At 38.7% G+C, this 72,089-nt stretch overlaps 1 protein-coding gene across 1 annotated transcript; it reads left to right on the top strand.

Moving 5' to 3' along the window:
* Nucleotides 1-11,892: 11,892 nt before the first annotated feature.
* NEDD1 (NEDD1 gamma-tubulin ring complex targeting factor) lies at nucleotides 11,893-62,264 on the top strand. The gene is made up of 15 exons (XM_062203085.1): nucleotides 11,893-11,979; nucleotides 14,108-14,251; nucleotides 17,361-17,455; nucleotides 22,287-22,403; nucleotides 26,252-26,392; nucleotides 40,918-41,147; nucleotides 42,497-42,698; nucleotides 43,069-43,264; nucleotides 46,457-46,585; nucleotides 49,632-49,679; nucleotides 51,334-51,536; nucleotides 52,696-52,852; nucleotides 54,478-54,634; nucleotides 59,321-59,387; nucleotides 60,558-62,264. The coding sequence occupies exons 2-15, from the start codon at nucleotides 14,116-14,118 to the stop codon at nucleotides 60,660-60,662; spliced, it is 1,983 nt and encodes a 660-aa protein (XP_062059069.1). The 5' UTR covers nucleotides 11,893-11,979; nucleotides 14,108-14,115; the 3' UTR covers nucleotides 60,663-62,264.
* The last annotated feature ends 9,825 nt before the right edge of the window (nucleotides 62,265-72,089 follow it).

The following is a 72,089-nucleotide window of genomic DNA, read 5'->3' as shown; positions in this document are numbered from 1 at the left end:
CCATTCATAAATTAAAGGGCTATTGCAGGAGTGGTCACGTTATAAAAGTAACCTGTCTCTGGTTTGTTCTCTTTGTCTTATCATGTGATGTCATATACTATGTTATGATGCAGCGAGAGGGCCCTCACCACATGCAGAGCAGATGAGCTCACCATGCTCTTGGACTTCCCAGGCTCCAATTCCATGAGATAAATAAACTCTATTCTTCATAAATTATACAGCTTATGGGATTCAGTTATAGCAAAAGGAAGTGGGTGAAGACATCCATCCTACCCTACAATCCTTAAGTTACAACACTCTTTAAATTAAATCACTAAGTAGCAGAGACCTTACTCTTTCTGACATTTGTTTGACAATGTTGAGGGCTAGGCTGCTTTTGTCAAGTGCTATATTTAATACATATTAGGTGTATTGACCAGGTTTGTGTTATTGCAATGAAATGTCTGACACAGGTTATTTATCAAGAAGAGGCTTGTTTAGCTCCCAGTTTTGGAGTTCCAAGGACATGATGCCTGCAGCAGGACCTCATGATGAATGGTGGATGGTGAGCATAGATGGGGGGAGGATCACATATGAACCAGGAAGCAGAAGGAGGCTGAGTGGGTCCAAATGCAGGTGTTCTTAACAACTTTCTGAAGAAAATTACCAAAGGGTTCCACAGAACTACCTTCCAAGCAAGCCCCCCAGTGTCCTAAGACCTTCTCACAACACTTCCCAAGGCCACCACCACTCTTGAGACCAAGTGCACGATTACAATGGACCCTTGAGGCACACTCAAACCACATCCAAATCACAGCACTGGGATTGAGAGGTGCAAACTGCAGAACCTGGCTAAAGGCTAAGATAGTCATGAGCATTCTTATCTTCACAATGTGAAGCACACTAACTTAGTATATTCCTATTCTGAGTCATCTCTTCCAAATTTCTTCAGTTTTGTCATTCATTCATTCTTTTACTCTTTCATTCAGCATATAGTTACAATGTTTTTTCTATGTGCTAGCTTCAAAAGAGAGTACAAACTACATGTTTGTCCTACCAATCAGAAATTTAGACTCTAGTGATGAAAGAAAATTCAGAGACTAATAGGAAAGAAGAATATGTTTTAAGAAAAATAGCCCCTTTTGAAACAAAGGAAAGTGTGTATGGATACATGTATGTCTGTACATATATGTGTATATGCACACATGTCTACATATCCTCCAGGTGAGGAGGGGATGTTGCTTTAAAAGGTAAATGTGTGGAAGCATGAGAGAGAGAGAATATGGGAAAGACTGACAGAATATTGCACAAACCCAAGCTATATAGCTCGATGAATTTATTAAAATGAATTCATCTAGTAACTAGCACCAATGTAAGGAAAGAGAATTTTACTAGCATCTAAGATGCTCTTTTCTGGTCTACTCGTTTGTAGGGGGAAGGAAATATATCAAACAACTTTTCTTTTTTTCTGTTTCAACCATCTACTTAATGCCTACCTTCCCGCGTCATGAATCACTCTCAGACCATTGTTAGTCAGCCTTCAAAACAGTTTCTCTGAGACAACACCTCCCTCCTCACAAGGGAAAATTAGTGATGAAAGTCCAGGTGAACCAGAGCAAAAATTTCCAGCTGTCAAATTAACAGCCAAAAAGCATTTTTCCTTCACAAAAGATGTGTCTAGACTCATGGAAATTAGAAAGCAAAAAATCCATTGGGTCGTCAGGTGAAAGATTATTCCCTCTGATATAATTCCTAGGTGTTTTTTGATGGTTTAAAATGAGTTCAGCTGTTTTTATTCAAAGTCAAGCCATACACATAAAGCAAGCCTAATGCATCCTTTATTAGAGAAGTAGACAGGAAGGGTACAAGAACCAATTAGATACTATAACCTCATAATGTGGCATCAAAGCTTGTGGCATGTAATTAGAAATGAAGTGATATAGAGCATCCTTTATTTTGTTTATAAAGCACAGGATGGTATCTGACCCAAAGGTGAACCTACATGGAGACAGACAGAAAAAGCATTCTCCATCAAGGTATAGGAGTACAGAGCTATGGTGCTTAAGTCTCTTTTGAGTACTAACATCAATCAACAGCTATGAGGCATGCAAGAAGTCACTTTTTGGCCTGAATCTTCTTTAATCTTTTTTAGAAGAGCCCATCACATTTCAAACAAAATGAGCAAAACTAAGAGTGGGCTTGCAGTAGACAAAGAATTCAAGTTGGGACTTTTTGGAATGTCTATTTGATGTTGTTTTTCCATAAATAAGAAACTCTGAAGAAAGCATAAATCACAGCATTTGTATGACAAATTTCAACAAGGTCTTTTGTTTCATAACTTTATCTAAAGAATTTGAAACCTATTTTCACGGAAGCAAAACTGGTAGCTCTTTTAGGCAAATACTGCATTTTTGCTTCATTTTCCACAAAGATGGAATCAGCTGCAGCACGTAGGATGCTATTAAGTGTTTAATAAATATTTGGCAACTGAACAAATGGCTGTGTGGCACGTTATCATAAAAGTGGGGAGGATCCAATGAAGCATGTTCAGGAGCGGAATAACAAGACCAGATTTGCTTTGTAGGAGAATCTCTGGCAAGAATATGGAGAAAATATTAGGAAAGGACAACCCTGTAGGCAACATGACTCACGCCAGGAGACAGCAGCCATATCATATCCTAGAGCAGAATAAATGCTAGTCTAAACCAAGGCAGCCTAATATGGGAAGCAAAGAATGAATTAAAGGACACTTAGTAAAATCTAGAGTTCTGCATTGTGGTACAGGGAGCTAAGCCATCACCTGCAATGCCAACATCACTTATTGGCACTGGTTGTCATTCTGGCTGCTCCACTTCTGGTCTGGTCCCTGCTATGGCCTAGGAAAGCAGTGGAGGATGGCCCAAGTACTTGGGCCCCTGCCATCCATGTGGAAGAACTAGAATGATCCAGCCCTGGCTGTTGTAGCCATTGGGGAATAAACCAGTAGATGAAAGACTCTCTCTCTCTCTCTCTCTCTCTCTCTCTCTCTGTCTGTCTGTCTCTCTCTCTCTTTCTTTCTCTCTGTCTTCCCCTCCCTCCCTCCCTCTCCTTCTTTCTCTGCAACTCTGCCTTTCAAGTAAACAAACAAATCTCAAACAAAAAATACAGTAAAATCTTAATGACTGATGGAATATGGAGGGAGAGAAGAAACAAGGGAGGAGGAGCCTAAAAGTGAATCTTGGGATTCCTGCTTGGTATTTTGGGTGGCAAAGGGGTCAACTGTTAGAGGAGGCGGAGCAGATCTGGCGTCAAAAACAGTGTTTATTGTAGCCCGTTTGGGCTTGTGGTTCCTGTGAGATGCCTGATTTAGAATCAATAGTGTAGGAATAGTTATCAAAGCCATGGGTTTTGATGATTTTTTTCCCCACACGCAAAGAAAGTCTTAGTATAAAAATCCAGAGGGCAAAGGGGAAAACCACTGAGGAAATAGCACTGAGAGGTCAAACAAGAAAGATAAGGAGTAGAATTGCCCCCAAAATGAACATTAGTGTTCATTTTCAGATACCTGGACACAAAGTCATCAGAGACCCAAGCACTCCTCCCTTCAGGAGAAGGGCTGAACGCAAGCCTTTGTTTGTTTCAAGGGCAGAACTGAAGCACTGTCAAGGCCCTAAGCTCTCCAGACATTGTGTTGTTAAACACATTAGTTAACCAAACACATGAATTAAGATGTGTAGATTCTCTAAAAAAACTTCATATAAGGAAGGCATATTTTCATTTCCTTTAGAGTAATTAAATTTTGGTGTTGACACAAAATAAGATTATAAAGAAAGTTAAAACAAAATAAAATGCAAACTGAAGAACAATTTCCCAAAGTCTTCACTTTGGGAGACTGCATGTATCCTAGTGGAATTACTACTGCGCAAGGCATTCTTGAAACTTCTTTTGAATTTGCCAAACAGCTTGACAGGGTAAAAATCCCTCTCTTAACACAATTTTGAGTTTTGAAAACAACTCAAGTTGTCATTTGGAATAATAAAGGAAAGCATTTGGTGCTGTGTTTCAAGATGCTTCTTGGGAGACCCACATCTTTTATCAGAGTGACTGGTTCAAGTCCCAGCTTCTCTGTTTCCATTATAGCTTCCTGCGGATATTCATCATGGGAAGGAGTGGTGATGACTCCAGTACTTGGTCTCTACTACCATCATGGGAAGCCCAGATATTGAGTTCCAGGCTCCTGGTTTTAGTCTGGCCCAGCCCTAGCATTTCCAAGTATTAAGGAAGTGAACCAGCAGATAGAAGATCTCTCTCCATCTAATTCTCTCTCTCTCTCTACCTTTCAAATAAAATGAAAATAAAAATAAATCATGTTTGCAATCTTTATAAAGGGACCATGTGTATATATATATATGTATATATATATATATACATATATATATATCAATAAAGGAAAAGCCCATGTATCAATACAGGAAAATCCTAATGTAATTAAAATGTATAAAGGGCATAAAAATATTTCACATAAAGAAAAATACAAATAACTTGTAAATAAAGGTACTCAACCTCAGCTATAAGAAAATAAAGGGAAACTAAAACTCAGCAATATACTATTTTTCCCCCAACTTGTAAATTATGGGGAATATAAATGGATATAACTTCTTTTGAAGATAATTTGACAACAGTCATAAAAATTGAAGCACATACTCCTCTGAGTAATTTTATTTCTAGGAGTGTATATACCTATGCTATTTGCATGATAGCCAATGGTCACATCTGATGACTGAGTATTTTAAATATGGTTCATCTGAATTGAGATGTAATTTTAAGTGTAAAACACATGCTGGATTTTAAAGAGTATAAAAATGTAAGAAGCTTCATTATTTTTTACATTGATTCCCTGTTAAAATAATAATGTGTTGGACATAATGGGTTAAGTATAACATATTACTAAAATTAATTTCACCTGTTTCTTTTTTGATGTGGCTATTAGAACATTTAAATTACAGGTATTATTTACATAATACTATTTAATAGTATTAGTGTACACATTTTACTTGCATATATGAGGAATTATGTAAATAAAAAGAATACCTGGAAAGCAGCTATAGAGGTTTGGCTAATAAAACGTGGCATATGTGCACCATGGAATATTATGTAGACAGAAAAAGGAATGAGTCCAGTATGTACAAAGATGGGGAAACCTTTACTATATATTATTTAGCAAAAAAAAAAAAAATGAAGCACAGAACATATGTGTAGAAAACCAATGTCTGTGTTCAGTGTATATGGAATGGATTTTGAATGAATTAGGCAAAATTGTACTTACGCATGAAATAATCCAGGAAAGATATCCAAGAAATTATTCTTAGTTATTGTCCTAGGAGAAGAAATTGAGGCTCACTATTGGAGGAGGAAGATTTATTTTTAAAGTGACATTTTTGTACTAACTAAATAGCTTACAAAATGTATTCAGTACCTAACAAGAAAAAAATGTATTCATATGTTTTCATTTTTTTTTTGAAGAAGCAATTCTCAAAGAATTTCCTGAGGTCAATTATAACAGCATGATAATTCAGGTATTTATTTTAAAGTGGGAGTGGAGGACAGACATATGTAAATGGTGTTGTCTTACACAAAACAGACTCCTACAGATTACCTATTCCTTTCTTATCCCATACTTTGGCTAATGACACAGATATTAAAATGCAACCTTTCAATTTTTCAGGGACATCTATCATGTTAAGACTCTAGGGTTGTCAGGTGTAAATGGGATGAAGCTGAACTGATCCTGTGACATGCCCTGGAAGTTAGTTATTTCCCCCAATAAATCCCCAAAACGTGCTTGCTTACTTTTATATATCTCTCACCAAAATGGAAGGCAGCATGTATAATGTATAACTTCTCAGTGAGTATAAAATTGTAGGCTGTCTGTAAATTTTATTACTGTATTAAGGGCTGAAGCAAACTTTTCCAGTTATTACGTCCTCTGCACTAAAATCTTCACTCTCCTGTCAGTCTCTTGATTCTTAGGCAGTTAAAACACCCTTTTTTATTTCTGTATCAGGAAGTCTATGCACCTTCCTAACCTCTTTGTCTACATCAATCACCTCTTCTCACTTTCATGAAGTTTGTTGATTGATTGCGTCTCACGAGGTACCTCTGGCTTTCCAGTCCTTTGTCTAAATTTAAAACACTAGAGCCATCCTTCAGAAAATACACAGTTCTCAATCAATTACATTTGCTCATAAAATATCTTTTGTTTTTTTGGAACAAAAGTCTCTTGATTCTGACTCCTTATTTCCATTCCTGTTGTCTCTGCCTGAATCCAGGCCCTCTTCATCTTGTCTGGAATATGTCAATTAGCTCTTAACTAGTCTGCACACATTCAGACTCCCCACTGGCAGTCCTTTTTACACTCTACTGCTAAATTCTAAAAATAGAACTATGCATCCATTCATTCATTCATCAAACATTCATCAAATATCTCCTTTGTATCAGGCATCATGCTAGAACTGTGGACACAAAGACTTATTTTCCATGGGCAGGCACTGAGTCCTTAGGACTCAGAGTCCAGTGCAGGAGGCCAATGAGTAGTAAATATGATCATGAGTTGCAGTGCATGGGGACAGGCACAGGGTGGTATGGCAGCACCTGGCAGGAAAGGAAAGCGTCTCATTTGTCCTTGCTGCCTGATCCAATGGGGGCAGCCAGGTGAGGAGGTGGGGGAAAGATGTTGCAGGCCGTGCAGCAGCAATGGGAAATGGGAGACTGGATGCTGCACTACATATCTGGTCAGTGAAGCTGGGCAGGTGCAGAAAAAGATTTGGGAAAATCAGCAAAAGGTAGTGGTGAAGGGCCTAGGGGGCATGCAAAGGAGCTTGGATTTTGAAGGTTCAGGTTTTAAGAACAGTTATGTAGTTCATGAAGAGCATTTATAGTAGGAGTTTGGAGGATTGTTGTAGGGTGGAAGACAGGAATCTGTAAAGAAAATTAGCAAGACACTGTTTTAGCAATCCAGTCAAGAACTGAGGACGATTCAAATCAAGATAACAGTAGTGGGATGGGGAGAAGTGGACAGATTTGAGAGAGATTCAGGGGTAAGATTGACTGGGGTTAGTAATTTCCTATCTGCACGCTTGTGTGAAGGAAGAGAAAATTTTCAGAATTGTCTTACAGATGTCTGATTTGATCCCTTGGGATGCTATGAAGAGCTCGGGGGGAGGAAATGGTTTGTCACTGAGAAGACGGTAGCAGTGGAGTGTGTGGTTTTGTACACAGGTAAGAGATGTGGACTGGACATATTCATTCTTCACCCAATTACTCATTCAACAAAGCGGTATTGACTGCCTACTGTATGCAGAGCACTGTAGTTAGCGTTGAGGATATAGTGTCAAACAAACCTGATAAGGTACCCGTTCGTGTGGGACTTTCAAATATAATATAATATATAATACTGGTAAGTGTAGATTGAAGGCAAGTAGGTTAAGGTGAGGAGATGGAGCAAGATAGAGTATGGGAAGTATTTTAGATAAGATAGTCTATGGAAAAGGATCTTTGAAGTGAAGACATTTGAGCACAAATCTGAATGATGGAGCCATGAGAAAGTTCAAGGGCAGAGTGTGCAAGGAAGAAGCACATGAGTCAGCAGGCTCCCTAAGTAATGAATAGCAGAGGCTGCAGGGAAGAGGAGAAAGGAAAAAGGGATGCAGATGCCCAGGTAAGAGGACCTCTATCCGTACCTGAAAACCTTTACTTGTTAAGTATGTATGTCCTCTGGCTCACTATTGAAAGCATTCCTAGCTCCTCTGGTGATACTAGCTTCTTTCCTCCTCCTTGACGCCCAGCATTGGTTCACTATCATAGTACTTTTAACTTCTTATCACTAATACTTTTCACCTGAGTATAACTTGGGCTTTCCCAAGAAAGGGATGTCATTCATCTTGGTGAATGTAACACCCAACACAGTTCACAGGGAACTTCAGAGCATTCACAAATACGTGTTGATAGAGCAGTAATGACAAACAAGACACAGCAAAGGTAGAGCTGTTGCCTATGGGGAAGTGTGTGGTGATGGGTAAGGGGAAAGGACAATTTAAAAAAATATATATTTTTACGGCTATAGTTTTCACACTTTAATGTCTTTGGGTATTAATCTCCCCCTCCTTGCATAATTACCTTGCTAATTTTTTGTTCAGTTTTAAGATATATCTATTGAAAATGGGAAATTGGCTTTCCAGGCACCCTTCCTCATTTTCACACATTCCATCTCCCTATCAACCCCACAGGGCTGTATCATCATTTTGGTTAAACTAATATCCCATTTTCACTACGTTATGACTATGTCAATATTGTATATAGCAGGTTATATGGAATCTTATGGAGTCTATTACCATTTTTTTCTTTCTTGCTCAAATTTGTTTCCCTAATGCATTAGGCAGCTTTTGATTACTATAATGAAGTAATTGAGGCAGGCTATTATGATGTATAGAAAGGTTATTTAGCTAGTAGTTTTGGAGTTTGAAGTCCAAGCAACAATGCACAGGTGGGGACCATGGCAGATGGCAGACTGTGTAGAGGAAAGATCAGATCACATGGCCAGCCAGGAAGCACAGAGAGAGGTTGGAACCAAATTCAGGGTTTTGTAACAAGCCATTCAAGGAAACTACCTTTTGAAAGCACATCTAAGCATCTCCCACTTGGCCCCACCTCTAAATGAATCCTTCTAAATGATCCACTACCACCCAGTAGTGCCACCTTAGAGAAACATTCAACATCCAAACTACTATTCAAACCATTGCACCTAGTATTGTTTTTTGTTGTTTGGTTAGTTGCTTAGTTTTCTAGTTTTCCATGAATTTGGTCATGAATTAAGTCCCTAATTCCTCTCTTCCAGTTCTCTAAATCTCTTCTCAATACAATGAAACATACAGGATTTTGTGTGTGCATATGTGTGTGCACGCGCGCATCTGTGCTCTCTAGTCTTCTTGACAAAAAACTCCCCTGGAGTCTTCTGATTTACTTCCTAGACTGGTGTCTTTTTAGGCTCGGTGCTTATCTGCCATGCTGGGATTTTCTTGCACCATCATTGAAGGGATTCTCTTTACCCTTCTCTAGCTAGAGGCCTGCCTTCCACCTTTTTGGTTTAAGCATTTGTTTGGGTGGATTATCTCATCAAGCAGCTTCTACAGGTACATAAGAGGTAGATTTGTCGAAGCGTGACATGTTTGAAATGTTTGTATTCTCCCCTGACATTTGAATGACAATATATAACTTTAGGGTACTCATTGTCTTTGCTCAGAAATACAGAGGCCACCTTCTATTTGTAAATCCTGTCATTATTAAAAACATGGAAGAAAAGAAGACTCCAAAGTTTCTCAACACAGAAATGATTCATGGTCAGGGGGCCGGCGTTGTGGCACAGTTGGTTAAGCCACTGCTTGTGATGATGGCATCTTATATCAGAGAACAGGTTCAAGCCTTGGCTGTTCTGCCTCTGGTCCAGTTCCCTGCTAATACACCTGGGAAAGCAGCAGATGACGTCACAGGCAGTAGTATAACCCACTGTGCCACACTGCCAGCCCCGATAAATTGCCTCATTTAAAATATATCATTCTATGAATTTTGAGAGATGAATTAAAACAATCTTGAAATCACAATTATTGATCCAGAGCCTTCTTATCACTATCAATTGTTGACTGTTTGTGTAGCCCATCCCTCCTCTACCAAGAGAAATGCTACCCTACTTCCTGTGTCTGTCAATTAATTAGCCTTATATCTAGATTTATATCAAATTTAGGTTTTGACTTGATCCTTTATTTTAAAATTGTTTTGGCAGCTGGAGCTGTGGCATAGAGGGCTAAGCCTCCATCTGTGGTGCTGGCATACCATGTGGGCGTCAGTTCAGGTCCTGGCTGCTCCTCTTCCAATCCAGCTCTCTGCTTTGGCCTGGGAAAGAAGTAGAAGGTGGTTTGAGCTCCTGCACCTACTTGGGAGACCTGGAAGACGCTCCTGGCTCCTTGCTTCGGATAGGCCCAGCTCTGGCCATTGTGGCCATTTAGGAAGTGAATCAGCGGATGAAAGACCTTTTTATCTCTGTCTCTTTCTCTGTAGCTCTGCCTTGCAAATAAATAAATAAATATTAAAAAATAAAATTATTTTGGTTAGGGCACTCATATTTCAATATAAATCATTGAGTTAGTATGTCATTTTGTATTAAAAAAATGGTGCTTACTAGAATTTTGTGAGGGTTAAGTTGAATATACGATTAAGTTGGAGAAACAAGACATTCTAATAACATTGAATCTAGTAATTAATGAAAATGATACTGTTTTCTCTATATTAGGTTCTCTATATTTAACTTCACTCAGGTTTTACAGTTTTAAATGTAAAATTATTATATGCATTTTATCAAATTTATGTGACTTATGTTTGGACAGTGCTATAAATGAAATTGTAATTTTTGTTTTCCAATTGTTCATTAAGAAGTGTTTTCAAAAAGTTTGTGGAAAATATTATGGAAATATGAATTGATTTCAATTTTTTCACCAAAATAAATTTCATTTTTCCACGAACTTTCTGAAGTACCCTTGCATATACAACTACTATTCTATTTTTGCATATTTACCTTGAATAGGCCAAGCTAAACTTTTAAAAATATCTTTAGGAGCTTTCCTTCCAGATTTCTTAGGACTTCCCTGTGCACTGTCATATTTTCTGCAAATAACAAGTTTTACTTCTTTATTTCCATTCTGTATACTTTTTATTTTCATCTGATTTTCCGGCTCCTCCGGCTCCTCCTTTTTCTTCTTGTCTTGCTGCAATGCCCAGAGCCTCTGAAGAATGTTAAATAGTTGTAGCCAGACTGAGAATTCTTGTATTGCTCAGGATGTTAGAGAAAAGCATTCAGTCTTCACCGTTAGGGTGCTATCTTTGGACTTTGTGTGGATAACCTTAACCAGCTGAAGATGTTTCCTTCAGGGTTCCCCTTGTTAGCTGTGGGTTCTTCATCAGGGATCTAGGTTGAATTATGGCAAATGCTTTTGCTTCAAGAATTGACATAATTATGAGTTTTCTCTATTCTTTAACATGGTGACATATCAGTTGATATTTGAATGTTAAACCAACCTTGCATTTCTGTTATAAATTTCACCAGTTCATGACGTAAAACTTTTTTATGACTCATTGGATTTAATTTGCATATATATGTATACACAATTTTTGTCTCTGTGCATGAGGGATATGAGTCTATAGTTCAGCAACCCCCTTTTGGGCCCTAAGAAGCACCCACTTTAAATGAAAATCCAACCAGATGGTGCTTGGTTAGCGTGACACACAAGAAAAGATCTGGAGTTCTGAAGTCAGTTCTCCTCGGGCACTTACTCTTTGGGTTCTTAGCAGGAGGACATTTCTGGTTTTTAAGTTGCAAGTGGTATTATTTGCTCTCCATGGCTGCTTCCTCAAGGAATTCTTTCCTAAACCTATATCCATGTGAATTTCCTTTATCGTTCACATATCTTGTGCCTTTCTTGGGAACGATTTCCACTTCCCTTTTCATTCAAGTATGTAATTATTTATTGATGGCAGCCAGCTACACAGATCTGTAAGCTCCGGGAGGCCGGGGACCACCGGCGTCCACTGCACCCGGGTCTGCGCAGGCTACACCCATCCCGGGACCGAGCCTAGCACCGCGCCTGGCACACACAGTGGGCAGCCAGCAAACAAAACAACGACGGAGGAGCAGTTGTCGTCGGCCACGACGCCGTGGCTGCCCGGCCCGCAATTCCCACCCAGGCCCTGAGAAAACTTCCCGCGGCAAAGACCCAGCGTTGCCACGGCACTAGCCCCAGCCACAGGTGCTGCCCCGCCGCCCACAGCGGCCGCGCCTCGAGGGCTGTGTCTCGGGTGTGACGTCACTCGGGGCGGGACTTCCGGCCGCCCAAGTTTAACAGTCCAGGCGGGAGCCGGAAGCCCGGCGCGGAGCGGGCAGAGCTGTGAGATCCTCTGTTGTCCCGCCACGGAGAGGTGAGGTTGCAGAGGGCCCGGGAGCCGAGGACCGCTGCCCGCCCGGGCCGTGCACGGTCCTGACACCCGGCCGCCTTCTGGTCGCCTGAGGGAGCAGGCCGGAGCTCCCTGCGCTCGGGCGGTTGCCGGGCAGGGGCGCGGCCGCGCGTTGGGTGCGGAAGTGTCCCGGGAGCCGAGGGCCGTGGTCGCGCCCCTCCGTCTGCGTGGGCTCGGCCCGGGCTAGCTGGGAGAGGCCGGCGGCGGCCGCGGGGGGGCCCGAGCTGCCTCCGGAAAGTTCCCCTCTTGCCCGACAAGTCCCTCTTCGCTGTTGTAAGCCTCGCAGACGGCTCTGGGCAGGCACCCGAAAGGCTTTGACAAGGCCACCCTGTTGCGCATTTCTGCGAGTGAGTTGCATCCCTGGTGCATACAACTTGCAGAACTCTGATTTCAGCCGAGCGCTGGAGTTGAGTGGCGTGGGCCAGGCTGGCAGCTCGCTTTCCAGGACACCCTCTTTTTTTTTGGGGGGGGGGCGCTGATGGCATTCACGCCCCTCCCTCAGATGTGTTCAGTTCTCAGAGAGAGGTGGGCAGACGGTCCCTTCGCCGCTCTGGTTTCAAGCAAACGCGTTAGACGACTCGGCCAAAGTTACCGACACTTCAGTTGGGGCAGGCCTTTTAGACCCGGTGTTTCTGAACTGGCTTCACTGACGTGCTCACTGCACCCCATTGCACCCCACAGGCACGTGGTAAGATTATAGCAGACTGTGCCTCGAGGTTGTGTTCACTGAGCAGAGAGATCATCTTTCCAGCGCTTCGTTGTTCTTTACTAGGAAACCGACAGGGCGCAGGCACACAGTTCAGGCAGCGGATCCAAACCCTGTGTCTAAAGTGTTTCAGCAAGTGACTTCAGTGGTTTTGCAGTGCGTTTAACAGGTGTGAGTTCAACAGGTGACTTTAATAGCCTTTAGCAGCACTGTGTATTCCACGAGTGGAGCAGCATGAAGCGCAGTGGCTGTATTTCTGGTTAAAAGTTTCAGCTCTTTTATATGCATATGAATTTCTTTTCCTCTTGGGAATGAGAAGTTCCTATAGTTTATTATGCCTTTAATTTGTCCTCTGATATGGAGTATGCCAGACACAAATGCGGTGCTCTGTTGACATGGGGACTAGTCCATGACCTCAGCTTTGCTGGGTGCTACATTTGAACTGGCCATACTAGGAAGGTGTGCATATGCTCTTTCCCTTCCTAACATGTGTTTTTGAGCTTTTCTTCCCCTAACCTGTCATCCATTATCACCTGCTGCTCTTTTAAAATGCCTGCCCTGAGCAGCTTCTATATGGTCACCTTCTAGTTTCATGTAAGAATGATGTGAGGGCATTGTAGACCAAGTATTGTCATAGGAACTTAGTGGCATGTCCTTGAGCTGAATTGCTAATTTTAGTGTTGTTTTGGAAAAACCCAGGTGATTGAATTCTGACGTACAAGAATACTGGTTTATGATTTTTTAAAACATTAGGAAATTTTTTAGTAACAGTTACTTGTTGAGTACCTACTGTGTGTCTAGAATGCTTCAATCTGTGTTATGGGAGGCAGACTTTCCCATGAGAACAAGGAGAAATTTCAGATAGTAGCAATCGCCATGAAAAATGGCATTGGATAGTGGGATATTGGGACACTGGGAAGGGTCAGGAAAGGCCTCTTGGAGGCAGATGCATTTAGCGGAGACCTGTTTGATGAGAAGGAGATGACCGCGGGATATCGGGAACGTCTTCCGGGGCAGAGGACAGCGACTGAAAAAACACCGAGGTGGGCAAGACCTTGCCTTGTTACTTGAGACAGAAGGCCAGTGTGTCCTGATCCTGCTGGCCCTGTGGAAGAGTGGTAGCAGGGTCACGTGAGGCCAGGTTACAAGGCAGCGTAAATAGATTGATTTCATTATGATTGCTGTTGGGAACCATTGCCAAGAGAATGTGATCTGCTTAATGTTTTAGGAGGTTCATCCCAGTCACTTTGTGGAGAGTACACTGTTGGGAAAAAAAAAAAGTGAACAAGTAGAACCATGTATTTTCAACTGTGTTGCTTCACTTACACCCGCCCTCCCTTCTTTGGCCTTTGTTTTAAAAATACATATTGTTTTAAACTTTTATAGGTGCAGTCATGCAGGAAAACCTCAGGTTTGCTTCATCAGGAGATGATATTAAAATATGGGATGCTTCATCTATGACATTGGTGGATAAATTCAATCCACACACATCGCCACATGGAATCAGTTCATTGTGTTGGAGCAGCAATAGTATCCTTTAAAAATTTTTTAGTTAATTGATTTATGTGAGAGGCAGAGACAGAGAACATGTGAGCACTCTCATTTGCTGATTCACTCCCTGAATGTCCTCAATAGCTAGCGTTGGGCCGGACTGAAGCTGGGAACTGGGAAATCGAGCCAAGTCTTCCATGTGAGTGGCAGGGAGGGATCTGACTACTTGAACCATCACCTGCTGTTTCCCAGGGATTGTGTTAGCTAGAAGTTGGAATTGGGAGTAGAGCTAGTACTTGAAACCACTACTCTGATAAGGAATGGAGGCATCCCAAAACATGCTCCCCAACCCCCCTTTAAAAATATAACTATTTTTTTTGTTTGGTTAAACAGCATCACGGAAACTTTTGTATGTGACCCATGGTAGAGATATATTTCACATTGCTATCAAAATAAAGTAGTTTAAATAATACATCATATACACTCTGATTTTCTCTGTTGACTTCATTTTCTAAAAATTTAGTTGCAGTCTTTCATTAAAAAAAAAAAAAACACTGCTATTTTAAACACTATGTTAGTTACTAGATTCTAATCTTAGAGCAACATTTTGTTACTGAATCAAATGAAGTAGGTAGGTAATGGTGGAAAAAATTCCAAAAGGTTTTGGAATGACTTTTGCAACTACATTTAGATTTTTTGTGGATCTAATCTGGAAATTAAAGACAGAACTCACAGGCAGAAGCCAGATGGGGAGGAGATAAAAAAAATTGTCCCACATCCCTATCTTACCAATGTACTCTTTGTATTTCTCTTTCTGATAAAAATAACTTCATTTTCCAGAAATAGTAAAATTGTCTAGTTTGAGTTTTCTGAAGCCTTTTTTGTTTTTGATTGAGCCCTTCCTGTCTTGGTGAGCTCTTCACAGTGGATAAAGTAGATGAGGGAGTGGGGTTACTGTGTTTTCTAGACCTTTCACTGTTGACATTTTTGGGGGCTTTCCCATGTGTGGGAGAGTGTTTAGGATATCATGCGATGCCAGTGATCCCCAGTCGTGACAACAAAAAATGCCTCCAGAATTGCCAGAATCATCCCCAGAGGAGAGTTACTCTTAGTATTTTTGTGTAAAAGTACTTTATTTAGTTGGCATGCTAGAAATTATTTTTGTGAAACTCATCCACTACTTCTTAAAACAAAATTTTCAACATTTGTCTGATCTTATCAATGTCAAAGTGTTGATGAAAGGAAAAAAATACCAAGGCTTTAAAGTATGATTGATTCATTAACAAAATATTAGAAGTTTTCATGCCCAATCTATTTACTCTTAGAGATGTCTAACAAAAATGATTTTCTTGTTGAATGAAATTTACCTCTTCATCATATCTTGATTTTGTATTATTGTTCAAATACATTGATGCTCTATTAATCAAATTCATGGTGAAGTGACTGCATTTTTGAAGGGCTCTCCAGATGTATAGTAGGGAAAATGTTTTAATGAGATTGACACATGTATGAATTGCTGCTCTTTTTAAATTTTTATTATGTGTAGAGCTTAGTTTTGTCTGTCACTTACCATATAAGAAAGTAGCAAATCTTAACAGATTGTTTTTGTTGTTGCTGCTATTGTTGTTTTTAGTTTATTTTTCCAAGGAGTTACTAGGAGTTGTGGGACTGATACACAACTTTCTGTTCTATCAACAAACCTGATATGATATAGTGTAGTGTTGAATGACCTTTGGAAACTGGCTTTATTTTTGTATGTTTTTTTATTTATGATTTCATTGAAGTAGATCATATACACCAAGGAATGCACATAAGTGTACAGATAAATGAATTTTTTGTCCTCTGAGCACACTTAAAACCAACACCCCAATTCAGAATAAAACATTACTAGTACCCTGAGAGTTCTCACTATTCCCCCCCCCCTTCATTTTTTTAATGTGGGGAATAAAGAATATATTGTCATTTACATGGTATGATTCAGTGAAGCAATTTTTATAACTAGATACCAAATGGAATGACATCCACACAATTTTTGTGCTCTGTAGTACTAAATTCCACAAATAAGAGAAAATACGTGCTATTTTTCTTTCTGGGTCTGGCCTGTTTCACTTAGCTGTTTTCACATAGCCTTGTTATTCCTAGTGAGGTTTGATCCCTTCATCAAGATTTGTTACTAAAGAGCAGAGTTCTCAGACTACAATGTGGGGTTCCTGAAGCTTGCATGTTACCAGGATAGGGCTCATGTGATGTACCAAGGAGGTTGGTTTTCTTTCCATGTTTGGTCCTCTAGGTAATATTCCTGACTTTCTCATTATTTTTGAAACTGCAAGGGAAATTTGAAAAGTGACCAGACTTCCCTCTCCCATTATCTTTTTCTAGTCCTTTTACATGTTCGAAGGAGAAGAGTAGTGCTAAGCAGAAGCCAAGGAAAGATTTTTACCCAGATATTGTAATACCTAAGTGGAAACAAATTTGTCTGAATAATGTATCAATAAAATTACAATTTGTGACGTAGTCACAAAATATCTGGATGTTTTTGCAAATCAGCCAAAAGTAAAATATGGTAAATAAAAATTTAAATTAAATCTTATTTTAATTTCAAATAAGGTTAAAATAAAACTCTTGCATAACATAGTTATTTATATTTGCTAGAGTTAGTATAATATTCCTTGAAACATTCTATCACAAAAGTTCCAGTCCTGAGAAAATACCAGGCTTTATTTCTTGAAAAAGAGGAGACTAGTGTCCCTCTAAATTGGTACCAAGCATTGGGTTAATAAATAATGTTTTTTTGTAGATGAAAAGACCGATTTAAATTTGCTGATGCTGCTGTTATCATGCTCTTATTCTTGAAAGATAAAATTAGACCTTCTAACTTACTGTGAAAATGGAGTAGTATTTCACATGGGTTAAATAGCTTTCAAGTGCTAGTGTAGCCAGAAAGGGTAAGTTCTTCCCTGAAATATTAGTAAAGAGAATTAGCTTAGTAATTAGTAACCTGAGCTATTTTTGAAAGTTAGTGTATAAGCTGTTATTATTTGTTCATCTTCTAAGTGTGTTTGCTTGAGTGACTGCCTCCTTATAATGTTAGCCTAATGCTGTAGAAGGTGCTCATGGATTGTTTGATACTCCGTAACTCTTCATTTAGATAACTTCCTAGTGACAGCATCTTCCAGTGGTGACAAAATTGTTGTTTCAAGTTGCAAATGTAAACCTGTTCCACTTCTAGAACTTGCTGAAGGGGTAAGTGATTTCTTTATTTCTTAAAAATTTTTTACCTTGTTTGAATGGCAATTGCTTATTGATTATGATGCTTACAAGTAACTGTAAAGGTGTTTAAAAGCTCATTCTTTATCTTTCTTTTTTAATTTGAGAGGTAGCAAGACTGGCAGACAAAGCTCCCATCTGTTTGTTCACTCTCCAGATACCTGCAGTGGCCAGGGCTGGGCTAGGCCAAAGCTGGAGCCAGAAGCTAGGGACACAATCCAAGTCTCCCACATGGGAAGCAGGGACTCAGTCACTTGAGCTGCTTCTGAGGGGAAGCACTTGAGCTGCTTTGGTGGGAAGATGGAATCCAGAGCTGGAGCCAGGAATCCAACTCAGGCACTCTGATGTGGAACGTGGGCATCTCATCTGGTGTTTTAATGGCTAAGTCAAATACCTCCCTAGTTTAATAGATTGACCTGACCATATGAAACCTAATGTAGCTCTCTTGAGTAACCTTGAGTTTTGGACCACCAGCAAAAGACCTCTACCTGATGGCAGCCATCTTCCTCAAAGTCTGTTCACCGAGTACTGATGGGCCTCCCTAAGCTCTCCTTGAACTCAGAGGGCTTTGTTGAAATGAGCTTTGGTCCTATAACATTCACATGAAGCACTTCAGTGCATTTTGTTTCCATATATATATATATATATACACACATATATATATATATGTGTATATATCTATTAATTTATTCATTTTCTTGAGGCAGAGTTACAGAGAGGGAGAGACAGGGAAAGAGGTCTTCCATCCGCTGGTTCACTCCCCAAATGGCATCAGTGGCTGGAACTGTGCTGATCTGAAGCCAGGAACAGGAGCTTCTTCCAGGTCTCCCATGTGGATACAGGGGCCCAAGCACTTGAGCCATCTTCTATTTCTTTCCCAGGCCATCAGCAGGGAGCTGGATAGGAAGTGAAGCAGCTAGGACTTGAACCAGTGCCTGTATGTGATGCCAGCACTGCAGGCAGATGCTTAACCTTGCCATACTGCCAGCCCCTCCTTTTCATTTTATAGGTTAATCCCTCTGATTGAAGATAACTCTGGCATCCTCATTTCCAATCACACACAGTCCTTACAGCTGTTTCTTTTTAAAATAGGATAAGGTCTAAATAAAAAGGTAGAAATAATTGGTAGCTTGTTTTTTAAGTTTAAAAATTTTATAGCAGGTACTACATCATTATGAATTGCCATAATTTTACAGCTGGGATAGGTAAAATAGCCCAATTAGAAGGAAAGCAGTAGGATGATAGAGTATCAGCTCAACTAATTTAAAGAAGACTTGATTTTTATCATTCCTCTTCTAATGATAATGCTTGGGATTGAACTTGAGTTCAACCCACAGATGTTGGAGGCTTGGTCAAAACAAATGCTGAAGAGAGAAATAACTCTGACTATTCAAACTAAGTTAGGTAACAGTGACACAGAGAATGTTTTTGGTAGATAAAAGACAACTCTGGGAGCAGAGAAAGTATCTTGGTTATCTTCAGATCTTTAGATTCTGTCAGTGAGGTTCAAAAACCATTTGATCAATACCAAAACAATTTTGACATCCACCTCCCCCACAATATATTATATGCACTAGTTTTATGTGTTAAGGGTTAGAATCAGTGAATTGGTGTTTGGGGCCTCTTTCTTTTCTTTTTTTAATATAAAGTTAACAGTTGATATCCATGAGTGAGACAATTCTAAGAGTTTTATGAGTATTCCAAGTTAGTTATAATTCTTAGCCCTTTTCTCCACAGTTAAGAAATCACGGCCGGCGCCGTGGCTCAACAGGCTAATCCTCCGCCTTGCGGCGCCGGCACACCGGGTTCTAGTCCCGGTCGGGGCACCGATCCTGTCCCGGTTGCCCCTCTTCCAGGCCAGCTCTCTGCTGTGGCCAGGGAGTGCAGTGGAGGATGGCCCAAGTGCTTGGGCCCTGCACCCCATGGGAGACCAGGAGAAGCACCTGGCTCCTGCCATCGGAACAGCGCGGTGCGCCGGCCGCAGCGCGCTACCGCGGCGGCCATTAGAGGGTGAACCAACGGCAAAGGAAGACCTTTCTCTCTGTCTCTCTCTCTCTCTCACTGTCCACTCTGCCTGTCAAAAAAAAAAAAAAAAAAAAAAAAGAAATCACATCATAATGCAGTTAAATAAAAGTTAGATAATTGTAGCTCTAATTTTTAATCAAATTTACTTAGAAAAATGTTTTGCAGGGGTGGGAAATTTAGCTTAGTGATTAAGATGCTGATTTAGCTGGCTATCCCATATTGGAATACTTGGGTTTGATTCCTGACCCTGAACCCAGATTTTAATTTCCTGCTAGCGCAGACCCAGGAGGAAATAGTGATGGCTCAAGTAATTGGGCCACCCACATGGGATTATTGGATCCTGACTTTCATCTTCTGTCCAGGCCTGTCCTTGTTGTTGCAGGCATTTGGTGGAGGAAACCAGGAGATGGGAGCTTGCTCTAATAAAAATAAATTTTTTTAAAAAAAATTGTAGACATTAGTTCTTTAGATCTTATTAGTAATTTCTCATAGCTTATTAGTGTGTTAATAACTTATTCTTTTCAGGATCCAAGTCTTATTACTGGTACCATTTGAGTTCTGTGATCTTTCCTACTTGGGAAAATAGATTTGATAGTATTTATTTTGAAATTACTTTTATTAAAGTGGAACTTTATATTCATGTTTATTTTCTTTGGTTTTGTATTTTACCTCTTTAAAGAGGACAGATTGGTATTAATAGTGTTATAATGTGTTTGATAGGCTTCTAAATGACCTAGGAATTTGACTTATTTTTAGATTTTAAAAATTGCACCTATTACCATATGTCATGGGTGTACAGGGTTCCTGTAATAACCCCACAATTTCTATTAACTACTTAAGATCATTAGCTGCATTAATAATACAATACTATAAAAGGATCTATCTCCAGTGTAAGCCAGTTGTAAGGTTTTGTTTTGACCCCTTAAGAATAGTGGTAGCTGGGATGATAGGATTTCTCATGTCAATTTTGTCTGTTTTATTTAAATGCTATTTTGATACATTGTAATAAACTATTCTGATTTGCAATCAAGTACTATATTTTACTAAACTCTTTATACCAAAGTCAATTCCTAGATTAATACCTGAAAGAGAATCACATAACTATACTGAAATGTTGATGTGACATGCATCTTGCTATTTTTGTATGTGCTATTTGATACAGTTAGTCAAGAACTAAAAGAAACCTTGGGTAGTACATGGAGTGGAGGTGGGGCATCTGTACCCTTTCAAAAGCATAAGAACAGTAGATCTAGTCTTCACCTGTCAGCTGTGGAAACAGGCTCAGAGGGTGACTTTCCTAAACCTATATAGCTTGCCTTTTAACTTTGACAAAGTCATAAAGTGTCCCCTTTGGCCTTCATTTCTTTTTTTTTTTTTTTCATGTTATTCAGCCAAAGTTAATAATTAATATAACTTCATGGTATATCAAATGGGAAAAAATGCAGTATTGTATTCTGGTTACATATGGCACCACCAGATAGGTCACACTTGAAGATACTCATTGTGAGAACTTGGCAACCTCTGGGTTACCATTTATTCTATAAATATTTACTGAATGTGGATATGGTCTTTTTACTAATGAAGCAGACATTCTGGTAGGAGACAAATAATAAATTTTGAACAAAAATATCCAGATGTTGGCAGGTTGTGCAGAGAACTAAAATAAGATATTGCAATAGCCAGTTACATTGGGTTGCCAAGGGAGGTTTCTTGAAGATGTAGCATCCTGAAGATGTTGCTATCTGTTACCTGGAAAAAACTATCCAGCCAAGGTTCAGGGGGTTTAGCTTTCCAGGCAGGGGAAATAGCAATGTAGAAGCCTAAAGGCAAATACAATATTGGTACATTTAAAGAGTGGGAGGTCAGTACAGCTAGAGAACTAATGGATGAGGAGGGAAGTGGTAAGAGATGCGGAAGGTGTGGCCTAGTTTACAGGGCTTTGAAAGCCAAGTTAATGTCTTTCGGAGTTTTGGTGTGAATGGAAGCCTTTGAAGATGTTTAAAGAAGGGAGAGACATCTGATTTGCAGTTCTTAAAGTTCACACTAAAAATGGAAGGTGGAAGGTAGGAAAAATAGGAGTGGAAACAAAATAGGAAGTTGTTGTCATGGTTCTGCAAGGTTTAAATTTATGCCATGAGCAGCTATCGATAAAGGGCCTGTGTAAGATTTATTTAGGGTTGGAGTTGATAGAACTTACTGTTTGGTTGTGGAGAGGGAGAGACAGGACCCAAGGGTTATTTAGGATTTTTATATTAAGAAATTGGATGAGTGATGTCTTTACAGGGATGAGGAAGAATGTGAGGTCAGGTTTTGATTTCTTCATATTTGCAGCTTGGATTCCTTAGAGGAAATTTGCTGAGAGACTTAGAGCAAGTACCTTGTCCTGTTTACAAAACTTTTTCATCCATAAAGTGCAGAGTCTAAAGTAGAGATTCTTGGAAGTCTCCCTATTGGGGATTGATTTTAATTGAAGCTACTCTGTGGAGATGCAAGTACAGGTTTTATCAAGGAGGGATAGAGGAGTAAGTCAGTTTTGATGAGAGGCCAAGACTCGCTGGTGGAAGAGCACCAATTTATTTTATTTTCTTGAAGCCAGTTTGATCCCCTGACAAGCTGTTGGATTCCTGTGAAAGATGACAGGTAGATCTTTGGTATAAGCATTACTGTGTTTACAGCATTTAATTCAACAAATATTCATTATGTGTATACTAAGTGTTAGATGAGACTTAACAGCTCTGACTCTTTTAAATTAAGATAACCTTTTTTTTCTCCTTCTAAATAGCAAAAGCAGACATGTGTCAGTTTAAACTCTACGTCTATGTATTTGGTAAGTGGAGGCCTAAATAACACTGTTAATATTTGGGATTTAAAGTCAAAAAGAGTTCATCGATCTCTTAAGGTAAGCTATTTGTTTTGTTTTAATCTTTATAGAAATGAGTAACTTGCAGTATATTTAGAATATACCAAACTTACAATTTTGAGCTTTTGTGATAAAAATAGGATGTTTCAAAATTGCCATCAGATTTGCTTGAGAAAAAATCAAGATGCCGTTTTGCCAAAATGATTTGTCTTAATTTTTCCTTTCTGTTTATTATTAATTTAAATTTAAACACATTGTCTGTGTTTAAAATGTTTCCCTTGTTTTCCATTTAGTTCTGTTCTTATCTGTGTGAACCACTTCCTTCATTTTTTTTCTGAGGTGTGATTTATTGTCATCAGAGATTTTTTATGGCACTTTGGGAAAAGAAAGTGGTTTGGGGTGATAGTATTAAATCCACTAATCAACATTAGGGGTTTGGCTTCTTGTTCTACAGTGTATTTAGCCACTGTTTTTGATATTTTTGTTTCAACTTCTATTTTGTTTTCAACTTGGTATAATTAATTATTTTCTAAAATAACTTACTGTTCTGTATTAATGTTTCTTTAAATAGCTTTTGCAGTTTTAGAAAATGTTCATCACAGGAAAGTCTGGTTAAGATTTTTTCTTGAAATTTTACTTTTCACTGTTTGTATCCTTTTAGTATTTAGAGGTTGATCTTAAAGTTACTTTTGATTTTTGTCCTTTAAAAAAGTTTAATATGATACATTTTAAACATATTTACATGTATTCACATACATACATGGAGATAGAACTTCCTTTAACCCAGTGGTGGAGAACATCTTTTCTGCCAAGGGCCATTTAGATATTTATAACATAAATCATAGGCATACAAAATTATCAACTTAAAAAATCGCCTGCTATTGACTTACCAAATTTTGAGTCCCACATGTGGTTGCATTGGCAGGGCTAAACCAATTGATTCTGCAGGCCTGTTAGGACTGGTGGACTGGACATTCCCCAGCACTGTCAACCCAGCATCTTGTACTCATCATCTGACGTCAGCAATAACCCGCTCATGGCCAGCATTGGTTTTATCGGGGTCCTCACCTACTCTCTAATCCTCGTACCTTCAGATTGTTTTTAGCGGATACCAGATGTCATCTTTTTTATATCTTAATATCATTGAGTTCTTACTGGAGAAGGGGTATATTGGAGAATGGTTTTCTCTTTGCTAAGTTGAAATATAATCCCTGTACTTGCTGTTTAAATATTACCTTTGTAGGTTCATTATTTCAGGTTTAGCTAAACTTTAAGTGTCTTGACTCTAAAGTTTCTGCTGTGGTAAAAAGAGTAATTAAAAATTGTTACAAGAGAGAACAGTTAACTTTGGTTGTTTGAAATGCCATCTATTGTACACACTTTACAAAGTAAGGTAATAGTATTCTTGTATGCAACAAACTGAGTCAGAGATGTTAAACCAGTATAATGGCAAAGATACAAACCCAGATGTTGTTTATTGTGTAGTCTTTTAAATTATGAAGTATTTGAATTGAAGCTACTTAGAGGACTTACCTACTATGAACAGGAAATGTCTTACAGAGTTCAGAAGAGGCTAGAGGCTATATCATACCGTTATTTGCATATTTATCATATCATAGATTGTCAGAAATTTTAGGCATCTCACTTATCCTATTCCTACATGGCAAAATTATACTCATTTTTCTATCTTTATTCTTCTGAATTACTCCGGATAGTTTTTTTTTGTTTGTTTGTTTGTTTGTTTTTGTTTTTTGTTTTTGGACAGGCAGAGTTAGAGAGAGAGAGACAGAGAGAAAGGTCTTCCTTTTTCTGTTGGTTCACCCCCCAAGTGGCCGCTACAGCTGGTGCGTTGTGGCCAGCGCGCTGTGCCGATCCGAAGCCAGGAGCCAGGTGCTTCCTCCTGGTCTCCCATGCGGGTGCAGGGCCCATGGATCTGGGCCATCCTCCACTGCCCTCTCGGGCCACAGAAGAGAGCTGGACTGGAAGAGGAGCAACCGGGACAAAATCCGCACCCTAACCGGGACTAGAACCCAGGGTGCTGGCGCCGCAGGCGAAGGATTAGCCTAGTGAGCTGTGGTGCCGGCCACCGGACAGTTTTTTGTTATTGTTTGACATTCTTAGAGTACTTGGTTCCATCATTAATTTATTTAGCAAGTATTTGACTAATTAAGAAAGTGGGAATCTTACCTTTTACCTTTGGATTTCTTCTCTACAGTCCTTTCCCTGGTGAATTAATACAATTTCTCACACTTAGTAGGTGTGTAGTAAATATTTGTGTAATAATTTTTTTCAACAAATAAAATTACAAAGACACTGCTCTGTATAAACTCATACAAATTGCGCTGAACCTCATGTTCTTAGTTCCCAAATGGGAACAATGCATAAATGTCAACTATTCCTTTTTTCCTCTCATCAGACCTTTTTTTCCCCTCATGGTAGCAATTGTTTCTTTGATTTAGAAAAGAAAGAAAATGGAAAGAAATCTCTGAAAATATTTGAAGAAATATTTAAATAAAAATTGTAGTGTGGCCGGCACTATGGCTTAACAGGCTAATCCTCCGCCTTGAGGCGCCAGCACCCCGGTTCTAGGCCCGGTCGGGGCGCTGGATTCTATCCCAGTTGCCCCTCTTCCAGGCCAGCTCTCTGCTATGGCCCGGGAAGGCAGTGGAGGATGGCCCAAGTGCTTGGGCCCTGCACCCGCATGGGAGACCAGGAGAAGCACCTGTCTCCTGGCTTCTGATCAGTGCGATGCGCCGGCCGCAGTAGCCATTGGAGGGTGAACCAACGGCAGAAAGGAAGACCTTTCTCTCTGTCTCTTTCTCTCACTATCCACTCTGCTTGTCAAAAAAAAATTGTAGTGTAAGTGGACTGTCACAGCTGTTATTCTTGATATTTCATTAACTATTAGGCTGTTTGTTTACATTACTAAGATATGACACCAGCCTGTTAACCAGATATGTTAAGATATGATATTAACTATTAGGCTGTTTGCTAAGAGATGACACCAGCCTGTCAAAAACTGTCCTGCTAAACCTTGGTCATTTTTAGGTGTTCCTGCTGGACACTTATATTTTGATGCTAGAAAACAGCCTTTGTGAACCCAGTTTAAATCAGCAGTTCATTTCCTCAAACTCTGTCCTCATTTGGTTTTGAGAGGTAGCCAGGTGCCATGGGAGGAACATGGACTTGAGAGTTTGGAGTTGAATCCTGGCTGTATCTCTTAGCAGCTGTGTGAGCTTGCATGAGTTTCTGTGCCTGGTGTATCTCATCTGTAGAATGGCACTAGTCGGTATTCATCAAATGGAAGCAGCTGCTGTTTTCTCTCTAATATTTCTTGCTCACTTGCTTTTCTGCTCTCTCCCATTTTGCAATGGTTGATTTCTTCTTCCCTGATGCAATCTTTTGTCTCTGAGAGATAAAAAAAAAAAGTTAAGCTTATGTCTTCCTCTGGCAATTCATTTCACAAGAGAAACATACTTCTTTCTCTTTCCTCTGATAATTTACCTCCACCTCTTAGGATTTGGCCTGCCATTCTGTGTTAATTTAAATGTTCTATTCTCTCAGTTGAGCAAAGGTAAGGGCTTTTGTAATAGTCAACATGCAATAACTGTTGATAGAAGTGAGTTCTTTAAGGTAGACACAATGCCAACTAGAAAATTACCTTTCCATACTCTTGAGTGCTTGGACTAGTATATGGTTATAAAAAAAAATCTGTTTTCTGAAAATAATAAGTGTAGATCATAATCTCTTAATTATTTTTAAAGCATTTAAAGAAAATCTTAAATATTAGGTCAACAAGTACATAATATTTGGTGTTTACAAAAAAACATGAAAATGGCCCTCTTAAAGGTCATGGAGCCTTGCACTTACTATTATTTGTCTTTCAGGATCATAAAGATGAAGTAACTTGTGTAACATACAATTGGAATGATTGCTACATTGCTTCTGGATCACTAAGTGGGGAAATCATTTTGCACAGTGTAACAACTAATATATCTAGTACACCTTTTGGCCATGGTAGTAACCAGGTATGGTATGGTTTATTCAAAATAAAGTTGATAAGAGAGATTTTGAATAGTCTTAACAGACATCAATGAATTTAATTTTTAGATATTTTAAATTTGCATTTTCCTTTCTTGAAAAATGCAATGCTAACTTTTTTCGTAGTAGTTTTAAAGTGTTCAAAAGTGTATTTTGCTGCAAAAAATTTTTGAAATCACATATGAGGAATCTTCGAAAGTTTATAGAAATGTATATAATGAGAAAATTGCCTTGTTTTATAAATTGTTTGCACCAAAATTAACTTATCTTTCCTACAAACCTTTTGAAGTTCCCTCATACTGTTTGGTAGATACAAAATAACTGACTATGTTTAGGCAGAAAGTAATTGAGTTAATCCTTTTTATTGTAATCAATTTGGCTATATTATCAGATAAATTATGGGAGATCTTTACTTAAAAGTAGTTTTAAAAATCATTATTTGAATGGTGTGTAATGTTTGAGTATTTAATATACATTAAAAGTTTATAGGAAAATATTTTTTCAAGTTTCCTATGTATTGAGGAAATAAAAAGTATAGAGACATAAATATAAAACCATCTAATGTGATTCAAAACAGTAGAGAGAAAAGTATTTGATTGGAAATAAAGAAGGAGAAAATTGAGAGGAGGAGGATTTCGGCTGGGTTTAAGGCTTTATTAATTTGTTGTTTGGTTTTACTGTGATTTAACTGGCCTCTTTGCCAACTTGGAACCATATCATGTTTCCTTGTTTTCAGTCTTTACTTGGGAAAGATGTTTATGTGAATATATAAATACATTTAGAAACGTCCGGAATATTAATAGGCTAATACAGAATTTTGGAAGAGTGATATTTTATATAGAGGAAATCACATGACTAAAACAAGAAAGGAAAGCACATGTCTACCTCTGTGCACAAGGATATATCTGGGTTTTCTTAGGAAGCCTGAAGCCAGGAGCCAGGAGCTTCCTGTTAAGTCTCCCACATGGGTAGCAGGGACCCAAACTCTTGGGCCATCTTTTACTGCTTCTCTCAGGCCATTTTCAGGGAGTGGGTTGGGAATGGAGTAGCTAGGACACAAACTGGTTCTTACGTGAGAAACCTGCATTGTAGGTGGTGGCTTTACCTACTACGCAGCAACACCAGCCCCATATTTTCCTCTTACAAGCAGCATAATTGAAATCTTCAAAAGATTTTTAATTGATTTTTTCTAAAAATGAATTAGTAATAGCTTATTTGACCAAAAGCATAAAATTGCTACTTGAGCATTCATTTTAAAATAACTTCTACTAAGGCTTCTTGAAATTTATTTAAAGTTTCAGATATATTAAATATTTCTTAAATTTGAACAGTGTTCATAAAAATTTCAAGTCTGTCAAAAAGGTGATGTATTTGAATTCAGATATACTGTTAGCCCAGTTTCTGTGTTGAACTTTCTTAATGTAGATAGGATCTGAATTATCAAAAAAACAAAAAACCATCTGTGCTTAAAGTTGTTCTTATTTTCGTGTCTATGAACAATCAAGGATTTGAAATCTTTAGTGATTATTAAATTGATTTCTTGGTGAAAATAACAGATCTTAGCGTTTCACTGAGTCTGCATCATCCTGGATTTCATATCAGAAATGAGATTGCCTGAATATATTTAGATTCTTTGAAATGTCTGTGCTTAATTGAAGCTATTAGTTTTATGTAGATCGCAGTGTCTTTCTGCAGGGGAAAGAGGGCTTGCTACTTCTGCAGAACCGCCGGGGCTGATGGACGGCTTATAATTGAGTGTCAGTATTTGGCAAATTCAGCAGCTCAACCTGTGTTGCCGTTCTCAGACCGTGGCCTTTTTCAAAGCAGCTAAAAATGTAGATGTGTTTTATTAATTCCTAAGATTTAAAAAAGAACTTTAAGTGTAGCAGGTTTTCTTTAAGTTAAATGTATTAACTTTTCTTAAATTTTTGATATTTCACATATAGATTTTATATTAATAAGCTTCTTGAGACCTGGTAAATGTAAATAGTGATTACTTACACCTAAAAACAGCATTTTGTTTTTTATCAAGATTTAGTATATATATATATTTTTTTTTTAAAGAAAGCTTTTATTTAATGAATATAAATTTCATAGGTACAGCTTTAGGAATACAGCAGTTCTTCCCCCCATAACTACCCTCCCACCTCCACTCCCATCCCACCTCTTGCTCCCCCTCCTATCCCATTCTTCATTAAGATTCATTTTTAATTAATTTTATATACAGAAGATCAACTCTATACTAAGTAAAGATTTCTACAATTTGCACCCTCACAGACACACAAAGTATAAAGTACTGTTTGAAAACAAGTTTTACAGTTAATTCTCATAGTACACCTATTAAAGACAGAGGACCCTCTCTTTTTCCACTCTTAAATTTAACAGGGATCACTTTTCAGTTAAAATTTAAACACCTAAGAATAATTGTGTGTTAATTACAGAGTTCAACCACTAGTACTAGAACAACAACAACAACAACAACAACCAATACTAAAAAAGGATAAAGTATTACATTGTACATCTAGAGTCAGGACAAGAGCTGATCAGGTCATTGTTTCTTATAGTGTCCATTTCACTTCAACAGGTTTCCCCTTTGGTGCTCAGTTGTTCCCCTTTGGTGCTCAGGGAAAACAAATGATATTTGTCTCTTTGGGACTGGCTTAATTCACTCAGCATGATGTTTTCCAGATTCCTCCATCTTGTTGCAAATGACTGGGTTTCATTGTTTCTTACTGCTGTATAGTATTCTATGGAGTACATGTCCCATAATTTCTTTATCCAGTCTACTGTTGATGGGCATTTGGGTTGGTTCCAGGTCTTAGCTATTGTGAATTGAGCTGCAATAAACATTAATGTGCAGATGGCTTTTTTATTTGCCAAATTAATTTCCTTTGGGTAAATTCCAAGGAGTGGGATGGCTGGGTTGTATGGTGGGTTATATTCAGGTTTCTGAGGAATCTCCAGACTGACTTCCATAGTGGCTTAACCAGTTTGCATTCCCACCAACAGTGGGTTAGTGTCCCTTTTTCCCCACATCCTCTCCAGCATCTGCTGTTGGTAGATTTCTGAATGTGAGCCATTCTCACAGGGGTGAGGTGAAACCTCATTGTGGTTTTGATTTGCATTTCTCTGATTGCTAGTGATCTTGAACATTTTTTCATGTGTCTGTTGGCCATTTGGATTTCCTCTTTTGAAAAATGTCTCTTGAGGTCCTTGGCCCATCTCTTAAGTGGGTTGTTTGTTCTGTTGTTGTGGATTTTCTTGATTTCTTTGTAGATTCTGGTTATCAACCCTTTATCTGTAGCATAGTTTGCAAATATTTTTTCCCATTCTGTCGGTTGCCTCTTCACTTTCCTGACTGTTTCTTTTGAAGTACAGAAACTTCTCAATCTGATGCAATCCCAAATGTTAATTTTGGTTTTGACTGCCTGTGCTCCTGGGGTCTTTTCCAAGAAGTCTTTGCCTGTACCTATATCTTGCAGGGTTTCTCCAATGCTCTCTAATAATTTGATGGTTTCGGGTCGTAGATTTAAGTCTTTAATCCATGTTGAGTGAATTTTTGTGTAAGGTGAAAGGTATGGGTCTTGCTTCAAGCTTCTGCACATGGAAATCCAATTTTCCCAGCACCATTTATTGAATAGGCTGTCCTTATTCCAGGGATTAGTTTTGGATCTTTGATCAAATATAAGTTGGCTGTAGATGTTTGGATTGATTTCTGGTGTTTCTATTCTGTTCCATTGGTGTATCCATCTGTTTCTGTACCAGTACCATGCTGTTTTGATAACAACTGCCCTGTAGTATGTCCTGAAATCTGGAGGAGATGTACAATTTGGGACATGCTCAATCGGACTTGCCTCAAATGGCGGAGTTAGAAATGTGCCAGGGGATTCCAATACAATCCCATCAAGGTGGCATGTACCAATGCCATCTCACTAGTTCAAGTGATCAATTTCAGTTCACAATTGATGGCTCTGATAGGTCTAAGAGTCAAAGGGATCACACAAACAAGACAAGTGTCTGCTAATACTAACTGATAGAATCAAAAAGGGAGAGAATGATCCAACATGGGAAGTGGGATACACAGCAGACTCATAGAATGGCAGATGTCCTAAACAACACTCTGGCCTCAGAATCAGCCCTTTAGGCATTCGGATCTGGCTGAAGAGCCCATGAGAGTATTGTAGGCATGGAAAGCCAAGATACCATGGAAAAGAAAAGGAAAAAAAAAAAAAAAAAAGAAGACCTAAATGAAAGATCTCTGCAAGTGAGATCCCAGTGGAAAGAACGGGGCCATCAAAGAAGGAGGTACCTTTCTCTGAAGGGAGGAGAGAACTTCCACTTTGACTATGACCCTATCGGAATAAGACCAAAGTCAGCGAACTCTAAAGGTTTCCATAGCCCTGGCAACTCATGACTAGAGCCTAGGGAGATTACTGACGCCATGAACAGGAGTGTCTAATTGTTAAGTCAGCAACAGAAGTCACTGTGTACTTACATCCCATGTGGGATCTGTCCTTAATGTGTTGTCTAATGTGCAGTGATGCTATAACTAGTACTGAAACAGTATTTTTACACTTTGTGTTTCTGCGTGGGTACAAACTGATGAGATCTTTACTAATTATATACTGAATCGATCTTCTGTATATAAAGATAATTGGAAATGAAAAAAAAAAAACAACCTGGTGTTAAATTGGAAATGGCATAGAAAATTAATTAATTTTTAAAAAAATATGTAGGATCTCTGTCTTTAATGTGCTGTACACTGATATTTTATGCTATAACTAGTACTCCAACAGTATTTTTTTTCACTTTGTGTTGCTATATGGGGGCAAACTTGAAATCTTTACCTAATATATACTAAACTGATCTTCTGTATATAAAGAGAATAGAAAATGAATCTTGATGTGATTGGAAGGGGAGAGGGAGCAGGAAAGGGGAGGGTTGTGGGTGGCAGGGAAGTTTTGGGAGGGGGGAAGCCATTGTAACCCATAAGCTGTACTTTGGAAATTTATATTCATTAAATAAAAGTTTAATAATAAAAAAAAAAAAAGACAGAGGACCTACATAGGGAGTAAGTATACAGTGACTCCTGTTGTTGATTTAACAGTTGACATTTTTATTTATGACATCAGTGATTTCCTTAGCTCATGACATGAACTGCCAAGGCCATGGAAGCCTTTTGAGTCCACAAACTCCATCAGTGTTTAGACAGGGCCATAGGCAAAGTAGTTCTCTCCTCCCTTCAGAGAAAAGTACATCCTTCTTTGATGGCCACTACTTTCCACTGGGGTTTCACTCAGAGAGATCCTTCATGTAGAACATTTTTTGCCATGGTGTCTTGGCTTTCCATGCCTGAAATGCTCTCATGGGCTTTTCAGCCAGACCAGGATGCCTTATGGGCTGATTCTGAGGTCAGAGTGCTGTTTAGGGCGTATGTCATTCTATGAGTCTGTTGTGGCAGCACTTTTTTTTTTAGAAGACTTTTATTTAATGAATACAAATTTTGTATGTACAGCTTTTAGGAATATAGTGATTTTTCTTCCCATTCCTGCCCTCCCACTTCCATCCCATTCTTCATTAAGATTTGTTTTTAATTAACTTTATATATACAGAGGACCAACTCTATACTAAGTAAAGATTTCAACAGTTTGCACCCCCACACACACATACCAGGTATAAAGTACAGATTGAGAGCAAGTTTTACAGTTATTTCTCATAATACAACTCATTAGGGAAAGAGGTCCTATATGGCGAGTAGGTGCACAGTGATTCCTGTTGTTGATTTAACAATTAACACTTATGTATGCCATCAGTGATCACCCGAGGCTCTTGATATGAGCTGCCAAGGCTGTAGAAGCCTTTTGAGTCCACACATTCTGTCGGTATTTAGACAGGGCCATATGTGAAGTTAAAGTTCTCTCTTCTCTTCAGAGAAAAGTAGCTTCTTTGATGGCCCCTTCTTTCCACTGGGATCTCACTCACAGAGATCCTTCATGCAAAACATTTTTTGGCATTATATCTTGGCTAAGAATTAGTATATTTTTTATTTGGCATACTTGTTCATACCTGAAGTTTAGCACTCAAAAAGATTGGCTACAAATCTTTATATCTGGAGCAGTTGTCTTTTTTTATATTATAGAGGATCATCAGTATAATTTCGGATTGGAATAAATGTATGATATAATATTTGCATGATACTCTTGAAGCATTTCCTTATTATTTATTTATACTTTCTTTACCTGTATGTTATGTTCTTGAGCAGTTTTATAATTACAAATAGGCATAAATAAAAATAATGTATGTCTGTATGTGAGAAAGGCTAATTTTTTCCTTCTATTTTTTTCTTCTCTGAATATTCTTTATTGGAAAATTATTTGAAAGATGTTTTCTTGTTCTATTTTTTGTAACTTTTTTCCTTGCAGTTATAATCATTCTGTTTGTCCAATCTTGTTTTCAGTCTTTTTCTCATTGTGTTTTAAATCATGTACCTCATAGTATCAGTCTTCACAATCATCATTTTTTGTTTTAAAGATTTATTGGGGCCAGTGCTGTGGCGCAGTGAGTTAATGCCCTGGCCGGAAGCGCCGGCATCCCATAGGGGTGCCGGTTCTAGTGCTGGCTGCTCTTCTTCCCATCCAGTTCTCTGCTATGGCCTGGGATAGCAGTAGAGGATGGCCCAAGTCCTTGGGCCCCTGCACCCGTGTGGGAGACCCAGAGGAAGCTCTGGCTCCTGGCTTCAGATTGGTGCAGCTCCGGCCATTGCCATCATCTGGGGGAGTGTCTCTACCTCTCTCTGTAATTCTGTCTTTTGAGTAAATAAAAATAAATCTTAAAAAAATTTTGTAAAAAAAGTATTTATTTGGAAGTCAGAATTATACAGAAGGAAAGAGAGGCAGAGAGAGAGAGAGAGAGAGAGGTCTTCCATCAGCTGGTTCACTCCCTGATGGCCACAACAGCTGGAGCTGTGCCGATCTGAAGCCAGGAGTCAGGAGCTTCTTCTGGGTCTCCCACGTGGGTTCAGGGGCTCAAGGACTTGGGCCATCTTCTGCTGCTTTCCCAGGCCATAGCAGAGAGCTGGATTGGAAGTGGAGCATCTGGGACTCAAACCGGCACCCATATGGGTTGCCAGCACTGTAGGTGGTGGCTTTACCTGCTACACCACAGAACCAGCCCCCACAACCATAATTTTTTAAAAAAAAGATTTATTTATTTGAAAGGCAAAGTTGAGAGAGAGGCTTTTCTTTCCTCTAGTTCACTCCTCAAATGACCCCAATAGCCAGGACTAGACTAGTACGAAGCCTGGAGCTAAGAGCTGCTTCCAGGTCTCCCAGGTAGATGGATAGGTCCAGCACTTGAGCCATCTTCCACTGCTTTCCCAGGCAAATTAGCAGGGAGCTGGATCGGAAGTGGAGAAGCTGAGACTAGAACCAGTGCCCATATGGGATCCCCAGCGCTGCCGGCTTAATCTGCTATGTCGTAATACTGGCCCCTAAACTGTCATTTTTAATGATATTGTATATTTAATTGTTCAGTTTCATAGTTTATCAACTTTCCTCTATTATTTTAGGTATTTTTAAAATTTTTTTAATCACAACGAGCATCACGTGTTAATATTTCCATTAAGTATCCATCTTCTGCTTTGACATTTTCTTTGTAGGGGTAAGTTCTTTCAATGTAATTCAGTTACAGGCTCACATTTTATTTCCTTCAGGAGCTTAAGTGTGTTACACTGTTACCTTTCAGTCTCAAATGTCTGATGATAATGATTTTTTTCCTTAAAAGTCATTTGTTCTTTTCCCTAGGTGTTCAAAGAATTTTTTTTCTTTAAATATATCTTAGTTTTTGTCATTCTTCATTGCCATTTTTGGATACATGGTGTCTTCTTTTAATATGTAGTTTTAAATTTTTTGTTTTAGGAACGTTTTCTTGAATTATTGCCTTTATTTGTTCTTTTCTCCATCTTTCGTTTTTTGTTGTTGCTGTTGTCAGGTTGTCATAGTTTATTTTCAGTGGTTTACCACTTTCTCAAGTCCTCTTAAACTTTTTCCTCATTTCTTACTGGTTTTCTAAAATCACTTAGTTTTTTTAGCTGTGTTTAAGGTACTGTCTGTTGAGTTTATTCATTTTTTCTTTAAAAATTTATTTATTTATTTGAAAGGCAGAGTTACAGAAAGGCAGAGACAGAGAGAGTCTACCGTTTGCTGGTTTACCCCCAAAATGGCTGCAACGGCTAGAGCTGAGCTGACACAAAGCCAGGAGCTTCTTCCAGGTCTCCCATGTAGGTGCAGGGACCCAAGGACTTGGGCCACCCTCCACTGCCTTCCCAGGCCACAGCAGAGAGCTGGATCAGAAGTAGAGCAACCGGGACTCAAACCAGCACCCATAGGTGATGCTGGCACTGCAGGCAGTGGCTTTACCCGCTACACCACAGCACTGACCTCGAGTTTATTCATTCTTGTATTCCTTCCAATTTAGCCTTCATTTTTGAAGAAACATTCAAAATTCATATTTTTTCCCAAAATTTTATTCTTGAGTGTTCTAATTTATGCTGCTTTTGCCTTGTATCATTTCATTGTTCTTTTGGTCGTTTGTTGAAAAAAGTGTTTCTCCTTGTTTTCCTAGTAACTTTTGTGAAATTTATCTGTGAAATTAGCTGCCCTGAACTTCCAAATAGAGATGAGATTCAGGGTGTCTATTCTACTTTCTTGGAACTCCCTCTTGATTTTAGGTAATTTTGTCAAAAACATGGTGACTCACTTTCTGAGGTCTCTTGGCTTTTTCTTTCTCCATCTGTCTGTGAAGGTGTTTCCTTGAGCTCTGTTGCCTCCATTTTTTCTGGGTTGCTGCCATTCCAAGTGATATCTCCTCAGTGTGGCCCCAATCTTGGAGGGAGGCACTTTGGCTACTCAGGTGTGGAAGTTCCCTGGAGCTAAACTGCTCTTGTCCCTCAGACCTTTCTGCAGAGCTTACAAACTTGATAATGCATTGGGTATTCCTGGTTTCAGCTGATGCTGTGAAATTGGCCATCAGGCTTTTCTATGAATATCCTGTGGCTATTCAGGGCTTCTCCTGTTCTTAGATCTGTTTCAGACTCCTTGGAATTTCCCTCTGCCTCCTGTGCAGATGGTGGTACCATAAAGAACTTGTTCATTATTTGACCTACCAGCCTGTATTTTGGATTTCATGTCAGGGCCTGACCATCTAAAAACTTGTAAATGTTGTTCATGGGATTTTAGATTTCTTACTGTCTGTCTATAAACTTTCCCGTGTGTGTGTGTATGTGTGTGTGTGTGTGTGTCTGTCTGTCTGTCTGTCTCGTGGAGGGGGTGGGTAGGAGTTTGCCAAGACCAGGCTTGGGATTCACTAGGAATACCCACAAGTTTCAACATAGTCCTACATACAGCCATCTTTTATTACAGGGAAAAGACACAAAAGAAAATCAGCAAAGAGGAGGGCACATGGGTACAGGCCAGAGAAAGCCCTGTGTGAGCTTCCACTTGCAGTAGCATGTACAAAATGTTTACCAGGGAAGCTCACCAGACTCATGCCAGTGTTTTTATTGGGGAATATTTACCTTGTCACCCTTTCTACCCAGCTAATGTTGGGTAGACAAACCCACAGAAGGAAAACAGGTGTTCAGACATAACTATATCTTAGACAAACAGTATAGGCACAGGGAGCCACTTCCATCATATCAGTAGTTGAAACCCACCCTGCCTCCCCTCGCAACCAAAGTCTCAGATGTTGGCCAAGGACAAGTTTTGAAAGCAGGATTTTATAAGGGAATCTTAGACCTGCTTGTCTGCACATAATACACAAACACAAATGGGGGAATTCAAGAGGATTCACAAGTTTTGGCATCATTGTAACACTTAGAGTTCTGCAATTAAAAGGATTTTTAACAGAGAAATACAGATTTCTACCTTTGAAGATATTACTGCTACAATCTGTGAAGGATGGATTGTTAAGCTATTGAGAATGGATGTAAGATAACTGTGGCAGCTCAGGTGACAGATGATTAGTGCTGAAATAGGACACTGGGAATCTAGAGAGAATGCAGTCATAGGGATACTATATGATACATTTAGGTGTAGATATGTGTATATGTTTATATGTACAAATACATATAGCTTTGTACACATATGCTAGACACTATAAAGATGTGAGAAAGTAGCATTGATGGGTATTTGTATCTGTACAAAGGGAACACTTTTCTAAACATAAAGACAAAAAATCATAAGTCTTCGGGAGAAGTTTCATAAATTTAAATGCATAGACATTTAAGAACTGTGACAGAGAAATAATTGAAAGGAAATGGAGAAAGTATTTGTATTTACAACCAATGAGAGCATTAGTGTGCTGATTAGATTAAAAACAGCTGTGAATCAGTATTAAAAATCTTAAAAGCCTAATAGAAAATAGGCAAAGTAGATTAATGAGGCAATCACAAAGGAGGAACGGAATGTGATCATATAGTAATTTTTGGGTCAAGAACCTTTAAATCATGAACAACAAAATAGAAATTCTTTCACAAATTAAATATTAGTTAGGATACATGGAAATTAAAACTAACATACATGCCTAATGTTATATTATTCAAAACAATAGACTCATGCATTCGTGTATTGTTCAGCTTTTAAAGTCATATAGAAATATTAATGACATGGCTGTTTACATTAATAAAGTGTGATCCTAGGTTTTCTGTTAATATTCTACTGAATCCACATATAATATACACAGACAAAAATAATATATAAAGGATAACCCCTCAAGGTGCTAACTAGTTTTTTTTTTTTCTAGGTATTGAGGTTATGAATAATTTTTCTTTCCTTTCTTGTGATTAAAAAAAATTCCAAATATCAGTAGCAGGGGTCAGCATCTATGACCTATGGGCTAGCCACTTATTTTTTTAAGTAAACATGAACTTTCATGTTCATTTATTTATCTCTTTAACTTCTTTTGCAGTACAACAGCACAAAATGTTTACTCTCTGGCCCTTTGAGATTCAGTTTGTCAACTCCCATCTGTAATGAGTGGTAGATTTTTTGTTTTGTTTCTTATATTGAAAAGCTGTCCCTTTCCTCCACAAACATATTCTTACATAGTGATTGTGGATTGTAAGAAAAATAAAAGCATTGCTACTTATGCTGCTAGATTTTTTTCCCCCTGTAAGCTTTTTAAATGCCTCCCACCCCCCTTAGAAATAGTGTAGTCTGGAACAAGATAGGGGTTTGATAAGTTAATGCTGTTGATAGCAAAATCAGTTGCTATTTATCATAAGCATAATTTAGAAGATCACTGCTTTGTTTACCCAGGATCATTAGCTACTATCTTAATGATATTCTGAAGAGATGATGGTATCATAGGCATGGAAAGTTCAGGAATTAAATTCTGTCAGTGTTATCAGAGAGATAAAGTGATGCATCTGAAGAAGTTGATGTAGTTACCTAAGAATCTTAAAAAAAATTATGTGAAAAAGATGCTTGCATTGTGGGTACATAAGCAATGATGAACACAAATGTTAGGAGCCTATGAGAATAGTGGTGATAGTGGCTATGTACCCGTCTCAATGCAGAAATGCTATTTCATTCTCAACATAATTGGACAAACAAAAATGTTTTCTGTTTTGTAAATGAGAACACCAATGTCTAGAGAGTTTAAGTAATAAGTCATTCAGAGTTTGTGCCATCTGAGAGGAAGGAATGTTAGCCTTTGTTTCTTAGTGGTTTACCAGATAGGTCCCAAGAACTCAAAGCAATATGTGAAAATTATGTTTTGGCTTAATCAAGAAAGAAATGCATTTTTTTTTGACAGGCAGAGTTAGACAGAGAGAAAGGTCTTCCTTCAGTTGGTTCATCCCCCAAATGGCCGCTACGGCTGGCACGCTGCGCCAATCCGAAGCCAGGAGCCAGGTGCTTCTTCCTGGTCTCCCAGGCGGGTGCAGGGCCCAAGTACCTGGGCCATCCTCCACTGCCTTCCCGGGAGCTGGACTGGAAGAGGAACAACCGGGACGGAACCAGCACCCCAACCGGGACTAGAACCTGGAGTGCTGGCGCCGCAGGCGGAGGATTAGCCTAGTGAGCCACGGCACTGGCCAAGAAATGCATTTTTAACATTTTATTATATCAAAAAGTAAGCTCCTGTTCCCTGCTACAGCAGATTGTGGTGATGTAAGGATATTTTAGGCAAATTTCTGCTATGGCTAAGGGGTTGAACTGCATGAACTTTTTTTTTTTTTAAGATTTATTTATTGGCCAGCACCACGGCTCACTTGGCTAATCCTCTGTCTGCGGCACCGGCACCCTGGGTTCTAGTCCCAGTTAGGGCGCCGTTTCTGTCCCGGTTGCTCCTCTTCCAGTCCAGCTCTCTGCTGTGGCCCGGGAAGGCAGTAGAGGATGGCCCAGGTCCTTGGGCATTGCACCTGCATGGGAGACCAGGAGGAAGCACCTGGCTCCTGGCTTCGGATTGGCTCAGCGTGCTAGCCATAGCATCCATTTGGGGGGTGAATCAACTGAAGGAAGACCTTTCTCTCTGTCTGTCTCTCTCTCTCTCTCACTGTCTAACTCTGCCTGTCCAAAAAAAAAAAGAGATTTATTTATTTATTTGAAAGGCAGAGTTGCAGAGGCAGTGAGAAAGAAAGAGAGAGAGAGAGAGAGGTCTTCCATCCACTGGCTCACTCCCCCAAATGGCTGCAATGGCTGTAGCTGAGTTGATCCAAAGCCAAGAGCCTGGAGCTTCTTCCTGGTCTTCCACGTGGGTTTCTGGGGCCCATGGACTAGGGCTATCTTTTACTGCTTTCCCAGGCCATAGCAGAGAGCTGGATCAGAAGTGGAACAGCAAAGTTCGGCGCCGTGGCTCACTTGGCTAATCCTCCAGCTGCTGCTCTTCCAGTCCAGCTCTCTGCTGTGGCCCGGGAAGGCAGTGGAGGATGGCCCAAGTGCTTTGGCCCTGCACCCGCATGGGAGACCAGGAGGAAGCACCTGGCTCCTGGCTTCAGATCGGCGCAGTGTGCCGGCTGTAGCGGCCATTTGAGGGGTGCACCAACGGAAGGAAGACCTTTCTCTCTCTCTTACTGTCTATAACTCTACCTGTCAAATAAATAAATAAATGGAGCAGCTGGGACTTGTACCAGCACCTGTATGGGATGCCGGCACTGCAGGTCACAGCTTTACCTTATAGGCCACAATGCTGGCCCCACTGTATGAACTTTGAGAATCTACTGGTTCTACTATTTTGTACTCTTAGTTTCCTTGTTATTTTTAATCCACTCCTGCATTTCATCCAAATTTACATCATGTGAAAGACCTTAAGTATATGAACTCTTCAAAGCACCACAGGAATCTTTTAAAAATTTGTTTTACCTTATATATTTATATATATTGTATATATATTTTGATTAGTATAACTTTATAAACAGAATTCACTATTGTTACATGTCTTTTATATTGTTTATGTTTTAAATATAGATTCGGGGAACACTTTGCTTTTTTAAAAATAAGATATTTTAAAAAATGAAAACTATAAACATGAACGTGTTATCTTTGTACTTTAGCCCTGTGAAAGTGAGGAGCCCAACTGAATGGATAAACATAGTAATTATCTTACCTTAAGTGTCTGGAAACACTTTTTTTTCTTAGAATTTATTTTATGTTATTCCTAAACATTTTTTGTTATTGGGGGCTAATATGTATTTTGAAACATCTTAGAAGAAAGCAGAGTAGGAGTTTCCAGGTGGGAAAATGAGCTTAAATGTAAAGTACTTAATTCTCAGCACAGTTGAAAGCAGTATTTTAGTAAAAGAAGGTGAAATTCAGCCAATTTTAATCCAAGGCCTGTTTACTGAGGTTAGGTGCTTTGTTTATTCCGCCCCAGAAGAAACTAGAAAGGAGAATGTCTCCACCTCCTCCAGGGCTGAGTGTGAAAGGCCAGCATTGCCCTGAGGCAGGTGCTTTTGAGCGAGTGGATATGTCCATCCCAGTCTGGAGTGTTGTCAGTTCCTTGGTGCTTCAGTTAATTTTTTTATTATGCTTTAAGTGTTTAATTGCTAGTACATCAGATGCTTATGTTCAAGCAAGTATATATATACATATATATATATGTACACACACATGTCTAAACTATGTGTATATGTAAAAAATAAATATGAAAGATGCTTATTCTCAGTGTCACCTTTTATGTGTTAGCGATTTGACTGTGAGTAGGCCTTTTATTTATGGTGGGTGTTCCAACCTTGATAAATTAAAGTATATAATCTCAGTATACGACATTTTTCTCCCTCAGGAGGCGGGAATTGAGATGAATATACCAAGGATAATAAAGTCATAATGAATTTTCAGTTCATAGATACTGGAATGTTTTAGGGTCATAGCCAACTAAATGATATTGCAGTTGTCATGGTTCAAACCTGTCGCTCTATAAACCCCATGTGAACAGTGTCTTTGGCTTTATGTAGTTTACATAAAATGTCTTTATGAATGCTTACAATTACCTGAGATTTATTTTATTTTTATAGTCTATTCGTCACCTGAAGTATTCCTTGTTTAAGAAATCACTACTGGGTAGTGTGTCGGATAATGGAGTAGTAACTCTCTGGGATGTGAATAGTCAGAATTCATACCATAACTTTGACAGTACACATAAAGCTCCAGCTTCAGGCATCTGTTTTTCTCCTGTCAATGAATTGCTATTTGTGACCATAGGCTTGGATAAAAGAATCATTCTCTATGACACTTCAAGTAAGAAGTAAGTATAACATGCTAATTTCATAATTTAGTAACAATTAGTTGTTGTTACTGTATAGCATACATTTTTGACTTGGCTGATTAATGTTCAGGGGATCTAACATTTGTGCCCTTAATATAGCTAGTAAGGCCAATTTTTTTTTTCTTCCTCTGCAGATAAAAAACAGATGGGGTGTGGATATTATTAAGGGTACGTTTGGAACGTGAAGGTTGAGGGGTAGCATCTTTTGATTTCACATCTTTATTTTAGCATACATGTTATTCTTTTTCAAAACGCTGCTAAATTCATGTATTTCTAAAGCAATATGATTACTTCACTTTAATTTATTAGAGAAATATTTTTAAACTTGCCATTGGGGCTGGATAATTCTTTGTTGTGTGTGGACATTATAGGATATTTAGTAGCATCTTTGGCCTCTACCCACTAAATGCCAGAAGCATTGGTGAGTTGTGACAACTTAAACTGTCTCCAGACATTGCCAAATATCCCCTCTGGATAACAGAGAAACACTGATCTGGAGCTAGGAGTGCGTAATCTAAGCATTTGAGCTCTTTGTGCTACCATTTTGTAAGTATGCTTACTTAGCTTAAAAGGAAACAGCTGCAGAAGTGCTAACAGTTGTTTTTTGAGATACCTAACAATATCTACAGATCATTTAGAACATTAATTTCACTACTAAGGAAGGTTCCCCTGTCAGCTCCTGTTATAGAGTTTCTACTGTTATATATTTCACTCTCTTCATTTGTGAAATGATCTACTTATAGCCCTAGGAGTCTGTAAGCCATTCTCTCCTCCCAACACTCCAGCAGAGAGTTAAGCTCCATCCAATCCATATCCATATTTCTGTGTTAGTTACCAGAGGACCAAGGCACAAGTACGCAGTTGCTTTGAGCTTTTTGGTGAAGAGGTGCAAAACTAAGAACACAATGGCAGCTGCTTCCCTGTGAAAGGTCATATTCTCCTGAGGCCTGAGCAGGGTAATAAATGGACAGTAGACACTTGAAGCCAGAGGCTAGATCCCCTGTTTTTGGAGTAACACATGGGAATCTGTCCCATTCACTGCCAGAATAACAATTACCTAAATAGGTACTGTTTCTAGAAGATGTGGGATGTACCAATTAGAAGTGAATAGGAAAATAGGACAGATGTTTAGCAGTTTTATCTTTCATTTTATCCAAAATATCTTTAAGTCAAATTCTAAAATTCTGTTTAAACAAGTATTTGGGATGTATATCCTGTTGTCCTAATCTTGATAATGTTGGGTTTGATATTCAATTCTTTACAAGTCATGTGTATACATACCTGTATACACTAATGTATTTCCATGTATTTTGTCTTCCTTTCCAAAGGCTAGTGAAAACCATTGTGGCTGACACTCCTCTCACCGCCGTAGATTTCATGCCTGATGGAGCCACTTTGGCCATTGGAACTTCCCGTGGGAAAATATATCAGTATGATTTAAGGATGTTGAAATCACCAGTTAAAACCATCAGTGCTCACAAGACATCTGTCCAGTGTATAGCATTTCAGTACTCTACTGCTCTTAGTAAGGTGAGCTATTTTCTTTTCAGCATTTTTGAGTTTACTAAATAAACATAGCTCAGAATATGGCAATTACATGTTGTCAATTAAACACTATTTTTCTTCATAATCACTTTTATATAATAGCATTTTAGATAATGATAATCCAAAACCATTTGATAAACTTGGCTATAAAACTTTTTTTGTGCTTAATTCTCATATCTCTTTGTCTGCAAAAGTATTTTAAGAGAATTTTTTTGGTTTAGAAGAAACTCAGATCCACCAGCAAGCTAAAGATTTGTAAGAGAAAAGTATATTTTCAACAAGGAGCTTATAAAATATTAATGTGTAGTATGACACATTAGTAACTTGAGCTTTTAAATATTCCATTACATTTCAGTCAAGTTTAAATAAAGGCAGTTCAAATAAGCCCACGGCAGTGAACAAACGAGCTGTTAACGTGAGCAGTGCTAGCGGAGGAGTTCCGAATTCTGGAATTGCTAGAGAAGCACCCGCCACTTCCATTGCCACAGTCCTACCACAACCCATGACCACGGTTGTGGGGAAAGGGACAGTTGCTGTTCAGGAGAAAGCAGGTAAATGTTGCTTATATGTCGCATTGGGAGTTCTGTTTTCCTCCTCCAGTATATGTAATTAGCATTTTTTTCAAGCTCTCAGAACTTGGGAGTTAGGTAAAATTATTAGTAGATATCATTGAAAACATGAAAAGTTTAACTTTAGCTATAAATTTTTAAACTGTTATGAAAAGTTCTGTTTAGCTGAACTTCTGTTGTGAGAAATATGTTAAAAATGAAATGATAAATTATCCATCATTACTACCACTAACCAGGTGATTTTCCTTGTGTCTTCAGATAAATCACTACAGACTGTCTTTTTTGTTGCTGTCATTGTGATTTGACTCTCTAGCTTAAAAAATAAAAAAGCCTCTTATTTCGTATTTCAGAATGAAAAGTAAGATGATGAAATGAATATTTTTAACTGTTAAATAGTGCCTGACACATACTAAGCAATATATTTGTAGTTTATTTAAAAAATAAAGTGTTGGAATTTTTAAATGATTACTTCCAATAAATAATATGGGTGAAATAATTCTGAAAAAGGATTTATTTAGATTTTGTGACAGTGTAATATGATAGTAAGCTTCCCCGTACTTTCTACAAAAACATTATTTGTCCGCAATAAAGATCATATTCAATAAATTCCTGAAAACATTTTTATTTTTATTTTAAGAAGTTATTCTGTGCTGTCAGCTTTTTAAGAAATAGAAATGTCTACATGGTATTCCATTATTTTTCCAGAATATTGTCCTTAATTAAAATACAGGCATGTATGTATTTTTTAATTTTCAGGACAAAGAAGGGCAAAAATATTTTTGGTGTCTTAATTTGAGTTACTATTCCCAAATGCAGCAAAACTTTAATTTGTTGACCCTGACAGAGTAGAGCAGTTTTTAAAAACAATCACATTCACAGTAAATTTTCTGTGAATTTACATGCCACAATAGATCCTTATATGTAAGAACCCCTGAAGACAAACACCGTTGGTACCAAATAAAAGAAGAAATGCTTCTTGGTATGAAAAAGAGTAGTACCCACTAAGATGTTAAATTATGTTCTGAAAATTTCTATTTTAAGCAATTATTTTATAATTTTAAAATCTATTCATAATTGTCAAAAATTAAGCAAAATGAAGATTCTGTCATTTACTGTAAATTCTCTGGCGTCTCACCGTTATTCATTCAGTTTTTAATAAGGAAGCTCTTACTTACCAATAACAACACGACTTAGGACATGACAAACTTGGCTGTTTGGTCACTGATTAATGATAACTGTTGTTGTGTTCCCAAAATTTTCTGCCAAAATGAGTGTTTGTTCTCGCCGCACAGAGATTTTTGTCTATTAATTTTCTTTCAGAATAATTTCCAACTTACAGAAAAGCTTTGAGAGCAGTACAAAGAATTCTGTTCAGACTTTAGAAATTTTGCCACATTTGCTTCCGCATTCTGTTTTCTCTCAAAGATACACACATTCACATACACACTTTTATTTTTCCCTTTAAACCACTGAGAATAGACTGCCTCATGTCTCTCACTTCCTACCAGGATGGCTTCAGGCAGTTTTCTTGACCTTACTGAGTCTCATTTTTTTCCTTCTGTGCACTGGGATAATTAACTTCTGGGATTATTGTGAAGATCTGAGAATATGTATCACAAGTACCTGGCACCTGGGAGACGTGCTATAAACTATGGTGTCGTGCATATCATTTTTATTGTCATTAGGATCATAATCATCACTGTTACTGTTATTTTAAGCTTTATGTAGACTTGCTGTTGGTTCTCATATTTAGTAGGGGATAAAGAAGTAAAATCTGAGGCTTTCCCACTAATTTTATATGATAGTTGACTTCTATTTCTTAAAGGTCCAGAGGCTGGAATTATGCATTCAAATATGTTAACAACCTAGAAAAAAAAGTAGAGGAAATTTCCTTTTTATAACAGTTAAACACTTGGTATAAACATTTTTTTACAAGATTTATTTATTTATTTTGAAAGTGTTAGAGGGAGAGACAAAGAGATCTTTCATCTGCTGGTTTAATCCCTATGTAGCCACAATGGCCAGTGCTAGCTCAGGCTGAAGCCAGGAGACAGAAGCTTCACCTGAGTCTCCCAAGTGGGTGGCAGGGGTCCAAGCACTTGGCCATCTTCTGCTGCTTTCTCAGCCTGTTAGCGGGGAGCTGGATCAGAAATGGAGTAGCTGGGACTGAAACTGGCACCCACATGTGATGCCAGCATCATAAGTGGCAGCTTTACCCCCCCCCCCCCATGCCACAATGCCAGCCACAGCGTAACCACTCCTCAACAGTAGTGTTCTACGAATGATTTCATCATGCTTTAACTTTCTAGTAGGTGTTATTTTTTTATTTCATTAACAAGCACTGGACATTTTATTTATATATATTTTTCATCTAAGGCTTTTCAGTTTCCCATTGATATGTCAAGTAAAACACTTTTAGAAATATAATATGGGAACATGCTGCCAATTCAAATGCTAGACTTTCATCAAAGTTCTGGAATCTGGAACTTAGTCCTTCACCCAGAGAGGAGTAAGAAGCTGTGGAGCCTGCAGAATGCCCCTTACAAGCCGCTGCCCTGAAGCGATGTGTTGTATACTGCCTGAGAAAATAATTGGCCACAACCTCTGTAGTGTCTGTTCTGCTCTTCTTTATGAGTTTGATATTGTGGTTTCTTTTCTCCTGGTAATCTACAGAAGTTAGAGAAGTCATTTGAGATCAATAATGCTGAGGGCAATGTTATGCTCCTGCTGTTAGTGAAAGAAAAGACAGTAAAAGGGGGAAAAAAAGAGACCCATTCTCTGCAAATTCGAGAACTGGCATCAGTTGCATCCTGTTGTATGTTAGGCATCACAGAGATTGCCTTACAAACTTTCTTAATCATTTGTAATAATAAGAGTAATGGAAGTAAGTTGTGTTGAGTATACTTTAAGGGGACAGCAAAGGATATAAATGCTTTAGAAAAATTCCATGAAAATGCCTAAAAGATGCTGCTGCCCTGTGAACAGCTATTTGCTTCTGAAGGACCTTTTATTCCATGAAAATGCTGGTTAGCTAAGCTATTGCTATTTTCTACGCTTTCTTCCTGAGGTGCACAGTTATAACATTATTAACAATACATTAATTTTTGTACCCTAGCTCTCAATGATAAAATTTTAGATGTAATAACACTTATTTTTGTATTTAATTTTTATAAGGTTTGCCTCGAAGCATAAACACAGATATTTTACCTAAGGAAACAGAGAGTGGAAAGAATCAGGATTTCTCCAGTTTTGATGATACTGGGAAGAGTAGTCTGGGTGACATGTTCTCACCTATCAGAGATGGTAAGTCCGTTTGGATCAGAAAGAATCAAGTTCTCTCACAGGTAGCCATTAGATTTTTATTCATGCTAAAGACATGAGGAATAGTTTCAGTCTCACTCTGTTCATGGCAGTTTGCTGATTTTCTCACTTCCTGGGTGTTATGTTTTCCTTTACCCTGATAATTCAGATATTATAATTCTAAATATATGCTGGTAATTTTCACATATGAACTCTGAAATAGCTCTCAAGTTAGTATTTTGATTTCCACAAAGGTTTTATAAAAGAAGTTTTACATTCATAAACAGTCCTACTTGTATCTAATTCAAAGTAAATCTTCCTAAAATCTTAGATGTTTTTGTGTGCAAAAATATTCTAATTAATTTTGTTTATTAAAATATTTTTTAAAGGCAGAGTGTTAGAGCATGAGAGATCTTCCATCTGTTGGTTCACTCCCCAAATACCCCTAGCAGGGTTAAATGGCAGGGACCCAATCACTGGAACCATCCTCTGCCGCCACCCAGGATGTATTAGCATGAAACTTGATTGGAAACAGAGGAAGACTTGAACTGACACTCCAGTATGAGATGTGGACATTCTCAAGTTGTGGCTTAACCCATAGCACCACAATGCCCACTCCCTAATGTAAAAATTTTATTTGATTATTAGTATTCAATTGGTATTTGTTAAATGTTTGCATGGGAAATGTGGCTAGTTCATAGATTGCTTCATCTTTTACACTTATGTTTAAAAGTACCATATATATGTATGTGTGTGTGTGTGTGTGTATCAGAGTCTACTTCAAGAAGTTCATGAAAATATAGAATTAAGATGTTTATTTGGGGCCGGTGCCGTGGCTCACTTGGCTAATCCTCCACCTACAGCACTGGCACCCCAGGTTCTAGTCCCGGTTGGGGCGCCAGGTACTTGTCCCAGTTCCTCCTCTTCCAGTCCAGCTCTCTGCTGTGGCCCGGGAGGGCAGCGGAGGATGGCCCAAGTGCTTGGTTCCCTGCACCGGCATGGGAGACCGGGAGGAAGTACCCGGCTCCTGGCTTTGGATCGGCGCTGTGGCGGCCATTAGAGGAGTGAACCAATGGAAGGAAGACATTGTCTCTCTCTCTCACTGTCTATAACTTTCTCTCTCTGTCTCTCTCTCACTGTCTAACTCTGCCTGGCAAAAAATTTAAAAAAAGAAAAGATGTTTATTTGGGTGCAAAAATCTTGAAACCCATATATAGGTTTTTCATAATACACATTTTCCATGAACTTTTGAAGACCTCTTGTATATATACACCCTTCAGAACCATCTCCTCCTATTCCATAGATTTTACAATTTAAAAAAAAAAAAAAACTCTGCTGGTTCAGTAAATGGAGACATCATATATCATTGTTCATAGTGTATGAACTAGGACATTCTTTTGCTATGATTTTTTTTTTTGGTATTTATAATGACTTTTTAATGGTGTAGTCTCACTGCTGATAGCAGTGTTATCAATAATATGGGTAAATATTTAGAGTAATTTTTTAGAGTGAAAATATTCATACTTTTTGGCTTGGTGGTTCCATTTCTATAAATTTAAAAGTATTCAGAGAAGTCCGTAATGGTTTATCTGTTTACTGTTTTATTTATAATAAAGACAACTGGAGAGAACCTAAGTGTTAATGGGATCCTGATGTTAAAATTATTACACTACTGGAGAAAAAGGAAGAATTCTTTTTCTCGGGGGATGAAGAGAAACTGAACTTCTTGTTGAAGAGGGAAGAGAGGAAGAGTGCGGGTGAGGAGGGAGGTGGCCGACCTCGAGCTGCAGACAGTTACTGAGGTTGTACAGAGCGGGGAGCCTTGGCTTGTGAGGCCCCTGGAGCAAGGGGCATTGAAGAATGTAGGAAGAGGCTTTTTGGAAGTGTTTGAGTTATTAATCCTCTTTAAAGGTTTTTAAGAAAAATGAATAAGTTGCTTTTACTCTGTCTAAATGTGATTAGAATTTGAGGCATATGCCCTCCATTCATTAGGGTTTCCTATTAACAAGAAAACTTGTCAAAAGATTTGTCTCTTAATCTCAAGGATGCCACTTGCTATTTAAGTGAAAGCTTGATATGCTTATGTCTCAATTGCCTCATCTTTTGAATAAGAATACTTCTTTTATTTAGAGGAAACTAGTATCTTGTAAAAGTGTGTGTGTGTGTGTGTGCGCGTGCACGTACATGCAGTATGCAGTTACATGACACATACACATACACATGTAAGTAGTCTACTAGTATGATGGTGTATGCTTATTGATCATTTGGATTTCTGGTGAATTTGTTAATAACTTTGCCAATTTTTCTATTAATATGTTAGAATTTAGTTAAAAGGTTTTTGTTGTGAATTGGTATATGAATATTTACCAATATTTTTACATATATTCTATCATTGAAATAAATACTAAAAAGCACCTTATACTTTATAAGACATACTGCTTGCAAAATACTGTTCTGCCAAACAATGTTGTCACATGATCAGAGCACTGTTACCACTTTGTAGATACAAAACCGGAGTTTAATTGCATTCGAGGCTTCTCCAGGGTTACAAAACTGGTAAGTGGTATAGGTATAACATTACAGACATCTAAAACCTACTCCAGGCATGTTCTACTACATCTTTCTGCTTCCTGTTTCATACTGTCTTTATCTGCTGCTATGCATAATGCTGAACGAGTGAGAAAGGAAGTGTAATGAATACAGATTGGAAATCTCCCCACCTGGAATGTTTGAGACCAGAAGTATTTTCCCTTTCAGAGGTTTTTTTTTTTTTTAAATCTTTGTGTAGATTTTACTGGATAAGCATCCCTAATCTGAAATCCCAAATCCAAAATGCTACAAATTTAAAAGCTTTTGAATGTCATCTTACTGCTCAAAAAACTTTTAGATTTCAAACATTTTGAATTTCGAATTAGGTATGCCAAACCTATGCTAACTTTTCTTTTTAATATTGTTCATCTTTGAACTCTTGTAAGAATGAATAGGAGGCCTAAGTTGAGATGACTTATTTTTCATGATTTTTCGATTTGGTTTTCTGATTTTATTATAGATGCTGTAGTTAACAAGGGAGGTGATGAATCCACAAGCAAAGGAGATGGTAAGAACTACTTAGAACTAAATATTTTAATCAAAATTTGCAGTGACATCATTGTGTCAGAACACCATTGTGTTCTATTTCTGTGCAACAATTTACACCATACTTTGAGGCCTAAAAGAACAAAGATTTATTATTTCATTATTTCTGTGCAATAAAAACTAGAGCATGGCTTGACTGGGAGCCTTTGGGTTTATGCTGATGCTTCAGTTAGGGTATCAACCAAAACTGTATTCAGCTCAAGGCACGTCTGGGCTAGGATCTGCTTCTCAAGCTCACTTATATGGCTGTAGGCTAGAGGTAGCAGCCCCTTGCCAATTGAGTGTCCGTATGGCAGTTGACAGCATGGCATCTGGCTTCTGCCAGAGCAGGTAAGCAAGAAAGTGAGAAGGAATACCCAAGATGGAAGCCACAGTGTTTGTGACCTAATTTTAGAAGCAGCATTGCACTGCTATTGCCATTTTCCCTTTGTTAGGAGTATATTACTAAGTCTAATCCACATTCATTGGAAGGAACTTACATAAAGGCATGGGTGCCAGAAGGCAGGTATGATGAAGAGTCATCATAGACGCTGCCTACAGGAACATGCCACAGATATGATACAGATACATGCCCCTGACACCTACAGCCGATAATGTGCCTCCTTGTTTTTCAACCATCAAAAACTACTTCTGACTATCCATTGTGTTTTTGTAGTTTTCGAAGAACTTTCCCATTATCTTCTTATGCCTTACCACTCTGAGAGGTAGAGAATGTCATTTACATGTACAGCTCAACAAGCAGACACAGAAAGTTTTAGATTTTTTTTTTGACAGGCAGAATTAGAGAAATAAAGGTCTTCCTTCCATTGGTTCACCCCCAAATAGCCCCTTTGTCCGGCGCGTTGCGCCAATCCGAAGCCAGGAGCCAGGTGCTTCCTCCCAGTCTCCCATGCGAGTGCAGGGCCCAAGTATCTAGGCCATCCTCCACTGCCTTCCCGGGCCACAGCCGAGAGCTGGACTGGAAGAAGAGCAATTGGAACAGAATCCGGCGCCCCAATTGGGACTAGAACCCGGGGTGCCGGCGCCGCAGGCAGAGGATTAGCCTAGTGAGCCGCGGCACTGGCCCAAGTTTTAAGATTTTTGCCCGCCCATTAAGTAACGGAGTATATTTGAGAAAGAACTGGTCTTCTAAATCCAAATCCCATGTCATCATCAACATCTTTTTTTTTTTTTTTTTTTTAAAGATTTATTTATTTGTTTGAAAGGCAGAGTTAAGGAGAGGCAGAGGCAGAGAGAAAGAGAGGTATCTTCCATCTGCTGGTTCACTCCCCAAATGGCTGCAGTGGCCAGAGCTGGGCCAATCCGAAGCCAGGAGCCAGGACCCTCTTCTGGGTCTCCCACATGGGTACAGGGGTCCAAGGACTTGGACCATTTTTCACTGCTTTCCCTGGTGCATCAGCAAGGAGCTGGATTGGAAATGGAGCAGCCAGAACCCAAATAGGCAGCTGTATGTGATGTCTGGACCACAGGTGGTGGCTTTACCCACCAAGTCACAGCACCAGCCCCATCCTGTATCTTCTACTGCATTAATCTGCCTGTTATGTTAATTGCTTTTCTTAAATGTCCAAGATTTAGAGACATCTTATGATGCAAATGCATTTTTTTCTGTTTTTCAGGCCTCGACTTTCTACCACAGTTAAACTCAGTGTTTCCTCCAAGAAAAAATCCAGTATCTTCAGGCAGTTCAGTATTACATTCTAGTCCTCTTAATGTTTTTATGGGATCTCCAGGGAAAGAAGAAAATGAAATTCATGATCTGACAGCTGAGTCTAAGAAAACGTATCTGGGAAAACAGGAACCTAAAGATTCATTCAAACAGGTATCTGCCTGCAAATGATACTGAACTCACTCTGTGTGTTGATCACTAGAAAGCAAGCAGCTGCCAGTGGATATACCCTCATTATTGACAGTGCTGAGCATCTTGATGTCACTTTTTAATAACTAAAGAATACTTTTGAAATCTGTCCTTGGATATGCTAAAGGTAACAGCAGATGTAAACTTATACTGTTTTTTTCTTTCTAAGAGATACTTGATATGTCTGTTTAAGAATGCTTTATGCCTGAATTCTTTAAAATATGTTTCTACTGTGACATAAAACTCCCAAGTTGATGGCCAAGTCATTTACTACAAATATGAGAGCATATTAATGATGCAAATAGTGGAATTCATCATTATTACCATCTAAAATACAGTATCCAAATTTAATTTCTTATGTAAGAATTCAAAATAATCAAATATTACCAAGTCTGTTAAGTATGACATATATATTTGGTTTTATGTTTATTTTTTAGAATGATACTGAAAAGATATGCAGAAAGTACAAACATGTCTTTTAATTTATTTTTCAAATATTTGTGACTACCACAGAAGCATTTGGGTAATTTTTTCTGATCAGCAATTTCAATTTTTTAAAAAATTGTTATTTTAGAGGTAGAGATAAAAGGAGAGAGGTATTATAAACAGAGACTTATTGACTAGTTTGTATCCCAAATGCTACAACAGCTGGGGCTGGATCTGGCAAGAGTGGGATACCAAGAACTCAGTCCAGGTCTCTCACTTGGGTGGAAGGGACATGGCTGCCTCCTATGATCTGCATTAGCAGGAAGTTAGAATCAGCAGTAAAGCCAGGACTACAATTCAGATGCTCTGATGTGGGATCCCAGCATCTCAGCTAGTGTTGAGATGGTAGGCCAAATGCTTGTCCCCGTGATTTCCATTTTAAATGATGTTAAACAGCAGAGGTTTAGTAAGTTTTTCCTCATCATGTGATCATTGAGATTGTTTTTGATTAGTAAGTTTATTTTGCTGTTAGTCCTAGTAATTTTTTTTCTCCTTCTCTGCCCCTTCCTACTCTTCCTTCATTTCTCTGACCCTACCTACTAGGGGAAAAAAGGGAAATGTAGGTAAAAATATTATGGGTAATGTGAGTAAAACAAGAAATTATATATTAAAGTTACTGTTTATTTTAAATGTGAAGTTTGCAAAGTTGATCTCCCCTGGTGCTGAGACTGGAAGTCTAAATGCTTCTCCATCATCTAACCAAACAAGAAATCTTGAGAAATTTGAAAATCCAGAGAAAGAAATTGAAGCCCAGTTGATATATGAACCCCCAGTTAACGGAACCTCAACTCCAAGTGAGTATATAACACTAAATTATATTTTAAAAGTTTTAAGCTGAAAGTTCTCCAGATATTTGACCTGAAAATATTTGAGTGATCATACACTGAAAAGTTCAAGGAGTCTAAAGTTAATGACACTTTTCTAGTGTGATTCAGTTGATAGAAGACAATGAAATGTATGTGGGCCGGCGCCGTGGCTCAACAGGCTAATCCTCCACCTTGTGGCGCCGGCACACCGGGTTCTAGTCCCCGTCGGGGCACCGGATTCTATCCCGGTTGCCCCTCTTCCAGGACAGCTCTCTGCTGTGGCCCTGGAGTGCAGTGGAGGATGGCCCAAGTGCTTGGGCCCTGCACCTGCATGGGAGACCAGGATAAGCACCTGGCTCCTGTCATCGGATCAGCGTGGTGCGCTGGCCGCAGCGTGCCGGCCGCGGCGGCCATTGGGGGGTGAACCAACGGCAAAAGGAAGACCTTTCTCTCTGTCTCTCTCTCACTGTCCACTCTGCCTGTCAAAAAAATATATATATCTAAAAAAAAAAAGAAATGTATGTGCATGGTTAAATTCAGCTATATTGATTTGATTCGTTTGTGGTGGTAACCTCATTTTGAATATAATATTAAGTACTTTGTTCTAATATGGTGTAGATAGAATTTGAACATGGCATCCTTTGAAAAGAGATGGTTAATTACCTGTCGTGTTTTCTTTTTCATAGTGATATCTTATCCTTAGAATTATGTTGTAGACCGCCGGCGCCGCGGCTCACTAGGCTAATCCTCCACCTTGCGGCGCCGGCACACCGGATTCTAGTCCCGGTCGGGGCACCGATCCTGTCCCGGTTGCCCCTCTTCCAGGCCAGCTCTCTGCTGTGGCCAGGGAGTACAGTGGAGGATGGCCCAAGTGCTTGGGCCCTGCACCCCATGGGAGACCAGGATAGGTACCTGGCTCCTGCCATCGGATCAGTGCGGTACGCTGGCCGCAGCGCGCTACCTCGGCGGCCATTGGAGGGTGAACCAATGGCAAAAGGAAGACCTTTCTCTCTGTCTCTCTCTCACTGACCACTCTACCTGTCAAAAAAAAAAAAAAAAGAATTATGTTGTAGACCTAGAAAAATTTGAGGCATTTAAAGGGATATTTAGGTTCAACTCTAAGCATTATCTAGACAAAGCAACTCTTTTTATAGAAGCAGCACTTTACATAGATATCTACATTTTTCTTTAAGATTGCTGTGGATATATTGCGTTAGCTCAAACTCTAGGGCTTTGCCTGTAGCACTGCTTTACTCCTGTATTCCTCATGTTTGTTTTTAATAGTCTTGGTTTATCTAGTTTGTGGTGTAGCTTGTCACATTCATCTTCTATAAGAGGAAATGGTTCAGAGATTCTTGAAGATTAATCCCTGTGTCATATGTTATTACATTAGATGGTTGGCAGTTTATAAATATAGATAAATGACTATTAGAAATAATGTCATAGAAAGTTTCTAAGATGTGTATTCCAGACAGTGAATTTTTCTGAATGTCACAGGAATACTATTCTTTGTCAGTTTTTCTCAAGTTTTCTCATGCCAAATCTTATTTAGAAATGTTTGATGTCTCTTAGTCCAAGTTGACTATTAATATTTTCTCTATTCTTTATTTTAGATCCAAAGATAGCATCCTCTGTCACTGCTGGAGTTGCCAGTTCACTCTCAGAAAAAATAGCTGATACCATTGGAAACAATCGGCCAAATGCACCATTGACATCTGTACAAATCCGTTTTATTCAGAACATGATACAGGAAACACTGGATGACTTTAGGTAGTAATCGAGAAATTACTCTTTCAGTACAGGCCCTGCATGTGTGTGTTTGTGTGTGTGTGTATGTCTGTGTCTGTGTTGCAAGGTATAAAACCAGAAATGTAAGTAATATTGGTTGCTACTTTGGTTTAGGCCCTGGTGACCATAAAAATCATAGAAAACATGATGAGTCTTGTTGATGATGTTCTGTATTTATTGATTATCAGCCAGGAAAAGGCACAGTCACCTAGTGTAATTATGAGATAACGTGGCAGGGAAGACTAGCGGTCAGGCTGCCATTGTGAATTTTTTATCATCAAAGTATGAACCAATTCTGATAAGCTGAAATGGGTTACTTAAATGCAATATTTATTGCTAAGTGAAGTTATGCAATAGAAAAAATATTTTCAAATGTAATTGTAAGTATTTCTGAATAGAATGTATCAAAATGTAACACAATCTAAAAAAATTTTTCCTGTACTGATTTGTCTTTCTCATCCTTTGAATTTTGACATTGTAAAAACTTGTTCTAGAGTGCTATTTCCTTTTACTTTTCATCTCAGTATTTTGAGGCTATGTTCAATTATTAGAATATCTTTTTTTGTTTTCAGAAATATGATCATCTAGCATTCACTGTATGCCTTGTATATGTACCCAATTTTGAGGATATAAAAATGAATGATTTGCCCATAAAGGCCTTTTAGCTTAGTTGGGGTAGGTACAATTTGTCCTGCTATGATGTCTATTTCTTTAATATTAACTCATTTGTGATTGATAAATTAGGCAGTGTTGACAGTGACAAGGAATTTGTGTTTATTTGTGTAGTAGCAGCCATAATAAAGAACTTGTGACCATAGCTGAATTCAGGAAATACCATGCCAGTGTCCATCTCTTACTCATTTCCATTTTCCTTGGCTTGACTGTGTGCTCTATTAGAAGCACTTGTTTTATAATTATTCCTCCTCTTTGGGCATTTTGTCCTTGTCTATATAACTTAACAGCTCAAATCCTTCCTTGTACCTTCTATTCCCTCCCATTAAGTGACCATCACTTTTTAAAGGTAAACTGTTTTATTACTCAATATTTATCTATTTGAAACTTTTACTTAGTCTTTTTAACTGTTGGGATTTTTATTAAGATTGAATTGGCTTTGTTAGTTTTGTGTGGTCTGCCAAAATCCATTTTTCCTAAGTTATTTTCAGTAAATAGTTTTAAAGACTGTGGTACTTTTTCCGGAATACCTTCATATTTCTGCTGTAATGCAGAATTTTCTGGGTGTAAATGACTGCACTGTGAACAGAGGAAAGCTGGAAACAGAAAGGGAACAGTTCTGCTGGAGCAGATTTATAAGGCTGTCATGAAAGAGATCTTGTTTTACACTGAAGTGTGTGGGAACAGCCTAAGCAGAGTGGGGACTGTAAATCCCAGGAATGCTTGCAGAGGAGAGGTACTGTGCCAATGGATGAGGCCAAAAAGGTGATTACGGACACTTTACCTCGTGGGTAACAGGGACTCATCCAAGTTTTTAAGCATAAGAGGAATGTTGTGGTATGTGTTTCCTATTCATTGAGCAAGGATTCGAGTGTCAGGTTCAGCCCTGCCTTCTGCGAGGGGTGTGCTCAGCCCTGGAGTGACTCCTAAGTCTCTGTGCTTTCTGGGTTACTGGACGTCTGTTCTTCCTAGCATTTCCATGCCTTGGGAGAGGTGTGTCTGCCCTCCTTCCAGCCCTGGAGGTTTACAGCCCTGTGTGTGATGGAGGCCTGCTGTGCCCATGGGGGTTTGTCTTGTTCACCTGCCCTGCCTTCAGCCTTCAGTGAGCTCTGCAGGTCTGAACCTGATGTGCAGTGTGGTGAGGAACGGGCTTCTTCAGCTCCTCTGTGCCTTCAGCCTGGAGGCAGCTTCTGCCCGAGACTCAGTACTAAGACCCAGGGTGGCCCAGAAGATCTCTGTCAGTTGAGTCACTCTGCCCTAAGGTTTCAAGGGGACTTAGCATTTTCTGAATTTTATTTAGATTTCTTTGCATTCTCACCTCTGTGGTTGAATTTTAAAATACATAGTTTTACAGGGTGTCTGGTTTGTTCTCACATGAGAGTTGAGGGATGACATCCTGAAGGCAAGTCTGTTTCTATTGTCTTCCCAGATGATTTAAGGTTTTTTTGGTAAGCAGTTCACCTTGGTCCTGTGTTGCTAGGTTTTAGATTTCCTTAGGAATAGTTTATTTCCAGTTTGCCTTTATTCCTAAGGCTTAGTCTTGGCCTTAGGACATCAGTTCAGTGTCTGGAGTACTCTCCATGTCTTTTACCTTGGTGGGTCCTGAACTTGAACCTCTCTTTTGCCAGCATCACAAGCATGCCAAAATACTTTCTCTGCTCTTTAGCTGCTATTTTTGTCTTGATTTCTTGCCATCCAACCAAATACAAGCATTGTTTAGGAGTCAGCAGATATTTCACCGAGAAATTGTAACATTTGGGGCTACTACAGGCCTCCCTTCTTCAGGATCTTGAAATTTCCAGCCATAGTAGTCCCAAATTCTAACACCTCATCCTCTGTGGAATTGTGTCAAGCCCTAGGCCACTGCTTCAGCTCAGCCATTTTTTTTTTACCCCCACTCTGTGGAAGTAGCATATACTCCAGAGGAAAAAGCAGACGTAAATATAAGGCTTACCTAGTAGACATCCCTACTTTGCAAGACCATATCCCTTCCTGATGGCCTTGGTAGTTCTCTGATAATCTTCAGTTTGTTGTTTAATGTAGCATTTATCATGATTGAAAGCAGAAAAGGAATTTTCAAAAATAACCTTACAGATATAGCAGAAAAAAAATAATATAATTAGGATTAAGTCTAACCAAAGATGGTGAAGATCTTTATAGAAAGATGTTAAAATTTTATTACAAAGCTTTAAGAAATAAATGGAAAACCATTACAAAGATTTTCCTATCCTTTTATTTTGTAAATGGTGTTTTGTGGCCCTGCTGATGGACTGGGAAAGCAGTGGAAGATGACCGAAAGTGCTTGGACTCCTGTACCCATGAGGGAGATTCAGAAGAAGCTCCTGGCTGTGGATTGTCTCAGTCGTTGCAGCCCAGGCCATCAGCAGGGAGCAGCGGGGACTCGAACCAGAGCCCATATGGGATGCTGGCTCCACAGGCTGAGGTTTAACCTACTTAGCCACAGCACCAGCCCTAGAAATTCACTATTTATTAAAGTAGATTGGTGAATTTGTACTCTTAGGTTGATAAATTTGAGTATTTTAATAAGAATTCTTACCAAACAACACTAACAAAAAGAAAGGAGAAGAAAATATCCATAGCATTGATATTACCAGCAAAAGATCAGATTATGTAAGAACTCTTACAAATGAGTAAGAAAAAGACATGAACAGATACTTCACAGGAGAAGAATGGTGTGTGAACGTAAGGGAAGATATTTAACCCACTAATTTATTAGAGAGTGGAAAGTACAATGAGATGCCATTTCACTCCCATTTAATGAGAAAACTTATAAAATGTCTGATAATAACCCATTATTGGTGATGATATAGAGTAAGTGGAACTGTTACATAGATTATGAACATGTCCATTTAAACCTCCACTAACTGTGCTAGTATACACCTGGATTATACCTCTATATATCATACAAAACTTGATCTTAGCCAAAAGGCCAAGAAGTGATCTTCTATATATGGTCGTTACCAGATGTAGGTTGGGAGATATATAGTTGATTATAACAACATTGTACAGATAAAACCTTGAAACAATTCAAAAGTCAAGTGAATGGGTGGATATACCAGTATAAACCAGTGAATGATGGCTAAATAAATGAATCTTGGGCCAGTGCTGTGGTGTAGAAGGTTAAGCCTCTGCAGCACCAACATCCCATATGGATGCCAATTAGAGTTCCACATGCTCCGCTTCCCATCTAGCTTCCTGCTGATGGCCTGGGAAAGCAGTAGAAGATGGCCCAAGTGGTTGGGTCCCTGCAGCCACATGGGAGACCCAGAAGAAGCTCCTTGCTCCTAGCTTTGGCCTGGTCTAGCTCTGGCCATTGTTGCCTTTTAGGGAATGAACCAGGAGATGGAAGACTGTTCTCTCTGTAACTCTACTTCTCAAATAAATAAATTAATTAAATATTAAAAAAACAAAAGGTCTTTCTGTGCTCAGCAACATTCAGGAGAGTAGAGACTTCTTTCTTTGTTTTTCCTCCCATGAGTTAACTGACAATTTCAGATGGAAGCAAACAGAAAACTTCTGTGCTTTGGTACTGTTGGAGCTCATAAGTTGTATGGCAGATTACTTACTATTTATTTTATTATTATACTAAATAATTTCCTGTATTCTTTTAGAAGCATCTTTAATGATAATTTCTACAAAAGGAATATAGACTAGTGAGAGTTTTGGAAGTAGACAAGCTGGGTTAACTTCTTAGCTCCACTGTTTACTGGTTGTATGATTTTGGACAAGTTACTGCGTTGGTAGATGGAGGCAATAATTGCACCTACTTGTGAAGATTAAATGAGTTGTTACATTTAAAGTATAAGAAACAGTGCCTACCACATATTAAATAAATGCTAGGTGCACTGGTATATGAATATTTGAAATAATTAATCCAGTAATTTGAAATAATGAAAATGTTTAGCCAGTTTTTTGAATGACCTAAAATTTGTTAAATTGTTATGATTCTAACAGTTATTTTCTTTTCATTCCTAGAGAAGCATGCCATAGGGACATTGTGAATTTGCAAGTCGAGATGATTAAACAGTTTCATATGCAGCTGGTATGTATGGAAAATTGTATTTTAAATGAATATCAAGTTATTTGAATCTAAAAAAAATCCAAAAAAGACTATTATATTTTTGCTTGGTTGTAGTTTCTAGTTACTAATATAGAGTTTTAGAAATGTAATAGGTAAAATAAGTTTTAACTGGTCACCTCCTTTTTATTTTTAAAGATTTATTTATTTATTTATTTTTAATTAATTAATTTATTTTTCCCAATGGAATCCATTACGAGATTTATGTAATGTGAGGCAGTTCTTGAGTGAGGTTTAGCAGCACCAGTTTTCTTTTCCTTTTTTTTAAAGATTTATTTATTTATTTGAAAGTCAGAGTTACACAGAGAGAAGGAGAGGCAGAGAGAGAAGCCTTCCATCCGCTGGTTCACTCCCCAGTTGGCCACAACTGCCGGAGCTGCACCGATCTGAAGCCAGGAGACAGAAGCTTCTTCCAGGTCTCCCACGTGGGTGCAGGGGCCCAAGGATTTGGGCCATCTTCTACTGCTATCCCAGGTCACAACAGAGAGCTGGATCGAAAGTGGAGCACCCAGGACTTGAACCGGTGCCCATATGGCATGCCAGCGCCTCAGGCCAGGGTGTTAACCCATTGCACCACAGTGCCGGCTCCGAAGATTTATTTATTATTGAGAGGTAGAATTACAGGTGGAAAGAAGGAGAGACAGAGGTCTTCCATCCTCTAGTTCATTCCCCAAATGGCTGTAACAGCCGGAGCTGAGCTGATCTGAAGCCAGGAGCTTCTTCCAGATCTCCCACGCAGGTGCAGGGGGCCCAAGGACTTGGGCCATCTTCTACTGCTCTCCTAGGCCATCAGCAGGGAGCTGGATTGAAGTGGAGCAACCAAGACTCAAACTGCCTATTATACCATAGTGCTGGCCCTGGTCACCTCCTTTTTAAACCTGTCAAACTTAAAGTTACTTTTTCACAGCCTTTTTTCCCCCGGTGTGAAAGCTAAAAGCCTTCCTAAATCTGTGAATATAAATTTTTCAAAATATATTAATTTGACCAGTGATCTTTGTGGTTTAAATACAAAAACTGTCATTCAGCCAGTTAATGAAACATGGGGGCAGATGATAGCTGAAGTGTGTAAAACATAGCTTGCCAAATAAATGTGAGATGACCAATAATTTAAAAACCATTCTTCCCTTTTTCTAGAATGAAATGCACTCTTTGCTGGAAAGATACTCAGTGAATGAAGGTTTAGTGGCTGAAATTGAAAGACTAAGAGAAGAAAACAAGAGACTACGGGCCCACTTTTGAAATTTCAGTGAATGCCTTAATGTTTTGTAATTTGTTAAGTTTTGGGCAACACAGAACTACATAGAATGAGTATTGGTTTCATGACCTCTAGAAGGAATTTTTTTTCAAGTAAAAGGTTGATAGGATTTTACAGCAACCATTTCATTTTCTTTGTTAAAAATATTTATATTTTTATATTAAAAGCTGGACAATATCTCATTTGCCTAATAGAAAAGTCAACAGGATCTTTATTTTCTGAAAGCTTTAGCTATGCACTAAGTGCCCTTTATCCTAAAACAAGAGAATTGTGCATAAAAATAGGTTATGTATGTCTTTTAATCACTTTTTTTAACAGATGTATTTTTTGATTGACAGATTTTCTTCCACATTTTTGGGGTATTTCAAGTTTAAAGAGTTTGATATGTCTTCTATTTTTATAGAGATAGTAATTTTAAAATGGCAATTGGTGTTTTAAACCACTGATTAATAAAACACAGTGTTGATTATTATTTCATTAACTTCATGAGGTCAAGTAAAACTATTATTTATTACTTGTGATAAGGTAATTTTAAAAATTTTGAATTACTCAAATTACATTCTGTCTTTTGTGTGTGTTGCTTTATAGTACTTTTGACAACCCTGTACTCTGATTGGTAATTTTCAGCTAACTCTACTTATGAAAATCTCTTAAGAATTTGTAAGAGTCAACAAGGCCGATATATCTGCTGATTCTCTCATGAATTCATAACATGCAAAATTATGCTATGAAGTTTCCATCAATATGACTCAGTCAGTAATCATTGAAAATTTCATGTTAGATACTAAATATTACAGTGTTATTGCCATGTTTTTCTCCCAAGTGAGAAGTGTAGATTGTTTTGTTTTATGGTTTGTATCATTAACCTTAATTTTTTGCTGTGCATAATATTTCTATGTTATTGGCCTTGCCATAAAATTATTTATAAAGGCTAATTGTCAAAAGAATTTACACCTCTTTGGCAAGAGATGGATGTGAACATCTATCTGCTGTGATCTGTAGTTTTAGGAGGGCTACTGACTTGTTTACCTTTTTGTTGTCTCTTGTCCCAAAGATTTAAACTATGTACCTTGTATATAGCTCTCCTAATTTTTGGATTTCTGGGAGGAAAATAATTAAATTGAAAGAAAAAAACTAGCTTAGCTTACTAACTTTATAGCTTTCCAAAGTGATGGAAAGTTTTGAGGCTATATCTAATAAATGTAAACATACTAATAATTTCTTTCAAAAATAAAATCAGGAATGTTACTTTTTTCCAGTGTGCCCCGGAGAACACATTTGCATTAAAACATATAGAGATGTTAATGTAAATCTTTTCCTGGCAATTATGAAGGCAATATGACTTGTAACAAGTTTTTCTATATATCAGCATCAAACAGGTTTAGAAGACACAAATATTAGTGTATTTCACCTACATGCTGTATTTAAATCTATTAATATTTTCTTACTGCCTTTTCTATAAATGCACATAATGTGTATTAAAGGAGGTGAGATAAGTAAAACAATGTTAGTAATTTTATGTGTATATATGAACCATTTTTGTCTGGAATTTAAAAGCTGCCTAAGTACAAAAATAAAATTTTTATATGTGAAAAAACAAGAAACTTGAAATTGGACTTTTACTTGTGACTAAAATATAATAATAAGAATTGAACTTACCTTCCCATCTGAAGTAAACAAGACAAAGTACGTGGGCTAGTTGTCAGATACTGGACATTAGGCAACATAAGAGAATGATCTGGAAACAAGATTCATGAAACTCAATGAACCCAAACCCTAAATAAGAAGAAAACTACACTATGGCACATCATAAAGCAAATTCCTGAAAACAAGCGATAAAGGAAAATTCTTAAAAGAAGCTAGAAAAAAAAGGCACAGAAGAACAAAGACAAAAGTGTGAGATAATAGAGCACCATGATTAAAGTACTGGAAGGAAAAACTATTTAGAATTTTATAGCCAGTGAAAATATTTTTCAAAAACAAAAATAAAATTTTTTTCAGACATGGAAAAGCTTAAAGAGTTCATCACAAGCTGACAGCACTGTAAGAAATGTTACATAATACCTTTAGTCCAAAGAAAATGGTGCTGGATTAAAATCTGCAAATACACAAAGGAATGAGCAGTACTGAAAATTACAAATTCATGACCAAATGTAAGGGATACTTTTTCTTATTTTAAATATTGTTTAATAGATAATATGTTGTTTAAGGCAAAGCATAAGATATTTTGTTACCATGTAAAGTGAAATACATGATTATCAGCAAGGTTTTGGGAGGGTTGGAATGAAAAGTATGCTAAAGTTCTTAGACTGACTGAAGCAGTAGAATGTTACCTGAAAGTAGACTGTGATAAGAATGTAAACTGAGAACCTTAATGCAATCACAATAAAGAAAAATGGTAAATGAATAATTAATAAAAAAATAGAACCTGGCCGGCGCCGTGGCTTAATAGGCTAATCCTCCTCCTTGCGGCGCCGGCACACCGGGTTCTAGTCCCGGTTGTGTGCGCTGGATTCTATCCCGGTTGCCCCTCTTCCAGGCCAGCTCTCTGCTGTGGCCCGGGAGTGCAGTGGAGGATGGCCCAAGTCCTTGGGCCCTGCACCCCATGGGAGACCAGGAGAAGCACCTGGCTCCTGGCTTCGGATCAGCACGATGCGCCGGCCGCAGCGGCCATTGGAGGGTGAACCAATGGCAAAAAGGAAGACCTTTCTCGCTGTCTCTCTCTCACTATCCACTCTGCCTGTCAAAAAAATTAAAAAAATAAAAATAATTAAAAAAAATAGAACCCAACTTTTTACTTCACCAAAGAAGACAAGGTGGCAAATATGTACATGAAAAAAATCTTACACTCATTGGTCTTCATAAAAATACAGACCAAACCACAATGGCACTACAACACTTCTGTTAAAGGTCACTAAAAATATTGACCATAACAAATATTGATGAGGATGTGGAGCAACTGGAATTTTTATACTCTAGGAAGATAAATGGTACAATAATTTTGAAAATGTTTTGGCAATTTTTTTGAAGGTTTATTTATTTGAAAGTCAGAGTTACACAGAGGAGAAGTAGAGAGAGATCTTCCATCTGATGGTTCACTCCCCAATTGGCTGCAACAGCTGGAGCTGCGCCGATCCGAAGCCAGTAGCCAGGAGCTTCTTCTGGGTCTCCCACACAGGTGCAGGGGCCCAAGGACTTGGGCCATCTTCTACTGCTTTCCCAGGCCATAGCAGAGAGCTGGATTGGAAGTGGAGCAGCCAGGTCTTGAACCAGTGCCCATATGGGATGCCAGCGCTTCAGGCCAGGGCATTAACCCATTGTGTCACAGCACTGGCCCCTTGGCAATTTCTTAAGCTATTGTTCAATATGCCTCCCAAATACCCTAGCCATTATACTCTAGTTATTTAGGAGAAATAAAAACTTATGTTCACACAAAAACTTAAATGTGACAGCTCTATTTGTAACAACCAAATATGGAAACAACCCAAATGTCAACATAAATGGATGAACAACTTATTATGAAATTATAGTATATAGAGTGGAGAACCACAGCTATATGAATGGAATAAACTAATAAATACAAACATAGTATGTAAATGTAAACATAGAATAATCATAATTATACTAACAGAAGCCAGATACGAAGGAGTGTGTATAATGTGGTTTCAGTGATGACTTTAGAAGATTCAGAATTATAGTGACAGAAAGTAATTGATGTTTGCCTGGAAACAGCAGGAATAGGGTGGGAGGAAGGGTTTAGAGAGTCACGGAACCTTTTGTGCATAATGGAATCATGGAAATACTCAAGCTGATATTCTCCAAATTGCAGATTTTAAGTGTGTGCGTTTGTAAGTTACACCTCAGTTTTTTTAAAAAACCAACTCCTAATATGACAGTATTAGTAAGTTGGAGTGATTTTTCCTACCTCTCATATACTTACGTGTTTCAAATCATGAAATAAAGCTGAAAGAACGATTTAGATTCTAGTTTAGCACTTTACATGCTTTATAGCTGTTAATGTATGAGAAAAGAGTCATCAGTATTGAACTTGTGTAATATTCATATATCTATCATTGTTTTTTTTTTTTCTTTGACAGAGTGGGTAGTGAGAGAGAGAGAGAGAGAGAAAGGTCTTCCTTTTTCCGTTGGTTCACCCTGCAATGGCCGCTGCAGCCAGCGCACTGCGCTGATCTGAAGCCAGGAGCCAGGTACTTCTCCTGGTCTCCTATGCGGGTGCAGAATCAAAAATTGTGGAGTATGTAAGCAAAGATTTGGACATTCTCAAATCTTTGGTTTTAAAGTTAATGTAAAAAACATTAGCATGTGATCTAGAATATGATGCTTAACCATGATGAAAACTACTTTCTGGTTTTGAAAATTGTGTCTACATATTAGAGAACCCCATTTAAAATTTGATCTTAGCTTTTTTTTTATTTGACAGAGTTATAGACCGTGAGAGAGAGAAACAGAAAGTTCTTCCTTCCGTTGGTTCACTCCCCAAATGGCCACTACCATCGGCACTGTGCTGATTAGAAGCCAGGAGCCAGGTGCTTATCCTGGTCTCCCATGTGGGTGCAGGGCCCAAGCACTTGGGCCATCTCCACTGCCCTCCCAGACCACAGCAGAGAGCTGGACTGGAAGAGGAGCAACTGGGACTAGAACTGGGCGCCCATATGGGATGCTGGCGCCGCAGGCGGAGGATTAATCAAGTGAGCCACGGCACCAACCCCCAATCTTAGCATTTTTTTTTTTTTTTAAGATTTATTTATTTGAAAGCCAGAGTTAACAAAAAGGAAGGAGAGACACACAGATCTTCCATCTGCTGGTTCACTCCCCAAATGACCACAACAGCCAGGGCTGGATTAGGCTGAAACAAGGAGCCAGGAGCTTCTTCCGGTTCTCCCACGTGGGTGGCAGGGGCTCAAGAATTTGGGCTGTCTTCTTTCCCAGGCATATATTAGCAGAGAATTGGATCAGAAGTGGATCAGCTGGGACTGGACTAGAACCGGTGCCCATATGGGATGCCAACACTACAGGCAGAGGCTTAACCCACTGTGCCCTGGCTCCGTCCCCAGACCTTAGCGTTTTTGTCTAATTATCTCTATAGTTTCTTTTTAGCCACCTTTAGTTTTTGGAACACATCTGCTAAACATTTATAAATATACATTTATTGGTGAGCTGAGTGTTTTGAATGTATTAAATTCTACATGAAATTGAAATGTCTTCTTATGGAATTTAGATGGTTTATAAATATGCACACTTATTTGATCAATAGCATCATCATTAGTGAAGTAAATGAACTCATCAAATACAGTACATTTATAACATGCAGTATTTCTTCCAAAGGTAAAATTTAGGTGTGGTTTGTTGACATTGTCAGGGAAGTAAAGAAACTACAATAGTACCTTTACTCAAATTTGGTTTTCTTATTAATATAAATAATGTTTGTTAAAACATTTCATGGAAATTAAACTTAAATTCTTTCAGTAAATTGTGATGTTATCATTCAAAAATATTTCAAGGGAAAAATCACTATTGGCAAGGTCTGCATTTGAGGTTGAAGCATGGTTTCTCCTAATAAGAGATATGAGTGACTATAGAAGTTTAAGAACCTGGCCAGCACCATGGCTTACTTGGCTAACCCTTTGCCTACGGTGGTTCTAGTTCCTGTTGGGGCGCTGGGTACTAGTCCTGGTTGCTCCTCCTCCAGTCCAGCTTCTGCTGTGGCCCGGGAGGGCAGTGGAGGATGGCCCAAGTGCTTAGGTCCCAGCACCTGCATGGGAGACTAGGAGGAAGCCCAGCAATTAGGGGAGTGAACCAACGGAAGGAAGACCTTTCTCGAAGTCTCTCTCTCACTGTCTATAGCTCTCTGTGTGTGTCTCTCTCACTGTCTAACTGCCTGTCAAAAAAAAAAAAAAAAAAGTTCAAGAACCTATGATATTACTAATTGTATTTTAAATCAATTATTGGTATAAGTTATTTACATATATTGCTTACTTTCCATTTTTTAACAGAAGTCTTCTGGGGAGCTATCTGAAATTGGACTAATGGATTTGAATATGAATATGCACATATCTGTTGTACATAACAATCTGTGGAATCCAGTTTCAGAAATGAAGAAATCAGATTCTGTTCTTTTTCAGATATTTTATTTGAAAAGCAGAGAGAAAGGGAGAGAGCTCCCTAACTGCTGGTTCACTCCCTGAAATGCCCACAGTGTCTAGAGCTGGACTGGGGCTTAAGTCAAGAGCCAGGAACTCAGTCCAGGAATCCAGTGCAGGTCTCCCAGTCACCTGAGCCATCACTGCTCCCTCCCGGGGTCTGCAGTAGCAGGAAGTTGGAGGCAGGAGCATGCACTGGCACCAGGGCTTCTGATATGGGACATGAGTCTTACCCTGTAATCTTAACTGCTAGGCTAAATGCCTACCCCTGTTCCTTTAAAGAAAGAGCTTGTCAACATTTATACTTGTATGTAACAGGGCTATAGCACTGTCATTAACAGCTAATTTATATTTCATAGTGCAAAATGCATACACTTGTCAGTTGAGTGTTGGATCGCAGGGTGGGGAAGAGATGTTAAACTTAGAAAAGCTTTGATTTACCTACTAGTCACAGCCCACTATACTTACAGCTTTGCATGAAATATAGCATAATTCCAAGACCTATACAAAGTTCAAGCATTGTTGTCTGTTTTTTCTCCTGATGTCCTCCAAATGATATGTGTATATATCTAGTGAAAATAATTTATTGCTCCTACTATTCTATCACACTGTACTTTATTCTGCTTCATGAAGTTTCCACATAAATTCAGATTTAATTTTTGTAATTGAAAATTCTGATTGATGTGTTCAGCAAGCTGCTTTTCATTTGAACTTGGATTGATGAAACCTAAAATGCTTGTATTTTTGAAGCAAAGTTGATAAAAAGGCCATAATTGGCTATTTGTATAAATGCTTCCCTTGTGCATTTGCCATGCCATTTTTAACGTAAGTTTACATTTATGGTCAGAGCTAATGTAAAATTGAAATCTAGTCCTCTGTGTGATCTGTAGAGACATACAAATATACAGCCAAGCAAGAATAGTTCACCTTCATTCTCTTTCTGTAACCTTTTTTGTACTAGGATTTCAAAGGTAATTTAGTATTTAATGAGGTTTGTGATATATACTGATCAAAGTTTGGAAAGGAGAAATGCTTCATCCTGATATTAAGGTCCCAGAGTGGTGTGCTAGAGAAGTACATCTATTTTAAGAGCCCCTCTGCACAAGCCTGCTACCTTAGTTTAGGTATTGCTCCATCTCTTAAAACACTCCCCTTTATTAATTTAAAAAAAAATCAAGTTGTAGGACCAGCACTGTGGTGTGTAGCATGTAAAGCTGCTGCTCGGGACACCGACATCCCACATGGGTGCCGGTTCATGTCCCAGCTGCTCCACTTCTGATCCAGCTCTCTGCTGTGGCCTGGGAAAAGCAGTGGAAGATGGCCTAACTGTTCTGGTTCCTGCACCCACCTGAGAAACCCAAATGAAGCTTCTGGCTTCAGCCTGGCCCTGTGATGGCCATTGCAGCTATCTGGGGAGTGAACCAGCAGATGGAAGAGATATCTATTTCTTTATATATATAACTCTGATTTTAAAATAAATCCTTTATAAAAATCAAGTTGTTACATGTCACGGAATCAGATTACAGGCTTATCCTCCAAGGCAATAGACTTTAAAAAAAAAAAAAAAAGCTCTTTTATCTACTTTTATGAAGTATAAAAGCCCAGCAAAGACCACCAGGAACACAGCTGTAGACAAAGATATGGAGAATATACACCTCAAGAAACCATAGGGGGCCGGCGCCGTGGCTCAATAGGCTAATCCTCTGCCTTGCGGTGCCGGCATCCCAGGTTCTAGTCCCGGTCGGGGCACCGGATTCTGTCCCGGTTGCCCCTCTTCCAGGCCAGCTCTCTGCTATGGCCTGGGAAGGCAGTGGAGGATGGCCCAAGTGCTTGGGCCCTGCACCCGCATGGGAGACCAGGAGAAGCACCTGGATCCTGGCTTCGGATCAGTGCGGTACGCCGGCCGCAGCAGCGGCCATTGGAGGGTGAACCAATGGCAAAAAGGAAGACCTTTCTCTCTCTCTCTCTCTCTCTTTCTCTCTCTCTCTCTCACTATCCACTCTGCCTGTCAAAATAAAAGAAACCATAGGGGCATCTCAATAGAAGTTTGGGAGATGCTTGTTGTCCAAAAAGAACAAAAGTGCTAGGTGATTTTAGAGAATTTAAGCAAAGCAAGAATTGGAGTGATGTCAGCAAGATGGCAGAACACAAAGTCCTAAGCCATCCTTTCCACACAGAGACAAGTTTAACAACAAGCAAGCACCAAATGCCTTTGTAAGAAATCAAAAATGATTTAAGGTATCCTTGCACCTAAGGGAACATGAAGCCAATCACGTGACAGCCTAAGAGGAAATGAGTGACACTCCCCAGAGCCTTTCTTCCCCACAACCTGGTGTGGTTGGGAGCAAAGTCCCAGCTTCCATTGTCTCCCTGGGGAGAGAAAGGAGAACATGTGTACAACGTTGTCTTGGGCAACCTATAGACTGGCTTCTGTCTTTCCTCATTTCAAGCACTGATGGGAACTTGGTCCCAGATTGGAGATTTCTGAGATCAAAGGTTACCAACATGTGCAGGAGCGTATAGTACTGCAGCAGACACAGCTCCAGCCAGCATCATGGCTTACTAAGCCATCACAGAGACCGCAGTATCTCAGACTCCAGGGAGAGTTCCTGAGTAGAAATCAGCGAACTATAAAATATATAAATGGCCCCCAACTAAACAATGCTTACACTTAATGTTTTTGACTTATGGTGTAAAAGGGATACACATTCAGTAGAAAGTGTACTTTGAATTTTGATCTTTTTCCATTCCAGCTATACATGGCAAAACACAGTCCAGTGAGAGAGGACAAGAGAAGAAAGAGAATGAGGCAGAGAACCTATTTGAAAAAATAAGTGGCTGCAGTTTTCCAAAATCTGAGGAACAAATTCCAGAAGCTCAAAGAACTCCAACCTGCATAAATCTAAAGAGACCTGCACCAAGACACATCATAACCAAGATATCAAAATTCATTTAAAAATGTCAAAAGCAGAAAGAGAAAACCTGATTTCTCACTGAAAGCTTTCAGGTTAAAATAAAGTGAGACGGAGGCCGGCATGGTGTTGTAGCGGGTTAAACTGCTGCCTGTGGTGCCAGCATCCCATATGAGTGCCAGTTCAAGACCTGGTTACTTTACTTGTGATCCATCTCCCTGCTGATCCACCTGGGAAAGCATCAGAGGATGGTATAAGTCCTTGGGCTCCTGCACCACGTGGGAAACTCAGAGGAAGATCCAGGCTTTGGCTTGTATAGCCCTGGCCATTGTGACTATTTGAGGAGTGAACTAGCAAATGGAAGATCTCTCTCCCTCTGTCCCCTTCCCTCCCCTCCCCTTCTCTTCTTCTTCTTCTCTCTCTCTCTCTGCCTTTCAAAAATAAATAAAAATAATAATAAAAAGGAAGTGGGATGCTACATGAAATGTTCTGAAAGGAAAAACAGGCAACCAAGAATACTATATCTGGCAAAATTCCTTCAAAAAAGGGAGAAACTAAGATTATCTCAGATAAAATCTTAGGAGTTCATCACGACTAGAGTTGCCCAACAAGAAATGCTGAATAGAGTACAGAAAGTTGAGGCCAAAGGATAATAACATAAAGATCATACAAAAATCATGTAATTCCCTTCTATGGATAAATATACAAATCCATAATTCTGTAATATTGTATAAGTGTAAATCACTTTTAAATTTAGATTTATTCAAATGGCAAAGGAAGTAGAGACTTTAAAAAGCATAAAAGTAATTGTAATATTGTACCTACAGACAATAATAATATATTTTTAAAAACTTGTTAATAGAGCTCTATTAAACATTTTTACAATATAAATAAATTTTTAAAAAATTTTAAATGTATAGTTTGATTTTCAGTATACAATTTTGTTATCAATAAAGGTGTAAATGAGTTTATACATGATTGAAGCTAAGTTGTTATCAGTTTAAAATATATTGTTATAACTGTAAGATGCATTGTGTAGGGGCTGGTATTGTGGCATAGCAGGTAATGCCACTGCTTGTGATGCAGGTATCCAGTAGGCATGCTGGTTCAATTCCCAGGTGTTCCACTTGTGAGCTAGCTCCCTGCTAATGCCATGGGAAAGGCAGCAGAAGATGGCTCAGGTGCTTGAGCCCCTGCTGTCCACATGGGAGACTGGAAAGAAGCTCCTGGTTCCTGGCTTTGGCCCAGCCCTGCCCTAGTGGTTGTGGCCATCTGGGAAGTGAACCAATGGGTGGAAACCCTCTCTTTTCTTGCTCTGTCTCTCCCTCTCTTTCAAAAGAAATTAAAAAAAAATGCTTTGTATAATAATAAAAATGATAATCCTCTACAAATATCTATAGAATACATACAAAGGTAAAGAAGAAGGAAATCAAAAATATCACTACAAAAAAACCCCAGCAAAACACAAAAGAAGGAGGCAAAGAAAGAGGGTCAAAAAGGGCAACAAGACAATAAAATGGCAATATAAATCCTTCTCCATCAGTAATCGCTGTCAATGGATGAAATGTGGCAATTAAAAGATGCAGATTAGATGAATGGATAAAGAAGATCTATCTGCTTCCTACAACACTCTTTAGAGCTGAGGACACAGGCTAAAAGTGAAAGTGGAAAGGTAGCCCGTGGAAATGAGTCCAAGAGCATGGGTGCTATGCGTATATTGGAATAGACTTTAAGAACAAAACTGATATAGTAAAAGGCCAATGATCAAACAATTATAAATATGTATGTGCCTAACAGAGCACCCAAATATATGAAGGAAATATAGATAGAACTGGAGGGGGAAATGGACAAATACACAATAAGAAACTTTAGTTTTCTACTCTGTTACAAATAGAACAGCCAAACACAATTTCAATAAGGAGGCAAAGGACTTGAATGCTACAGAACAAGTGGACCTAACAAATATAAAGTACCCCACCCAACAACAGGATAAACATGCTTATCAAGTGTACATGGAGTATTGTCTAAGACCACATATTGGACCCCAAACAAATCTTAACAAATTTAAGAAAATGGAAATCACACAAAGTATCTTCTCTCACCACTAACGATAAACAGGCCAAAGAAGAAATAATGGAAAATGTGGAAAAAAATTTGGAGACTAAATGAAAACATGTCAAAACATACAGGATACAGTAAAAGCAGTTCAAAGAGGGAAGTGAATGTGTACATTAAAAAAGAAACTAAATTTAGATCTCAAAAAACTGGAAAAATAAAAGCAAAGGTAAGTAAAATGAGTACAAAAACAATAGAAAAAAACAAAGCCAGAAATTGTTTT

The sequence above is a fragment of the Lepus europaeus genome, chromosome 10, assembly GCF_033115175.1.
Source record: "Lepus europaeus isolate LE1 chromosome 10, mLepTim1.pri, whole genome shotgun sequence".
NCBI classification, from domain to species: Eukaryota; Metazoa; Chordata; class Mammalia; order Lagomorpha; family Leporidae; genus Lepus; species Lepus europaeus.
Note: the sequence above shows the minus strand (reverse complement) of the source record. Positions and strands in the feature narration are given on the sequence as shown.

Excerpts from the sequence above, each read along its gene's own strand:
- NEDD1 (XM_062203085.1), top strand. The coding sequence starts at position 14,116 with ATGCAGGAAAACCTCAGGTTTGCTTCATCAGGAGATGATATTAAAATA. Across the intron at positions 17,456-22,286 it reads TTCTAGAACTTGCTGAAGGG|CAAAAGCAGACATGTGTCAG; the intron begins GTAAGTGATTTC and ends CCTTCTAAATAG. Across the intron at positions 43,265-46,456 it reads TGCTGTTCAGGAGAAAGCAG|GTTTGCCTCGAAGCATAAAC; the intron begins GTAAATGTTGCT and ends AATTTTTATAAG.